At 44.6% G+C, this 69,049-nt stretch overlaps 3 protein-coding genes across 3 annotated transcripts; all 3 read right to left on the bottom strand.

The window, feature by feature from the left end:
- Nucleotides 1–31,613: 31,613 nt before the first annotated feature.
- BUB3 (BUB3 mitotic checkpoint protein) lies at nt 31,614–39,939 on the bottom strand. The gene is made up of 6 exons (XM_061458551.1): nt 39,711–39,939; nt 38,546–38,615; nt 37,076–37,227; nt 33,887–34,045; nt 32,415–32,592; nt 31,614–31,834 (listed from the first exon to the last, which is right to left on the bottom strand). Exons 1-6 carry the CDS (start codon nt 39,903–39,905, stop codon nt 31,614–31,616), a joined length of 975 nt encoding a protein of 324 aa, XP_061314535.1. The 5' UTR covers nt 39,906–39,939.
- Nucleotides 39,940–43,859: 3,920 nt separating this feature from the next.
- HMX2 (H6 family homeobox 2) lies at nt 43,860–50,704 on the bottom strand. Its single transcript, XM_061459571.1, has 3 exons — nt 50,613–50,704; nt 45,583–45,860; nt 43,860–44,720 (listed from the first exon to the last, which is right to left on the bottom strand). Exons 2-3 carry the CDS (start codon nt 45,857–45,859, stop codon nt 44,173–44,175), a joined length of 825 nt encoding a protein of 274 aa, XP_061315555.1. The 5' UTR covers nt 45,860; nt 50,613–50,704; the 3' UTR covers nt 43,860–44,172.
- Nucleotides 50,705–54,092: 3,388 nt separating this feature from the next.
- Nucleotides 54,093–55,298, bottom strand: HMX3 (H6 family homeobox 3). The gene is made up of 2 exons (XM_061459572.1): nt 54,977–55,298; nt 54,093–54,808 (listed from the first exon to the last, which is right to left on the bottom strand). Exons 1-2 carry the CDS (start codon nt 55,296–55,298, stop codon nt 54,201–54,203), a joined length of 930 nt encoding a protein of 309 aa, XP_061315556.1. The 3' UTR covers nt 54,093–54,200.
- Nucleotides 55,299–69,049: the final 13,751 nt, after the last annotated feature.

Below are 69,049 nucleotides of genomic sequence, written 5' to 3' on the forward strand. Positions count from 1 at the left end.
AAGCATAAGGCATGCTAACTCCATCACTCATTTACCAAAGGCTTTATTACCTTTTTGCTCATGGCTACCTTTCAAAAGCAATGCAGATGGCCATGAAAATTCTATAGCAAGAGTGGTTTATTTCTGATAACCCCCAAAACTGACCAAGGGCTCCACCTCTCTGGCTGTTTGCCAAGGCATTTTCTATGTCACGACATCTTCCTTGTCTTAAGAAGAGACACCCACAGTATTTTCCCCAGGGCAACAGGCAGCCAGCTAGGAGACCCCTTCCGGAGCCATGGTTCTCCTGAACGTGCCACCAAACCCATTGGTGACCAGTCTGCGCTGAAGGCTGTGGCACTAACCTTCAGTGCAGGAGTACTGGCTGTACTTCTAAGCTCTGCTGCTCCCTCAAACAGTTCCTGCCTCTGTCAACCTTGCTTATAAAAGAGGAAAAGTGGAGTCACCCGTTTATCAAAGCGATAGGAAATTCACGAGTGAGAAATTAACATCACTTTTGATCTTTTCAGTGATCAAATATACAGAGGTCTCTGTACATTCAGTATTAGGGGAGACGCTTGCTATATTTGCAACCATACAAAAAAGCTTAAGAACAACACATGCAAACTTTCTAAAGAAATTCTTCAGAATTCCTCTCCCAAATCCAAGAGAGAGATTAAAAACCTGGGACAAAATTCAATGGAAAAATTTAAAACCACTGCATCCTTACTGTCTGTCCCACTTTATTACATGTTAAATTAGAAAGCATTGAATAAATAACGAGGAAATCCTACCCAAAATGCAAACATCAAATACAAGAAGACAATGGATATTCCCAGATTTCTTCTTGTTATAGAAATCTTTCCTCTGGCCACTTTGAAACCATGTAACATAACCTTCAAAGCAGGGAAGATGTGTTGTAGAAGTTCTGCTTAGCTAACCATGAATACTAATTGCAGGAAGAACAATCTGCCTGGGGCCGGAGGGCATGAGCTCAACCAACAGACACAAAAGTTCCATCGTGCTGCTGCAGACAATGGAGCAGGGTGCTGCTGGGGAGCATAGGACAGCCTCCCTGAAAGGGGATACCTCCCAGGCCTTAACAAAACTCCAGAGGATAAAGAGAAAACTCCTACCAAAGTAGCCGTGGAAAATAAAGGATCAATAACGAGGGTTTTCACGTGTGTGTATACGTACTTTCCATGTGTCTCTGTACTCCCACAACACGGACAGCACTTCTGAAAGCTGGTTTCACAAAACATAGTTAGCCAAGTCCAACCAAGCATCCTGGTTCCTTTGCTGATGTGAGAGATGAACCATACCAGCTATTCCACTCTGTTCACGAAGAGTTCTGCAGTCTCTCCACCACATCTCACTGATCAATTCTTTGGAGGGAAGGTCATACATGGGGGTATCCCCAGCTCAGGGTGCAACGCTGGTACTGAAACTCAGCTTTGTCCACAGCAGTGGAGTCCAAATTTGTGAGTGGGCCTGAAGGAAATAGAGTCACAGGTCAGCAATGAAACACAACTGAATCACCATCACTAGGTCAAACACCAAAGCTACAACCTCATCCCATGCATGTTCCATCAGCCCAACATTCTGTAAGTAGGACCAGATCTGTGGATGTGAAATCTGCACCAAATGCTCCTCTGGCCCAGATCTCACCATATGAAAATAACCAGGTTATCTCCTAACTTCAGCTAGCCCAAGGTCAATCTTGTTCCCACCTCAGTCAAAGGGAAAGAGGCGCACTGCTTGCTTTGGACCCTCCAGAGACCCTTTCTCCAGGATAAATCCTAGGAGCCCTGGTAGGGATGGCTACTTGTAAGCAGGACCTGAGCTGAAACACTTCCCCTGAATCCCAGTGGTGGGAGATAGCACAACACCCCAACAGACATGGAAAGAGAAGGTCAAAACGAAATTCTCCAGCAGATTTGCAATAAATGTGTGAGCCAGAGTCAGAGCAAACCTAGAAAAATCAGGAGCTAGTGAGCTAACGTTCTCTCTGGTTACAGCACAGCAAATAATATGAGGAATGCAAGGACCTACAGCAATGGCTATCAGGTCCTGTTTACTTGGTTTACCACAGGTTTGTCTTCAAGACCAACACATGCCAAAGTTGGTCTGGTTTATGCCATCCCTGTAAAAAGCAGGTGAGACCCCCATGCTTAGTACCTGAACTCCAAGTGCCTTTTTAAGAGTCTGTGTTGAGGCCAGAAGTGGATCTTCTTTGCTTGGTAACCCAAGTGAAAACACTCTCAGTTTGCAAGATGATCTGGTTGGTACCTGCATTATCCACCTTGACATCAATGGATTTCACAGTATCGAATCCTGCCCATTAGTTAAGGACTCCGCTCACTTCACACAGGTAGAGCAGGACAGATGTTTAATGTCCCTTCCAACCCAAATCATTCTATATAAAAGCCATACCCAACAATAACATGGACAGTCAAGACTGGGGTGAGGAGAGGAAGATGAGTCAGCTTTCAAACTTGAGGACAACACCTCCAGATCACCTCTGAACTGTGAAGGGGTGGAAGAGTATTGGGGGCAAGGGGGGATGTATACTACACACTATGAGCTGATGAGGGTGATGGGGATACTGGGCTAGGTGGACCATAGGAAGACAGTATTCATCTTTGTTTCTTACAAATGATCAGATACATTCAGTTCTGCCTTGAGACAAGGAATGAGCTCAATGACCTATTTTCTACAGCTCCATTAATTTGGCAGTGCCAGATGGGAGAGAATTTTAAAAGGCTTGATGTTCAAGAGAAGGGTGCTATCATGGTTTCAAAATCTGATTCTTCTCCCAAGTCCAGTGTTCAAAACTGCAGGACCTAAAATCACGTTTGAAGCCCCTAAAACACTTCCACAGTGTTCTAATGAGTTCAATCCTACTGGCAGCAGCTGTGTGATGCCTGCTAACCAATACAGAACGGCAATACTATCAGGAAAAGAAAAGGAAGCTTCTATTTCTGGATCAGGAGGTGTGCAGAGAGAAGTAAGAATAATCAAAGGAACCATGCCTGGAAAGCCAGCCTGTAATTTTTCAAAAGCAATACAAGTGTTCTCTGGACCTTGTTTTCTAACATTGATTGGGAGGGGATTCGCTGTGCCCTGGCTAAACCCTGCTCCCACTGAAAGCGAGAACAAACCAATGCTGAGTGCTTTTCGAAAGCGAAATTATATTCTTTCTTTCCATTTGGGATATGTGCAATGGGACTCAGGAGAAGCCAAAGCCAGACTTTCAGGCAATGAGTGGGAAGCGAAGCAAACACACACATAAACAAGAAAAATATCTTGCTTGTCTAAAGCAATTCTAAAAGGGGTTTTCTTTTCCTTTCCTGCAAAGCTGGTGCTTGGGCAGAAAAACAGAGAAGGTGGGAGAAGCGGGGAAGGAGAGTGTGTGTCCCACTCCAGGAAAACCACAGAAGATTTCGTTGTGTAGGGCTCTTGGTGATGGTGTAGGCAGATTAACAGACCAAGTCTCTTGGTGCTTTCCTAGCAGATACAGAGCAAACTAAACAGCACGCTGTGATGGCGCTGCTCACCTTCAAAAGAGTGGAAAACCTAATTAGAGAAAGAAGCATCCTGGGATAAGTCGATTCCCCAGACAAAACACCCAGCTGCCCGTGAAAATGATATGCATGAAGGTTAGCAGGATAATATTGCGAACTTAACCTGCTCCAAAGCACCTTCATAGAACTTTGCTTTTGATTTGCTAGTAAGAAAAACTGCAGCTGAGGTTTTTCCCTCGTTCGGCGTCGTACTCGGATCCGTACAATTGAAGTACTTAAAATAACATTTATATGACTGCTAGCAATGGTTGATCAGTTAGTGTGACACGGTGCAGATAAAAGCTCCAATTAGACCTTAACTGTTTACTTAATAGAAAGACCTGTTAGGAACAAGAAGGACTGCCTGTTAGCAGAAGAACAGAACTTTTCCACGTGGCAGATTACAAGTATTCTTTAGATTCACACATAAACAAGGCTGAAATGCAATTACATTTCCCACAAGGACCCAAATGCTTTTAACCTTTTCAAGGTAAAAAGAGAGAGGGGAAAAAAAAATGCTGAAACTGCGGTTGAATTAGGTCCAGCTAGCTTTTTTGTTGGTTTTTTTGAAGTTTTTGTTTCATTTTAATAATGGTTTAGTCCGTTTCACAGCCTGTGGCCTCTTCAAACCTGTTACTTTTAAAGATATAGCAGATGCTTCCTAAATGGAAAGGAAATTGTAATGATGCAAATCCCCTATTCACATGATTTTCCAAATAGGTTCGAGCACTACAAGCTGTATAGGGCAGGTGGGGTAGTGTTACTGACAACCAAAAAAGGTAAACTTGAATACAAATAGACAAATCAAGCACACGTGTTCGTTTGAAAGTTTGCGGTCAGCTCCGCAATCTGTGCTCGAGAAAATAAGCTATTATCAGCACTGAGGGTCCTTCTCAGCATCAGAAAGCTAGAAATTAACTTAATTGCTGAACTGCACCTAAAATCAGCTGCTTTAAACATTACAATTTGCCTTTTAGTCTCATCAAAATTCCAAATATGTTAAAATTCTAATTTGCAAATGTGCTAAATTAACACTTGGAAACCACAATATTTAACCTGTTGGCTAATCTGATGTCAAGTGAAAACAAGTCAAACAACTATGGAAATCACAGAGCCATAGCAATTTCCCTAAAAATCTTCAGATGTGGGTGCCATGAGGGATTCTAAAGTTTGCTTTTGTTACGAGCCCTATTATGCCTTTCCTCATCCTAATAATTCATAGAGATTAATCTGGATAAAGAGGTGAGGTTTTCATTTAGGATTTTGTTGGCATCTTCTTTGCTTTAGAAACGTAATTTTGCAGATCCTTGTAGGTTTACAGGAGCAGCCGATTTGCATCTGAAAGCAAATTGGTTTCATTTGGTAACTCACACCAACACTGCACAGCACGACCAAAACCATCAGTGAGAGATGTGTGCTCAGAGGTTATTTGTAAGACTGGTCAGAAAACTAGTTAAAATACTACATCCACATACACTTCCTCCCCTCCCAAGGGTAGTCTGACTTTATACCAATAGGGAAGATGCTCCTTTTTGGGGGAGGGGGGAACAAAAAGACAAACTACAACAAAACACAACCATGCACTAAATAGTTGGCCAGTAGTGATACTGCTGTCAAAGATATTCTCGTATCAATAAGTAATAAGAAATAATCATGGAGCATTAGCCAGAAAACTGTTACTTCACAGAGGCTGTTTATTGTTGCTATTTTTATGCAGTATTAAGATCTTGAAGGAAGCAAAATTCAGCTTAAGGCTTTTGACAAACTTTTCCCAAAACTGCTCAGAAAAGGTTGCTACAAAAGGCAGTGAGAGATGAGACGTAAACTTTCGCCGTGGATTAGAAAGTAACTTGCACTGATCAAGTTCACAGAACCATCAGAGGAAACCCAGCAAGTAGATAAATTGACTACATGACAGTGGTGAAGCCGATATTAACAAATGCAAGGCATGGAAAGAGCCATTTAGTTCGTACACAGAATTGTCTGTAAACACACATACCGAATTACCTGTGTTTAAAATAACTAAAACCCTTTTGTGCACAAAAAAATCCCTGCTCCTTTCTGTGCAATTTCAACTTTGCATTTGCAAATAGCCAGCATGCCCGGTATCAGTACACTACAGACAGGCTGTAAAGGAATGGTACAGAAAACATTGAGAATAAAGAGATTATACAAACTGATGCGTCACCAATGTTTAAAACCCTGTATAGCTTCCTAATTGTGTGATCAAGATGTAGGTTTAGCAGCTACTCAACACACTAAAATATGCATAATAATTTACTGACATCAACACTGCTGGTTCAGTGTTCTTCAAGATCCCCATGTGAGCTGTGGCTAAGAAATAACCTCTATCTCGTGACGTTCCAGAGCCCACTGCTGGCTGTGCCACTCTTCTCTGCTGATCTATGTGCCTCTGAAGGAAGAGAATCAGCAAAGGCTTTATTTGTTATGTGAACAGGGAATTGGATTATTGCTGTAAGTGATGACCATTAAAACTTGTGTAGGCAAATTTGGGAAAGTACAGAGCCAGCACAAGGGATGCCGATCTTAACTGCTCAAAATGAAGGGTATATTTCACTCAGACCAAGAAAAAACTAAGCAACAAAACTTTAACAGCTACACAAGGGCTTTTGTTAACCAAAACTTGGGTTTAGCATTTTGTAGTGTGGAAGGTGGAGGTGCCAATGCAGGCAAATCAAATAATCCCAGAAAATTGTTTTCCTATTTAGGTAGGCAAAATAATAATGGTAATTAAATATGTAAAAAGCAGTAAGGAAAACAGAAGCATTTACCTTACTGGTTAGAAACAGGTAGGATCCCAGTGCTCTGGACACGTACCAGGTGACCTCTCGGTATAGCTAACCATATTTTCATTGGAAATCTTACTTTTACTTTAACATCCTGGAAGGAAAACAGCATCAAAAAGAAGGTCCAATACAAATGCGGATGTCAACGCCATCCAGCCTGATTTAAACAAACAGCTTCTAGCAGACATGGCATTGCTTTGGGCACACACATGCGCATGACTGAGCATAGAGGCAGCCTCCTAGAAAGGAAATAAGAGTTAAAACAGAAAAGTCTCTGTAACTACAGACTGCCACTACAGAAAAGACAATATCCACAACCCGCTGCCTTTCTGATATCGTTCTTTCTTCCAATATCTAACTAAATATTTCCAAGCTTTTATTTATAGGGTTCTATGAGGCTGAATATTTCACTATCAAAGTTAGTGATTCCAGCAGGAAATTGTTTTCTGGGGAAAATATTTTTGCTTAATTTCAAATTTTAATCATTTTTCATTAAGCATCCTTAAATAGGAAGCTTACGTTACACAGAATTTGCACATTTAGAAGGGAATTAATGAAGTTTCCAACTTACATTGAGCTTGAATCAACACGACATATTGATGGAAAGCATCTATTCTGCTATGGCTGCTTGGCTTGTTTGGGTTCCTGCTTTTGCAACAGATTTTGGACTAATCCTTATTACCTTATGGCATTTGAACACTGACAAGAGAAATTACTTTTAAGTAATAAAGACAGAGGAGCTCTAGTTCTAAATACTTCTAATTAGTTTCTAATGCCATGGTGCCATTAATGAAATGATGCTTCCTTAGCCTAAAAACCTCTCTTCAACAGATTTCTGGCAGAAAGGAAGTTACAAAGCCTGGAGCCCTCGCTGAGCTAAGGACCACCTCAGGCTCCCCTTCAGACTGACATGATTCATGACGAGCCAGGCTGGAGAGGCATCAGCCTTCCTCCCACAGCCCTCACCCTGCTACGATGGGATGCAAAGGGCGAAAATACCCCCATCACAAAACATGACACCGAACTAATGGTTACAAATGTGTTTTCAAGAAGAAGGAGGGGAGGAAAAGGCTGGAGAAAAGCTTCATATTCTACTGTATGGGAGAGCTTTTGTCTTCTTAAAGCAGCTTTTTTCCTCATCATCTCTAGAAACGCCCCTGCTCAACAGTACATTTAGCAATGCTAGCTGAAACAGCATAATTCAGTTCTTATGCCAAAATCAACAGCAGCATTTCGCAAGCAGTGGCCAAATAAAACAAGGCAAGGATTAAATCAATTTAACACCTTCTAGGGTTTCTACCAAGTGCTCCTAGAGAAAAGAGTGGTTTTGTTTTCCTGCCTGCACCCTTCAGCCTCTTTTGAATTTCCCTGTGCCTTCTTTCTTCTCAATACTCAGTGTTATGAGCACAGCTGGGCAGATGTGGGACAGCAAAGTACACCCACAGAGAGGGGGGCCTGGATCCTCATGGAGAACAGAACTGTGCCTGCGCTGGTGCAGAGCCCCAGCCAAGGAAAAGGCTGTGCAAGCACTGAGTGGGATGAAGGTGCTGGGACTGTGTCCCCAAGCCCCAGCTCGCTGCATGATACATCAATGTAGGTGGCTGAGTGTAGCATGAGGGCCAAACTTCTCCTTCCACCCTCCACTTACCTCTGCCACGAGTAGAAATGGAAAGGAAGGGTGCTGCTTTGCAGTGCTCCACCAGCTTGTAAAACCCTAGAATCACAGAATGGTTTGGGATGGAAGGGACCTTAAAGATCACCCAGTTCCAGCCCATTGCCATGGGGGTACTGACCTTGTCGATTAGCTACATGCCTGTGGCTAATGCTATGTCTTAGACCCATGTTTTGGTGACCAATATGCACTAATTCAGCATCAAAGAGCTTTCACCCTGTTGAACAACCATCTAATTAAAATAAGACACTGTTTCACATGTCACAAACACAGGCACAAAAACAGGCTGTAATGGCAGAGCACAGTAGTTTTCTTCTTTTCACTTGATGTAAAATCAGCCAGAATTCAGACCCAAAAATATGTGCAGCACCCACAGTTTTCTTTAAATTCCCAGCTATAATAATGTCATTTTTCCTTTTCCAGATGAGGAAATTTCCCAGTATTGTCTCAGATTGTAAAAATGCCTTCATGTTGATCCAGCAGCACACAGACCATTTCAGTGAGAGCAGACCCTACATGAGGATGTACCTCTGCTTTCAGCAAGGTCTGAACCACACAGGCCCTTGAGGTCTCTTCCAAACTAAATCATTCTGTGATTTGATGCAAGCCCAACACCAGGAAAGGGCGTCAACACTTCCATAATGCTTACTCGATGCAAAGGCTGCAGATACACAACACGTTCCTGAAAATTAGCACCTGACAACTGAAACTCCTTGTAGAATCATGGAACAGTTAGGGTTGGAAAGGACCTTAAGATCACCCAGTTCCAACCCCCCTGCCATGGGCAGGGACACCTCACACTAAACCATCTCACCCAAGGCTCTGTCCAACCTGGCCTTGAACACTGCCAGGGATGGAGCATTCACAACTTCCCTGGGCAACCCATTCCAGTGCCTCACCACCCTCACAGGAAAGAATTTCCTCCTTATATCCAACCTAAACTTCCCCTGTTTAAGTTTTAACCCGTTACCCCTTGTCCTATCACTACAGTCCCTGATGAAGAGTCCCTCTCCAGCACCCCTGTAGCCCCCCTTCAGATACTGGAAGGCTGCTCTGAGGTCTCCACGCAGCCTTCTCTTCTCCAGGTTGAACAGCCCCAACTTTCTCAGCCTGTCTTCAATACAGGAGGTGCTCCAGCCCCTGATCATCCTCATGGCCCTTCTCTGGACTTGTTCCAACAGTTCCATGCAAAAAGACACACTTCCACCTAGCTCTTGCCTCTTAGATACTTACAGAATAGATATGATAAGGTTTATACTTCTGTTTAAAGCTGTCTTGGTCAAGATGTCTTCCTGTGCCCAGGAGGAGATGATGAAGACCCTCTTTTAATAATGTGATGTCTTCCCTTTCACAAACTATTAATTCTTTTTTAATAAACATACAGCTTATCTGCATATTTATTAATAATTTATTAATAGGCTATATAGAATATGTATTTATAATACATTCTGTATCTGTTAATTTCCTGTTGAAGAAAATTACCAGTCTTTCATGTTTGCTTCCTTACTGATAAAACCTGTGGTTTATATAAATACAAGAATAAATAATAGGTCAACTATGAAATTGCCTCCCAGCTTAGAAACTATAAAATATTCCCTCCCCAGGTACTTATATTGTCTCTTTAAAGTTATTGGAAGGATTTCACACAGTAGTTTGTGATTTTCAAAGACATTAAGAAACACAGAAGCAAGTCTTCAGCAGGAACACATAGGGCGCATCACCCTTTAGTCAGTGGAGATGGAGCAATTACAGAAGCTGGTGACCTGAAATGGGAGCCAACGTGCAGTAATAGCTACTAAAATGGTTATAGCAGTGGGGAATTACTCCAGCCTGAAGACCCAGCTCATCTGCCTTCCTCCTTTATGTCCTCAGTGCAGAGGCACGCTAAGGAGTGTTGACTTAGATCCCCTGAACACAACCCAAAGTGCTCCAGGAAGAGGTTTTGGTGAATCACAGTTGGTGATACACTGAGTGACTAGAGATTGGAGCACGAGAAAAGGTTTTCCTCCTTTTTCCTAGCTACATCAAACCTCCCCCAAGGCAGAAGTCTCTGCTTGAAAAGGAATGTTACATGCAAACCGGTGCTCCAGGTAGTGCATTCGCAATGAGATGCAAAGTGAGATCCATCTTGATTTAATGCTGCTCAAGAGCCATCGGGATTCTGAGCAGCACTTGGACACAATCCAAAGGCGATGATTGTGCATTGCAGGCCTTAGAAACATGTCCCAAGATCATAGCTCTCCCTTTCCCACCAGTAAGTAAAATATATCCCAGGGGCTTCTTGTTATTCAGCAATCAGGTTCTCCAAATCCATTTGCTGGCTGCAGCACATCTCATTTCCCAGGTCCTCTCTCTTCTACTGTGCTCACTGTTGCTATTCAGTTCTAACAGCTGCATCTCAGGCAAAAATCAAACATTCTGCAGGCAAGCTGCGGAGATGAGAAGAAGGCATAAGAAATACCAAAGACAAAAGACAACTAAGTCTTTTGCTCCTGCTTTAGCATGAGCACAACAAATCAGATCTTAGTGCTGCCTCGTGCACTTCCCTATGCTTCTTTCCATAAGTCATATTTGGATTAAACTAACTCATAGACATCTTTTCATTATTTCTTTCTAGCTTTTAGCGTGGCTTTGTTAAAGGGGAAGGTTTTGATGCTTTCAACCAAACTGAGCTGGTCATGGGGTACAAAAACTGGACCCAATTTCTAACGCTGTAAATGTATCTCATCACTGTGTAAGGGAAGGGAGGCGGAGGTTTGTGTGCATCTGTGTGCATGGATACACATGAACTTCTCTCTTGTCTTACTTTTAAACTGCTTGAGGAAAACCTTCAAAATGGGCAACAGTCGCAATGCAATCAGACAATCTGTCTGCAGCAGAACGATTTAATTTGGTCCTGTTGCCCCTTCTGAAAAATGATGTCGACTGAAGATTAGGAGACAGTGAGTTTGAAATTGTTCTATCAGAACCAGTTGCCTGTTAGGAAGCTTATTCAAGGCAATTCAAAATTGGTCAGGGTTTTTTACAAGGCGATTGCCCATCGGGAAGACTGTTTGTAACTGAAGTAAAGGCTAAAATGGTTTACAATGCAGGGAGAGGTACCTTGGATTTGTACATATTCTGCACAGCAGACCCTCATGTGCATATTTCCCTTGTCTTGTTTTGCTGTTCCTTGCTTGCTACTGCAGCTTTTTCTTCCTGAGAGCCTGTTTATTAGTTGAAAATAACAAGAGCTTTTTCATTTTTATATTCCAAGGCAGGCAATTCAAATCATCTCACAAAATTGTTTCCCTATTCAGTTAGGCTATATAATAATGCAAGACCAAATCTTGTCATTTACTAATGAGCCAAGATGGATTTACTAGAGGAAGACTACAAGACTGATATGGCTCTAGCTCATCCACTTCAACATAGCACAGAGTGGCATGTGTTTTCCATAGGCACTGCCATCAGCTGGGGATGGGGACATCTCAGTAGGGACCACTGGGTTAAAAACTCCTTCCTCATCGCTAAATGCAATCATTGCTTTCTAACCCACACCTTATGGTGGTCATTTTATTGCTGTGATATTATTTATACATTCATGCTCACTCGTGTTAAAGTAGAGCTTTCAGTGTATTATTCTGTATATACTTGTACGTTAGCGTACAAAGCAATGCTATTTGGAAGTGCCCAAGCTTGGCCAGTCCCAGTTTCTAACTCTCTAGGGTACATCTCAGCAGCTGAAGGAGAGCTGCAGATAATGCCAGCCAGGAGAGCCCAAGGAGCTTTCCCCACCAACAAAACAAGAGGGGTGAAGCCAAAAGTCAGGAATGGCCTTGCACTCTCCATCCTTTCTTGTCGGATTATTTTCTGGTACTGTTTACTCTCCCCACTTCTCTGTCCAGTGTCCTTTCAGAAGAACATCACCCAAAGTTTTGGGGGGTCACAAAACAACCCAACATTGTTATGTTAGAAGTAAGTTGGAAAGAACAAAGTAAACAATTCCTGATATTAGCAGATATCATTTCCACCTATACGTCTTCTATCTGAGCTCCTCCATCAAGTTCTTGGTAGACAGTAACATCGGGACCCCAAGCATCAACAGTACCATTTTGCCACTTGCTTTCACCATCTGAAGAAAACACATCTCTGTTCAGCAAGGACTGGATAGAGACTTCTTTCTTTCAAGACCCATTTTACGCTTGCACATTAAAGGGCACTTAAACTGGCAGGGTAGCAAGGTTACACAGGCAAAGCTCGACCTGTGTCTGTTTGCTCATGGCTACAGAACCCCCTGTGAGCACCATGGCAGCTCCTTCACCCATGTCCTTGGCAGGGTATGATGGAACTGGATCGTGACAGCACACTCCTGCACTGCTGCAGTCATGGGTGTTTCCACACCGACTCACAGAAAGATGCCAAAAATGCTCCTGTGACTCAGCTCTTCCTCCAGAAAACTCACTTCTTTGAGTGCACCAGTGCAAAGGAAAACCTTGCAACCTGATTTCATCCACATAAACACAGACCACAAGGCACGATACCACCTGTGCTGCCTCATGAAGAGTGGCACAGAAATGGATTTGCACAGAAATGAATGATTTTTGCAGAACACAGTAAAGACTAGCTAACCCCACTGGCCGAAAACACACAGATCTGTGTTGTCCGGGTGAGCTAAGGCTGAGCATATTCAACTGTAATGGGGCAGAGTTTGTACTTAAAAAGGATAATGGCTATTAAGTAAAAGACAAAAGTTTATCAGGTAATTTCTATTGATGCTCATCAGCCATTCAAGAGTATATGGCCTACCCAGATACATTTTACTGTCCAATATAATAACATTCTCTATACCAGATCTTAACATACAATAAAATTGTTATTTAAAGAAGGTTTATTTTATAAAGTTAGTCCACAAAAACTGAATAAGACATGAGACACCAGTGAGGCCGTTCAGATTCAGACCAGTTACAGACCTATAACTCAGTTTATGCATAGATCACAGACATCAGTTAGGAGTTTGATATATGTATGTTTGGAATATCAGTGGAGGACACCCATGAAAGACATTATCATAGACACTGTCCCACATGGGCAGGTTCTTAATAAAAGGGAGATCCCAGGCATACTGTGAATAGCACACATGAGAATCAAGCTCTCAGTAGCAAAGACCAAGGTTTCCCTACTGGTGAGCAGCTGTTATTCATGAAACAAAAGGAATTGTGATTCCACAAAGTTTGCTTTTAAGACCCTCATGGCGATGGCTGCCTGGTGAGTACAGCAACACTGAGACAGGGAATAGCTATCCAAGAGCTGATGAATAGAGGCCAGCCCCTCCCTGATTTAGGGCAGCCCTGTGTCCTTCCCCCTGCTCGAAGCTGAAACAGAGCCATCTAATCCACCCATAGAGCAGCGTGTAGAAGTGACATCAGCCCTTGGTCACCACTCGTCACGCCTGGATTTAAGGCGGTGAGCACAGCACTCTCTTCACCTCCTCATCCCTGAAGTCCTTAAGCAATTCTCTTCCCTGCCAAAAGGCAGAGTGCTGAGGGCTGTTTTATGACTGAGCACAGAGCAATGCCAGAATGAGGGAAGTGCAAAGGTGGCTCTCATAGACTCATGGAAATGAGCATTATTAGATCACCAAGTCTGCCCTTCTTCAGAAGACAACACGGGATTTTATACAGCAAACTCTTCACTGAGCCTAATAACTTGTGTTTGACACAGACTTGCAGCAAGAGGCTGAAGCCAGATATGTTTGAAAGGGGAGCCTGGCTGGCTGCTGGAGCATGACAAAAAGATAGGGTGGATTCCCTGGCTGTTAGTGTTTAAAACTATGTCTGACCAACTCTGAAAGACTGCCGTTAACCAAACACAAGTCGTTTGGCTTAATTCAAAACAGGATAAAGCTGTTCATAGCCTGTTTTAAACAGGATGACCTAAGCAACAAGATAACCTCGTTCTGCACCTTGTTCTAATATCACCAGCATATCCTATGGCAAAGGCTGCTACAAACTAGTGCAATATTACTGTTCAAGGCATGAACATAGAATGGCCCGAGGTCTGATCCTGTACCTCACAAGGTCAATGGGCACTTCAGCCATTGAATTCAATGGGAGCAGAAATGACGTTAAGATTTTTCCAGTTCAGATGTCAGCTATTAATTTGGATGATGGTTATTTGATTCCAAGGAAAGTCAGGGGAATCAAGTTAAAAAGACAGAGATATATTCATATATCCTTAAACTGGGAGACACCGCAACTCACTGATAACCAAAATTAGATTGAGCTAGCGCTATCTCTAATTAGGATCTTTCACTATGAACAAGGAAAGAGGACAAAGTGAATTAGGGAAGGAAACAGCACATACATTGGCTCAAAACAATAACCAGAAATATTAGCTTCCATGTCAAGACGCCATGTACTAAGAAAGGTTTCCAAAACTACTTCACTAAGATAAATCTGAAACTATTCAGAATTAGAGACTCACTATAAATGTTGGTGATATTTATTAACTAATTAGCTAAATGACCTTTGCATCATTTTTATACACAGTTTTCTTTCATAAATATTTCATGAATTACACGTAATTATTAGTAACATCAACTTTAGTGAATTAATTACTGCCAATTCCTATTAATAAAATGCATTCTGCAATAAATAACGTTAGTTTATTACAGAGTATTGGTCTCGGAGGTATTCACATCTGTCAGTAGCCTTCTACTTCAGGCTAAAAGAAAGGTAATCAAATAACTGTAATTATTGTACTAAATATATCACCGTTTGTTTAAAATGTCAATGGGAATGGATAAAGGCATTTGTAACAATCTGAACCGAGTATCCTAATCCACAGTGGTGTAAGCGCACATGACAAAGAGTCACAGGATACTGGCTGATGTCTGGGGCCAACAGACAGAAATGTCAACAAATGGTTACTTCTCTGATTTACTAACAGGGGTTTATGCCTACAGGCCACTGGTTTAGAGCTACTCTAATAAAGTAGCAGTGGATTTAATCTGATGGCTCCTAATTAGCCCTTGTGAAACCTGCTAGGCAGGTTTCTATGCACTGACTAATGCTACTACAGTAGCATCTGAGGCTGCTGGACCATGTACTATAGGAGAGCAAAAGCCAGCAAAGCCCTCCTGCCTTGGGACAACTAAGAAGCTTTACTAAGCCTGAGTTTCAAGGATAAGACCAGGCTGCTGCTTCTTTGCCCTGCCTTGGAGGGTGAACCCTTCTCCAAACAGCTGCCCCTAGTCTCACAGCCTGGCAGTCAGCTCAGCCGCACAGCACAGACAGGAGGCTTAGTCTATTCATTACCATTTCCACACAAGAACAGTGAATAATTCTGCAGCACTACACTGTTCCAAACTGCTTGTCGTACATATCTGAATGCTGGCAAGCAAGGCAAGCTTAACTTGGTGACATCTGCCAACGTTTAAGCACTGGAATAAACCAGATTATCATGATTTTGCAGAGGTTTATACTGAAGCCTCCCAACATGGTATTACATTATATATATATTATCTATTTTATATTATATAAGGAAATGGTATAGACTGGATTTGCTATTCTTCACGCCCATCCTCTTTTATTCCTTTTCCAGATACAGAAATTCCTAGAGCAAAACAAAATGGCTGTAGATGAAAATAGAAAATCCAAACATTATACCTCAGGAAAAATAGTATTTGAGGCAGGTAGTGATAAACCCATCTTCCTGCATCAGTCTAACTTACCTTTACTCCTTTTCTGCTCCCCAGGTGCATTACAGTGGTGCATACACACCCTACGCCACACTTCCCCATGATTACTGTGATTTATGCTTTCATCCACCTACACCGTGAAGCTGTTGTCATCCCTATGCTATAATCCTTCAGACTCCCACTGGTAGGAAATACCAGAGAAAACTGCAAAAACAGTGGCAGAACTTCCAAATTTGCTGGATTTGGCTTCTGGTAGAGGGATATCTGCAGTGCCACCATTCCTGTGGCAAGCCTGGCCTTATACCAGGAGACTAGACTTTCATAGCAGTCTCTACCAAAACCGTATCCTTTGGTTTTGCTCTCCCTTAGGACTGCTCATCATTTATTCTGACCAAATCCTGTAGAATTTCAGAAGGGGAAAGGATAATTACTGCTTGCACAGTATCTTGCAAGGTATCAGTACCTTGAGAATATCTTTCTCTCCCTGTGCTTACATACATCTAACCAGAGGGTTGCATTGTCAGCTGCCAGCAGCTGGGCAATGAGATCATGTGCTTGGGAGACCTCTGTTCCCACAGAAGGATCATTGTACCCGAAAGCCTGGGGCCGCATACCCATGTCTTGTGGCATAGGGATGTGCTTGACTTAGCTCAGTTTGGGTACCAGCTCCTTCATCAACAACAGTCCTAGAGTACCAAGGTGGACTACAGCCACCTATCATACTGGGAATACCCAGCAACATGCTCAGGAGATCTTCTGGAGCCTGAGAAAAACTGGCAGACAGGTACTCCTGCTCCAGGGTCAACAGCTCAAAAATACATCAGGAAACACAGGGAATTCCAGCAGATTTGCAGCAGTGTGAAACAGTAGCAAACTAAGCCTAATTATTTTTACTTATTTAATTAGGCTTAGTGAATCAGTCGTGATGCTGATCTTCATCTCCTGCATCATACCTGCTATATCAAATCAGTTCAGCACCCAACAGTTGTGGCAGCATCCTGGAAGAAGCTGGAATTCCTTCTAGCAGAGCTCACAGCTGAACGTGGGTCACCACAGCAGACAGGCACTCTCTCCACTAGAAGCTTTTTGCTGTTGTTGTTTTAAGAGAAAATTGCATATATTAGGCAGGCTTTGAAGTTACTGCCGGACTGGAGCATTGGAAGACATCAGTAGTAGAGCATCATAGTTGGTTTTAAAGATGAGGGAAGTCTCGACCTGCTCAGGTCTATCAAAGAGCTTTGGTTTTCAGAAACTTAAGAGAAGGTAAAGCCCTGATCAGATTTAGGTACCTCGCAATGTACTGGCAGCAGTTGAGAGGGTGGTTACATTCCTCACAAATACCAGTTAACACAAGAGCATTAATAAAAGAGAAAGCACCTTCTCGAAGCATTACTTCTGGGACTGACTGGTAAGAGTGGGAGTAATTCCCATCACCAGTATCATCTTGTTTGAGTATAAACTCTTTGGGGTGGTTGCTGCCTCAGTGGGTTTCTATGGCTCTCTTGGTGACAGAGCACAGATCTCCAATGGGACTTACCAAACTTGTGTTGTTGCAAAAGCAACAGTAGATAACACCTCTAAAGTCTGATTTTGTCTTTTGAAATGGATCTCATTGAATCTCTGTGTATTATAAGGATGGGGTTGTCTTTTTTAAATGCAATAAGCAGTTAATGAACGCATGTCCTGCCCTCCTAATAACATCGATGAAGTTTTTACTCCAAGTTGACACCCATAAAGTGTAACCACCAAGTAGCAGGTCTGAGTGCTTGCTCAGAGTTGCAGCAGACTGGAGGTAACCAGCCATAGCCGGCCAGCTTTAAATCATATAACACGAGCGCACCAAACTTGTTTCTTTTACCTGTCAACCTCACTAGGGCAATCTCTTAATGTTCAAATTTTGCTCATTCCCTGTTCTTTGATGTAGTCTTCCTCTAGATGGGTACACACTGAGTTGCAGACAGAAAAAGGACATTTTACCACCGCGTGGTACAGAATTTCTTCAGGAGCTTCTTTAATTTGGCTGCCCATTGTAGAACAGTACACTGCGAAATTGAGAGGCACATTTCTGAAAGTTTGAGTGAAAGAACTAGGAAGAAAATGGGGAAAATCTAGCTTAACGACTCTTTCAATTCTGAAAGTTGCAATTTGACAGCAATCCTGTGGGCTGGGAAATAAACGTTCGTGCCTTTGCCTCTATAGTCATTTGATTGATGTCAAATTGCTTCAGATGAAATAAAGAGTGAGATTCAGTCATTTTTTTTCCAGCTTCTTTCTACAGAATTGGGGTCACAGTATTTGGGATCAAAAAGTTATTTATGTCATTTATTTTCTACCGCTGATTGCACTTTAGCCTCTCAAAATCTTGGTTTTACCATGAAGATGTGCCTTTATATTTAGAACTTTGCAGCACCATGGCTTCTTAGACAGAAAAGGTACACATCTGATTGAGGAGCCCACCATTTTCAATCCTTTGATCACTACAGGTTCTGATGCTGACCCTACAAAGCCCTTAAATTAACATGTTCTAAAGCATTTATGTAGCCTCATTGACTTCAAAGGGTATAAATGCAATATACTCACATATAGGAATATACATCTTCATATTGATAAAGGTTCTTCCGTGACCTTCGCTTACCAATACACTTATGCTGGTGCCAGGATGAGCAGCAGGACAAGTCTTCCCAACTGTGTGCAAACAAACTTCTTCCAAAGAGACAACAAAAGTGAGCAAGACTTGACTAACAAACATCACCTTCCTTCCTCCTGTTCCCACTCCAGCCACCCCTGCTACACAATAAGGCTTTCCTCCATACAGCCAGATTTTGGGTTTATTTCCCATCCTTCTGCAAGGTGAATGCACGGAGCAGATGTGCCTTGCATGTACGGCCAGAAGTAATGCTTGTTGCAAGGGTGTTAGAAAGTTATAACAATGCTGGGTAATCATTTCAGCCTGTAGCTTTCACAGGGCTTTGCAGAGGAGATGGCTGTCATTAACACTGTTATTGATGGAGACTGATGTGGAGAAGGCTGCCCAAAGTCCGCCTGCAAACCAGGTATACCCAGCCCCCAGGTTTTGCTCACTGACAGGCATCAAAAACTTTAAATCATATCTCAAACCACAGCAGAGGGAAAAAAATGAATTAGCAGGAATGTTGGGACCAAGAGACCTCACCTTTCATATAAGTTTCTTGCACAAACAAGTGCTATTTTACAATACTTTGGAATCTGGAAATATGGGAGCCTACGTAGGTTCCTCATTTAGACTAAAAATCTTGCTTTTAGATAGCTAAAGGTGAGATAAATCCATCCCTAGATTTTCTATAAGAAATCAAGGACTAAATGCTTTTTAAAATGGCAAGTCCACTCATAATGCAAAGATTGCTTTTACACAATTTTATTCTCAGTCACTATTTATAGTTTTTACAGTCTTTTTAATTTAAAAACAAAATAAGCAGACAAAAATCGCCTTATCAGAATAACAGAAAGAAAATTACATTGACAAAAGATAGGAAATTCAGAGTAATTAAAATCACTGCTGATTCTGGTTTTGCTGAAGTTAAATGGTGCGTTATTGTTGTTATCCTGCAGCTTTTCATTCATGCCAATACCCTAAATGTTATTCAAGCATTAGAAATTTAAGAGAGAACAGCCATAGAGACCTGAAAACAAAAAGCCCCCCAAGCATTTAGTATTACAACATACATAAAAATAAATATAAGTAGTCAGTGAGAAGCGTTACTAAAACTTTATAATTACCTGGTATAAAAAGCAACTAACCAAGGCCATTCTGCAGTGGGTATTATCCAGAAATAAAATAAGAAATAAACCTATGTTGCTGCTTCAATACCATCTAATACTAGGAATCTGCAGAAAAACATCTATTCTATGAATAATAGCTCAACAGTCCCAAAGGACATCAATACATGAATAAGGGGTGGGGGGGAATCTCAAGCCTTTTCAAAATGGTGCTAATGCTCCACTGAAACTTAATTTTATAATTTACTGGCAGTCAAGATGGCAGGAAATAAAATAATTTGCTACATATTCTGCACAACAAACCCCCTGCTTTTCCTGGGAAGGGTAATTATCCCTCAAAAAAAAAGGAAGAGAAAATACGACATCTCATATTAAGCTAAAGTCTCATCAAGAAGAGAAAGAGTGCCTCATTACATGTAATTACCAGGGAATTAGAAACATCATTTAACTAAATGAGCGAATAATGCTCAGGATATTGAAGAAACTTGCCTGCACTTCTGCAGAGCACTCTAAGTCCCATTACAAAAATTGCACCTCTTTAATGGAATAATTTTAGGCCTTGTCTGCCTTGCTTTAAAAATAAAGAGCCTCAGAGAGGCAGAAAGAGGCTGAAACTACCATAAACAACTGTTGAAAAGAGCTGCAGAGTAGGAGTAGTCTCTACTGGATACCATGATTTAAAATGACTCATAATCTAACATAATCATGAAAATTAAACCTAAGGACTTGGGTGGGAGGATGGGAGAGAAGGGAGGGAAACGAATTACCCTTTTTAATTGTACTTACTCAAGACTACAATGTATTTATAATTATACATTATAGATAACGGTGAAAGATTCTAGGCTAAAGGTAAAGCTTCTATAGACGGATGACAGGCCGTTGCATTAGAAGCCAGCTCAAAAAAGCTGCATAGCTGCTGATAGATACACACTGTCCTGCAATGCAACTTTTTCCTAATGGTGAAGAGTTGCTAGGGGAATTAATAAAGACCACTGAAACGCATTAAATGACAAACCATAATCTCTATTTTAAGACTATCTGCCTTTAAAGGTGAATCTGATGCTGCAGTAACAAATAAAACCTGCAGAACCTTATTTACCACCACTTTGATGCAGAGGTTGCTCCTGTGCCGAGAGAAACAAAGTTTTCCTCACTGCTTTAGCCACAGGAATCGTCTCTAAGCCTTATAGCAAGTCACTACATTGAAAAGGTGGCCCTTGAGTTCAAAAGGTTTTGGTCAGTGTTTGAATCCTGATTCACATCACTCTGTGACGACTAAGTAACCGAAGTGACATTAGAATAGAGTCCCACCAAAATGTCTTCAAGTTGATGCACAGGAAAAGCATCACTTTTATTTTTTAATAAAGAACTAAAGGACACAGAAGTAAAACAAGACATACAGGGACATGTATTATACATGCATCAGATGATGTATTCTTCCGCTATTAATGTTTTCATCCTTCGTTTCCTTCTCTCCCCCCCCCAAAAAACCATCCCTCGCTATGGAGATTCTAGGCAAATAAGGGTGGCTATTTCTTTACTGTAAACAGCTCACCAGCAGAACGAGATGTTAGCACAACAAATAGTGACATAAGAGGAAGAAAAAGGAACTCTAGCCCCAAAGTGCTGAATCTGGACATCTCCACCGGGTAAAGCAGGATGGCAGAAAATTGATGATTTTTTGCTGCTTTCAAGATCATAAACATTTCAGGTTGCTCACGTCAGCCTTGTTTGAAATCAGAACAGCAAAAAAATGGAGTTGGGGGGGGCTTTTGTTTTTAGTTTGGGATTTTGATGGTGATGTATCTCACTATCTCTGCCACTCAGTTCTATTTGAATTATCTCCAGTTGTAGGAATAGAGGCTTGATGAGATGTCAGTGACATAGGGAGGGTAAACAGAATTATTTGGAACACAGTGAAATTTTCAGAATGTGAAAGGAATGAGACAACCACTCACAACAGAAGAGAAGGAATGGGTTAGTAAGCCATTATAATATATGTTTATATTTTATTATATATTTTTTTTTTACAGATATATGTATGTATATGGTCATTTGATGCATGGGTGGGACCACAAGCCTTCAGAGGAGTGCAGCTTGTAGGAAACTCCTGATGCTGGAAAAGGCACATGATGAGGTGCACTAACCAGCATCCATGTTCTCCCTCACCCTACTGCAAAGCTCCTGCCTATGTTACATGCTGCCCTGAGGGATGAAGGGATCACACAGTGGTTTCTCTTTGGGTGAAAGTCATAAGGAGGCTTTTCAGGTGCATCCCAGAACAGCAGCACCTGAAATTTAAATGTCACAAAGAACAAAGCAATGGTAAAATTAGCCCTGAAGCACACAAGGGGTGTTGGAAACGCTGGTGTTACACTCACCAATGGTAATAATAAGAGGTGGGTTGTGCCCTTTTGAACCTATACAATCAGACTACAACCTGCAGTGGGTGAATCCTGTTGCTGCCAAAGGCTCTGCACTCTCAGCTACTGTTTACAGCACAGCCAGGTTCTTATCCTGTATTTGGACACTTGCAAACAACTGCCAAAATAGGTTTTACCCTGTGCTGGATATTGTGTATCATGGATACTTCAGTGAAAGGCATTGTTCTTACAAAGAAACTGAAGAAGGGTACTGGAGGGTCTTAACCTTAATTGATTTTTTTATTCCAGTTCCCTAAGGAAATGAGATTTGTGCAATGAAATTGTCTGTGTCTGTCTGCCCATCCCCTTCTCCTCTCATCCCCCTAATAACTTTGGAACTGATAGACCAATTACAACTGAGTTTGACAGAGGAAGGAGGTCTCAAAGATATCAAATTCCTGTATCTCTCATGAAAGCAGGCAGTCAAGCAGAGGAGACAGCTTTAATAATGTGCCCAGGAAAGAAGGGCCAAGAAACCTACCTGGGGAAAGCTTCCTCCTGACTGTGGAAGAGTTTAAGTCTAAACTTGATTTCTCAGATATCTGAGAAGGAACATCCAGAAGACCCAACTCTGTAAAAACAGGCTTTGTTCTGCAACTCATTGAATTACTTGTTCATTATCTACATACATTCAGTTTTTGCACTGGTCTCAAGATTGTCAACACAAGAAGAATGAAGACCCAAGTGGCGATCAGGAACAAAATACAACTGTGATTTGCATTTGCAGCTTCCATATTGATTTCCCGCTCCATTAAAAAAAATACATAATTCCAAAAGTTTCCTTCTCTACCCTATCAAGTCCCACTTCTAACCCCATTATCTGCCTAATTAAATTTTGGATGTATAAAACTGTTAGACCCATCTTTTGGGAGACTGTACGCTTTAATCGCAATTACATGCTGCATATTTCATGATATATATCTTTTGCGTATAATTAGGAATAAAAAATGGAATCCCAAAAAGATGTTAAATAATTTAAATCCCGAGGATTTGATTAAAAGCATTCGAGGATTGCAGATGACAAGGAAAGAACAGTGACTCCATTATAACCAAGGGAAAAAATTCAAGGATTTAAGCACTTCTTTTACTTTTCAAACCAAGCACTATGATCTTAGAAAGATTTTAAACAGGAACAGATACGTTTCCCCAGATATATATTCCTGCCATTTAGTTTATGGTATGGGACTGAAGGGTTTTGCACAGGGCCAGACGTTTCATTTGAAAAGTTTACCTACAAATACTTCTCCCAGTGTTTCTCTCCAAAATCTCATTAGGAGAAATTAATGTGCTCTGACAGAAACAGGGCAGGTACCTTACCGCTAAGACAACATCATCTTCCAGCAACAGTGTTTGGAGGCCACTATATAAAACCTTCACATGAAGGATCAAACAATCCCAACATAAAAAATGTAGATGGAAGAGAAAAAGCCAAAGTGATGTTCTCAAAACATGTAACTTACAAATATGAAAGGTATTTAATCTTATGAGAGTGTGTGTCACCAGTTGACATCTTTACATGATGCAGAGGATGGTACGGATTATCACAAGGAAGGATGAAATCAAAACCAGTGATTTTACATCTAAAAACAAATGTCAAAGAACAGGCTATGTGCTCTCATGACACTGGGAACAGGGAGGCCTCTCCCACTCACAAATACTCCATGTGTTTGCATTCGGGGAAAATATACCTGCAGCTTCTCAACAGCTATGTAGCAAGAGACGAGCATTATACAGCATGCAAAGCTGCACATGTAGCACTGCAGCAACTGCGGCCATCCACTCCCCAGCAGCACTTGGAATGTCTGTGTGGGACAAGAAAAGCAATCCATCAGTAAGAGACAGCAGAAACTGAGGGTGTGGAACATGGTAAATAATATAAATATATATATTATATATATTTATAGATATAGACATGTATATATCTATGTATATTATATATACACATCTATATCTATACAGAGCCTTGGGTAACATGGTTTAGTGTGAGGTGTCCCTGCCCATGGCAGGGGGGTTGGAAAGTGATGATCTTAAGGTCCTTTCCAACCCTAACTATTCTATGATTTTATATATATATATATATATATATATATACACACACACACACACATACACTCTTGATGTCTCCACTCTTTTGTCTGCTGCACAGGCTACAGCTGTACAGTTTTCATTATCTTTGAGCTTCACAAAGCTGATTACAAATTCCCCACTTAATATTTCTTAATAGTCTTTGATTTGCAGGGCCTGAAGGACACATTTTTTCTGCCCAGATAACACCAGGTAGAAACACAATGGCACATTTTATTGCTGTCTTTAAAAGCACAACCTCTAAAAACATTTGCTTTTTCTACTTCCACCCTGCTACATTTATCCTTCACTAAAGTACTAAATAAAGGTGAGCTTTGGATTCTATTGGAATCTCTTTATGCCACTTAGCAGTACGATATATCAACACAATAGTGTACAGTGTACCGTCGTGTAAGAAACATTTGCACTGAAGAAGATTCAGTGAAGGATCTGAACTCTCACAATTTGGCCTCATTTACCTTTACACAGAAGCACTCTTCGTTCGATTGACGAAGAAATTACATCACGGGAATAAAAAAGATTAACTCAAATAACTCCCCCCTGGAAGTCTACAGCAGAGGGAAAAAATTAAACCAATTACATGAGCTAGGAATCAAGACATCTGTTCAAGTCCTGCCTTTGCTCTGTGACAAGGAAATTCGCTTCCTTATTCTGTGCCTTTGTTGACATCTGTGGAATGAGAATATTCTTCTCTCTCACCCTCTCGCTGTCTTATCTATTTAGGGAAGAAATTCTCAAGCCTGAATCATTTCTTACAATGCATCTGTGCAGCACTGAGAATAAGGCAATTGTTGTCTTTGTTGCACTGTTGTCACTGCAGATCAGTGTGGTCTGCAGAAAGCACACCCAGGCAAGAACAACCCTTGCTTAGTTGAATTTAATTAGGGACTCTTCGGCAAAAGTGAATAAATGCTTGCTTTGTTTTCATTTGATGCTACCTCACTCTATTTTTACCAAAAGCAACTTTAATGGGGGTTTATAGAGCCAGTAAGAATGGGGTACTTTGCTTTATTAACCTTATGCAAATTCAGAACTGCCTACAAAATGAATACATACATGGAACTTAAGAAGTATCATGGTCTTGTTTAATGGGACAGTCCTACAGAGGTTTCTCCCTGGTGGAGCAAGACAGCACCCACTGGCTCTGGTGTGCCAGGTCACACTGACAGGTAGCTGGTAAGCACAGGCAGGTTCAAAGCTAAAACAAGTTTGTCTGATAATAGTGGTATGGGCCATGAAGGAAAATAAAAGCCTAAGAATTTAAGTTTTAAACAAATAGGAAACTCTGCATGGGTTGCAAAGAATACAAGTTTGCTCAAACAGGAGCAATGGCAGGTGAATGAATGATCAGAGACAAATCCAGCAGCATAACAATCGCAAGTACAATCAGCTCTAGCTTATCTTTCTTACTCAAAGATGGAACTGGTTAAAACCACACCATTCCTTGGCTAACCTGTGCTTGAGAAAGTCCACAAATGCTTCCCCGGGCAATTTATTCCTGGGCTTCACCATCCTTACACTTGGAAAGTTTTTCCTAATGTCTGCACTAATCTCTACTGCAATTTAAACTCATTATGCCTTGCCCCAGTCCCAGCGGACATGGAGAACAGTTTATTCCCTTCCACTTTGCAGGTAATCACAGGAGGCTCTGAAGACCTATTACATCCCCCATGTTGCTATCATGCATTAGCACATTCGTATGTGTTATTCATGCTATAGGAAAATGTATTATATTGCCAAAACTACCCTAATCAAGCCTTACGAATTAAGGCACACTTCACAGACTGCCTTGAGCATATTAGTTATAAGAATATCCGGGCAAGTCCTGTGTTTGACTTCTCATTTCTAAATTCTACATATCTGAATGTATTACAAAGTATCGTTTAAATACTATTGTGAACAAAGAAGCCTCACACATTTCAGAGCAAATGTCACCTTGCTGGAGGACTAGAAGTTGTATCAGTTGCATATTGACTAAAAATTACTAGCGTTGTGGTTATGATTATACTAAACAACATAAAAGCAGCTAATGGTGTAATCACCAGAACAGATGTCTGCTAGTCAAAAGAAATGGGTTCTGCTCCAGACCACTAATACCAATCACTGATGGCGGACGTGTCATTTAGGCCAACATTTGCAAGAGCACCCAACAGCAGAGAAACACCCAGCTTTTGGGCAGCTATCTTAACCGATGCACCAGCTGAATTACTGCTGAACTTCGTGACTGTATGACTGTAACTACAGTTTTCATGGCAGTAAAAAACTACTGGACACCTACAGAAGTGAGAGACAGTTAAAGAAGATGGAGCTAGCAACACCTACACAGCTTTGGAAAGGTCATTCTCAACAGCATCACTTAAGTCTCTGTGTTTGGGGCTGGCAGCTCAGAGGTGGGACTGGTTTTGCTTTGGAAAACACCTATCTAAAGGACACCCTTTTTAAAATATATAACTTTAACAGCACAAAACATCACACCCGAGATACAGCAAAGCTCCAGACCCATACGTAGTAACTATATACTGATTATCTTAAAGTACCAGCCAACAGCAAGAAGGACATTTACCAGCAGGCTTTTGGAACAGTCAGGGCACAGATGCCACTTGATTTCTAATACCACAGTGTTATGAGGCTCTTGTGAGAGACAACTAGGGGTATTTTTCCCTGCAAGCAGTCAACTGTGATTGATGACTCTATTAGAGTGACAGCTATGACTCCATGTTTTCTGTATGGCCCTCAAAACCATCCAAAGAGCAATGACTTAAGAAGGTTTTTTAGATCTCAATTCCTCTGATCAAGAGTCAGTATACCTTCTTTGTTCAGCTGCTTGTTATATAGGTCAGAAAAGGCTTGCTTCATGACTTCTCCAGCTTACGAACCTCTGCCTTGACCCATGTTTCTAGAAGAAAGCTAATAAAAGATTAATCTTGTAAAGGAAATTATCTGTATTCTAACTGCATATACTCATACCTAACATAGGGACACAGCTGTAGCTCTGACCAACATGCCTCCTCCATTATGCCCAGTTGTCTCATTCATCCTCTACAGACTTGTTTCAAGCATTTACATAAAACACCAACACACCACAAGGAACTTCCCTATCATTTTTAAGCTAAGTACATCAAGTATTAACAGTTGTTTTGCCCCCAATACTTACCAATGACAAGTTGCACAGGTGGCATCAGGTCCAGCTTATGTTGTCTATTTTGTTAACCAAATTATTTGGAATTCCCCCAATTCCTTGTTTCCGTGGATGCTGTCTAGCTCTTATTTCACTTTGTTCCCCACAGTTCTACTCCTTTACGTCCCCACTATATCTTCTCTTCATTTCACATTTCTCCACATCATCACTAAGCACCTTTTTCATTTGTCCCAACCTGTTTCTGCCTTCCCACATTCTTCAGATCCATCCTCACTTCAGGTCTCTCTTCTCCACAAGCAAGGTCACTATTGTGTTTCCAAGTAACAGCAATTTATTTGTGGGCACAATCCTGTATTTTGTAATATTACACACTAAGCTGTGAGGAGATGGAGAAACAACAGATACTTTGTATGTTTGCTCTGCAAATATATATATATATTTATATCCATACACACTGTGGTATGAAATCCTGGAACACTTGACAGCATACTTAACATGAAGTCTGCTGTTTCAGCCTACAGTTATCCCCCAAACTAGGGATTTAAGCTTACAACCTTTTTTGCTACTCATTCTTGCAGAAACCTTTGGATCCCATTGTTAAGCCCCAGACCCTCTGTATCAGTGCATTCCTCAAATAAACAAACATAATAAGAAAAATAAACACCAGGGTGTCATCACTTCCTAAGCCGACAAATACAATTCAAACTTTGCCCAACATCAGAGTCATGTACCCTCAATACAAAGAGGTCGATCAAAACTAGAAGAAATAGGGTGCTGCACATCAGTCAGAAGACAGGCTGCGACTGTAGTGAGGATATTATTCATATTTGATTCAGGAAGACCTTTGCTTTTTTCAAACCTATCAAAACCAGTTTATATTGTCAAAGAATCCATACCTAGCACATGCCAAACTATAACACATTCCACATACAACTCATTTACTATGTCTACCTCGTAACAGCTCCAGGTTGTTGGCTTTCTGCACAGAGCCCAGCTCCCTCTCCATCACCACCTTCTCTGTAACGATTGGTTACTATTCCTGTTGTCAGCAAGTTTGTTTTCTTAAAGGTAATGAAGTCCTCCCACTGGCTACACAGGCACTGATAACTCAGAGAAGTTGGAAGTATGAATCCAATCACCACTCCAAAATACTTACACCTTAATCATCTTTGGTAAGTCTCACAGGAGCTTTCTTCTGTCCCTCCTTACTATTCACTGCAAAGCGAACACATAATGAAGTACTTCCCTAACACCTGATACAAGCTACTATTAAGAGAGCAGTCTGTTCTACAGAGTTGGAGGAAATGGCTTTTATTGGTGGTACTGATCAGAAGGCATTTACCTTCATTTCCACAAACCAGTCAGGAATCTGCACACTGAATATACTCTTTTAGCAAAGGATGGATTTGCAGGTTTAGCCTCTTGATCAGATCTACTTTCCCGTTTAGAAAAGACCAAATACAGTGTCCAAGTTGTTCTGCTAATACTACTTTCCTGAGAAATTCTTAATTTCTCCAAGTTGAAGTATCTTCTCACACCCCACTCCAAAATCCTCAAGAAGCTGACACACAACTTTGACAACAGATTATACTTCTTACCAGCTGGCAGTAAGGCAAGCAGGGCATTCAGAGAAACAGTGGATTTTCATGAGGTTTTATGGCCAGAATGACATTTCCACTCCAGGCAAACTCCTCTTTTCTATCTTTCCACTTGTGTTACTCCATAAACCTTGGCTACCAGGTCAGATCTGCATACTTGGAACAGACCACTCAGCTGCAGGCCGAAATTCTGTGTTTGCTCCCCTCTACCCTCAGCTCTTCCCAAGCATCATTAACTTTAGGCTTTTATGCAGTATATAAAAAACACAGAGAACCAAAGCACTACATATTCAAGTTCTTTCCTCCAGGAAGAATTAATGATTCTCCAGTAACGATGAACAAGCCCACCTAGTACAACCTTAGGCTTTCACAGCCCTGTGAGAAGATTGCCTGGAGACTCAGCATCCCTGTGTGATGAAGAAATTCCTAGTTCACCTCACTGGAAAAAGATAAAAGGCTGAGAAATTTTCCATCATGAAAACCTAGAACTCAAGAATTCTTGCAACTTTGGTCTGCTCTTAACACTTCTTTCACAAGCAGTAAAGGTTGTTACACAAAGTCTCTGTTTTCCAAAAAACTATGGATATTTATTGAACAGTTAGGAGATCACTGGAAGTTTTCATAATTAAAAAAAACAAAATGTGTTTTTATAAAGGTTGCCTGCAGGACTGAACTAATGTGGCCATAGCAGATAAAACAGTTTCACTAACATTGTAAAAAAAGTAATGACAGATTAAGACATGCTACAAATATCTCCAAGTTAAAAACAGCATCAGTACGAAGACTGTTCTTCTCACTTCTATTGTTTTAGTTTAGTCTTGTTAGAAGCAGGTGGGCACCTCTTGTAGAGAAGTAGTATCTCCAGAAGTCGAAGCAGACCTCTAAGTAGACCTGAAACAAATAAACTGTATTTCAGCAGGTGATATTTAGAGTAATAGTAAGTAGTAAGACGTTCAACATTATATAAAAGTAGACTTGCATAGAAAGACTGCTTTCACTTTTATCAAGATACTACAGATAGTAATTTACTGATCAAAAAGCTGGTTTTGACAAGTTTTCTTCACATAATGTGGCATCATTTTAATGCATTTAAGAATGCATTGTGCAGAAATGCTGATTCAAATTAATAAGCAAAAAGATCACTCTGAAATAACTATTAGTCTTCTGTCCTAAGTAACTTATGTTTAGAACCAGAGATGTAACATTAATAAGGTACCGTAACATTAAAGTCTACACATCATTCTTAGTGCCCCAAGGCTGGCACAAGCAACTTGTACATGTCAGAAAAGCATATAAACCTTGTTAATGTTTTCAGAAATTCATTTAAAGATAGAAACAGGTCCAAAAAGATGCCTGTCTAAATGCATTGCAATTACGTTACAATTATTTTCCAAATACACAGATATGCTCTGTCTTTTCTCAGCTCATTACTGACTCAAACAATTTGCCCTTCTGGGATCAATTGTTTGCTAATAAATAATTGCTTACAGTCCCAAAATGATATTAAGGAGTATTCTTATTAGTTTTCCTTCTACAGCCTAATAAGATTCAAAACTAGCTGATTCCCAAGAGTCTAACCTTAACCTTGCTGTATTTAACAGCCCAGGAAATGATGAACCATCTGCTGCAGAAAATAATGGAGGGCCAAGAGGAAATATTGTTTAATTGTAGATTAACCTCCTCCTTCATTCTGCCCATCTCCACAGGGCAGAATGAAGCATCTACAGAATTAGCAACCATAACTAGCAATGAACAAAAATAACTGAAAGCAGCTCTCACTACTACAAGCAGCAGTGAGTATTCTTTTACCACCTTTTTTAAACCCTCCTAAATGTAATAAGTGCAATCTGATTTTAAAAATAAAAGTGAATTACCAGCTTTGGATTATTTTTTATTACTTGTGGAAGACCCAGAAATAAATCCTGAATTAATTCTGGTTTATTTTTCCACCAGTATCAAGATCAGTGTAAAACAAACATCTCCTAAGTGAGAAACAGTGGATTTATTCTTCTGCAATTTCCACCTCACATCTCCACAGCCATAAAATGGCTGCTCCGAAGCTACATACTTTAAGGGAGGAAGGCAAGGCCTTGAGGTTTTAAACTCAAGAACTTTTATCATATGCCTATTTGTGTAGCCATTTAGATACTAAATAATGGAGACAACCAGATAAAGTGTAAGACGGTTTGAGTAGTAGCAATTAAAAGAAAAAGCAGTTGACAAACCACACTGAATTTGAAAATAAAACCTGCTCCTGTGCTAGCATAATTAAGAGTAGTGCAATTCTGCACCGTCAGGGCAATTTTTCCATGTAACATTCATGCCAAAGCAAGCTCCACAGAAATCTTTTACCCCCATCAATCACTTTGCCCCATTTTGACAGCAACAATGATAGAGAAGTGTGTTATCAGAGGGTTACAGCAAACTCCATTAAAAGGGAACTGAAAAAGCTTCTCCTTGATTTTACACAGCCTTTCTAGAACAATATCTAGATTCACTTCTAACTGTGAGAGCTAGGTGCATGCTCGGTGCGTAAAGATCCCATTAATTCTAAGTTTTAAATCTCCAAACAGAGTGACATTTACTCAAATAAATTATTCTTGAATTCTTCCCTTAATTCTTGCAGCAATGAGCTAGCAATAACTCCACAGCTTCATATAATAGCACCTATTCAAAAAGGATAAGAGTTTGACATTCTTCTCCTGCTAAACAACTAGGCACAATTTTATCCATCAGCCGTCTATCAACCTACGGATATTGAAAGCTTGGGCGAACAAGATAAAAATCAAAACTAACCCTACTGTCAAGCTGCACTATCTCCTGGCATCAATAATGCTATTCATGAATTTAGGAAAATTAATAAATCTTGGGATGAATGCTCAGAAAGTCTCAAATACAGGTGAAGCATACTCACTTTGGTTTTGTTTCTGCATCTGTCACTTGGCGAATATAGATACCATCTTCAGGATGTTCAATGTCATCCATTTCATACATATATGAAGAAGCTATTGCAAGGGTAGTTCCATCATTGCTGAAGGCAAGCGATGCGATGCTTGTGGGATACCGATGGAACTGACACAGACGCTTTTTATTAAAGGGATCCCAAATATTTACAAATCCATCGGAGCCTCCTGAAATTTAAGTTTTTAAGAACGGTTAATTAGAGCTGGGAAAATGGCAACACTGAAAAGACACAGCAAAAATAAAAGACGGGAAAGAAAACTACCTGAATTACTTTGTCAGTAAAAACACAGGGTTATACAGAGTTGCATAATTCAGCAAAGAGCACAAGTATTTCTCAAAATCTCTGCTAAAGCCATTGACTCTCAAAGCATCAAATCTTTTAAAAACCCTGCTCACTGCCAGAAACACAATTTAAATGCTTAGAAAGGAAAGACACAGAGAATCCTGGAATGGTTTGAGTTGGAAGGGACCTTAAAGCTCATCCAGCTCCAACCCCTGCCACGGGCAGGGACCCCTTCCACTGGAGCAGCTTGCTCCAAGCCCCTGTGTCCAACCTGGCCTTGAACACTGCCAGGGATGGGGCAGCCACAGCTTCTCTGGGCACCCTGTGCCAGGGCCTCAGCACCCTCACAGGGAAGATCTCATCTGAGTCTTCCCTCTGTCAGTTATATGAAGTAAAGGCTAATCTATTTAAATCAAAACTAAAGGAACTGATACACGTTCCAAAACACTGATTATCTACTTTACCTGTAGCAAATGTGTTGTGGACATTATGGAAAGAAATTGCATTAACTGGATAAATCTGCTCAATGTTGTTTTCCTTCAAACGGTGACATTTGAATGCATATTTCTTCTTCTGAATTTCTGGACTTGGATCCAAGTATTCCACAGCAACACGACCTTCAATAGAACTTAAAACATAACCCTAAAACCAAATTGGATACGCACATGTTAGTAGTTTACAACTGGAAAAGAAATTGCAATCCAATTTATCTTATACCCTTTATTCAATAGATGAAACAAAAAGCCTTAGATTGTGTAGGGCCAGAAACTGTTACCACAAATCAATGGCATCAGCACCATAGTTTTAAGCTGACAGCAAGACCTTTTAATCACCCTTCAGGTCCAAACACAAAGTCGATTTGAGGGGACGAAAATGTTAAAGAGTTAACAACCCTTTGTATTTGCCCACCTATTCCCCAAGGCCTCAATATCTGAAATATGAGAGATCCTCATGGGACTGTTTCCGAATTATATTACATTCAAATTAGTTCAGAGCTTTATACTAGCAACTAAACACTCAAGTTGAAATAGTATTTTCAGTGAAACTTGATTATAAGTGGTGTTCACTTATCCAGTTCATTACAGTCCTGACTTAAGAGCAACCTGAGATGCTTTTATTATAACTTCTGAGTTAAGCCCATAATAGACCTTTTCAGAAATAGGATTGTAATGATATCTAGCTATAGCAAGGTTCTTTAAAATCCATAATACCATACAATCTGGACGATCAGCTTGTTTCACTATAACTAGAGCTGAAAAGGGACAAAGCATTCATGCCAGTTCAGGAACAAGTAACTAAGTCTCACAATTCCTGTACTATCACTATGTACACAGGAAAAATCCCTTTCCAAATTAGTTTGCCAGAAAAAACTAATCTTCCTTCACTTCAGAAATATCACTGATACACTGCGTTAACCTACACAGTATGATCACCTCAACTGTACAACTCCAGGTAATGTATCCCAGGTTTGTGAGTGCATGACAGACTCGGAGTTAAAGGAAAAAGACATAAAAGACATTCATATAATCTGAACCCTGCTCCTGCCTGCTGAAGAACCTGGGGCTACAACACATAAAGGCTGCTGAGCAAACCAATTCTGTTTTCCTCTCTGCTACTGCAACTTTGTGGAGGTTTTGGGGTTTTTTTAACTGCATGTTGGCATTATGATGCATAAAGTTATTCTTAAAAAGGAGACAAAACTGAGGGGAAAAAAAAACCAAAACCTAATATGCTGGTAAGTCAGTGACAAACACTCCTGAACTGCACTATTACAAAGAGTCAACTTCGAAGCCTCAACACTGTTTATTTTCCCCTCCTACAAAACTTCTGAAGACCAGAATTTGTTTCAAAAGAAAGATGGAGAAGAGTTGACAGACAAACCACTATTTCTACTAAAGAATATTCAGAAGTGTGATTACTGCCATGCTCCCCATACCTGCTTATTAGGAAACGCTCTGATACAGCGGGTCTGGTATTTCAGACTTGATTCTCTTCGCTGCTGAACATAACCCATGTTCCTCAAATCCCACACCAGCACTCTCCGACCTGCAGTGCCCACGATTAGCCTATCTCCAGACACAGAAAGCGTGTAGACCTTTAAAAAACAAATTAAAACATTTAACATTAGGCCTGAATATCCATTGTTCTTCCAACAATATAAAATGGCAGCAATATGGAATAACAAAACAGCTACACAATGAAGTCAATAGCTATAGAATTCCTTTTAGCTTTAATTTATAACTCAGTTTTGGGATACACAATCGTAGTGTGCAGCTGGTTAGTGAGAAGACATTGATGTAGCATTTCAACAGCTCACTCTTAATTCTGGACCCTAGCACATAACTGAGACATCAAGCCCAGTGCAGCCCCAATAACAATATATATAATGATTATATATATAGCAATAATAATATGTATATGCAGTTGTATAATTCTAAAATCCAAGCACATTTGTTCAGTTACCAGCCTCCAGATCTCAGCAATGTCTAAATTATCTTCACATATTGTTTCCCTTCTGCTGGTATTACCCATGATCTAAATGCTACATGTGCACAGAAGTATTTGTTAAATTCAAAAGGGACATCAGTAGCATTCAAGTTTTCCTCCAAAATTATTTCAATTGTTAAATGTATTGGATATTTCAAGGCAAGAGGAAAACAGAAGAAATAAGAGGGAAATGCATGGATATTGCAATTCATTTTTGCTTGGTATGCTCGTTTTGTGTTCCCTGCTATCAGTGCATGATCCTGAAGTTTTCCTACAATACCACATCACACATTTTCTTCTCCGAATTATGTGGTTTTCCTTTTTAAAGAAAATACTTCAAGTTGAACTCTATGTTAATAAAGGGAAATAAATTGCCAAAAAAGCATTTAAAAAAAAAAACTCTCAGTGCTTTGTATACTTTGACAAAAGTGAACCTGAAAGCAGCAATATGCTTTGCATCATTAAAAGAGACCACAACTCAGAATTTCAACTCCACTCCAAAAACTGGCTCAGAGGTTCTAACTTTCATGTGTCAAATTTCTCATTAAAATATTCAGCATATAAATTGTTCTGTTTCCAAATATTACTCGGGGTGCTGTTAATCTGGAAACACATTAAAAAAAGGAAAAGGAAAAAAAAGGTTCAGTCAAAACCTCCGTGCTATCAAATTAATTACAAATTGATGATACACAAACAAGACAGAATCCAGCTGCCTATTGCTGGAGAACTGCTAACAAGAGCAAACTGCAAGAATGAGCTTTGAAAAAGTGAGCTAATGCAGCTCAGTACATAGGAAACAAATCCTGGATATACCTCAGAATCAAAAGTGTAAGAGATCTGGTATCCTGCCAAGAGGATTCAATTTACTTTTGGCATTTGCTCGTACAATTTCACTCAAGCACCTGGTTTCACTTTCTGGTTCTCTGACAAAGCCTGGTAAAGCTGTTTGGTTCAGGTAAGTCTGCACTGAAATATTAGATCAAACAACTTTTCACTTGCTATAAACATTTCTGGAGAGATTATTTTTAAGAAGTTAATTTCTAATAAAATCTAAGCATACGGGTGTCTTTGTGTGTGGGTATATGTACATATAGAGACAGAAAAAGCCTTCCTTTACCAATTAGCACTCACTCAGCATGCATTCTCACTCTAAAATGTGATTACTGAACTTCCACCTTCAGATTGAGGTCTTCAGATTGGAAATGTCTTTAATGTTCACACAAGAGTTAATTAAAATTTCTCATGATGCCAACTGCCATGAAAAGGGCAAGAAAACTTTGATCCAACAGCAGTTACACACTAACAAAACAGTTTTTCAAGTCTCCCCTATTACTGATACAATTATTAATAGTTTGTGATCAATTTTTACACGTTTGCATACATGTATAGCAATAAAGGCATAAGGAACATTAAATATCTTAAGTCTTCTTTACAAACTGATGTCACACCTGTACAGTAAGTATTCTTTTTCCACACACACAAGCATAAATCACATGAAACCATTGTCATGCAGCTGGGTAGGTGTACACATTCATCAAAAGCAGTATTAAAACAATGACATAATGAACCTGGCTGAACCAATAAGCAGCTTGATTCACTGGGGCTGTCCATTATATGATATTCTGTCAGCAATTTATCACAGTTCTTTACATGCTACATCCACCTATAAATCAAAACCTAGAAATAATGCAATTACTTTCTTCTGAACAAAGGTCTTGCCAGAAGTAGATTCAGCTATGCTGTAACAAAAGTAAGAGCTATTTAGATGCAATAGGCAACATAATGATGGCTCGTAATTATGACTTGACAGTATGATGTAACAGGGCAAAATGAGATTTATAAAAGGTATAGGCACAAAATCCTGTGTAAAATCATCCAGCAGCCCAGCCTGTGTTTAGGAGCCTATGAAAAGAACAGAAATTACTGTTCTGTAATTCTTCCAGTGACACCAACATAAGCAGCATAAAGATTAACACACCATATAACCATCAGAAATAGCTTAAGACATCACATTTTCCCTTTTTTCTCTTGATCTCCCATTAGCACAGAGGATTTAAGTATTAGGAAGACGTCTGAATTTACAGACACTAGTACAATGACAGGTAAATTACAATAAAAGCAATTCTGTTCAGTCTTTTAATACAAGTGGAAAAAAAACACCACCCAAAATATTATTTCAGGCAACATAAAAAGCCTCCTACTGTATCTCTACACACATGTCAAAGCAATCAGACCTTGTAACTGCCAGGATCTGCTATATCAAAGTCTCAACATTTAAGGAAATCAATGATGCATATTACAATTAAGACAAATGTTAACATCAATGTCACATGCTGGTTTTGTTCAGTTTTCCTTCCTCTAGTTTGTTTTAAATCATAAGCATTTGGTCTACCACAAGCACTAAGAATTAAGCTACACTCTCCTATTGATGAAAGCGCAAAGCCTCAACCTAAAAAAAAAAAAAAAAAAAAAAAATCACAATATGTTCTGAATATCAATATTTTAAAAGGCAACGTTTTCACAGCTTAAAAAGCATTAAACCTATCTTTCAAATTCAATTCAGTTTATGACAGTGCCCAGTATGGTGATGTTGAATCAGGCACTGGATGTATTATTTAATACAGTATCCAGTACATACCTTTTCCGGTTGCGAGAAGGTTCCTGCGTTACAAGGAGTTCTGGGATCCCACAGTTTAACTGTTTGATCCCAGCTTCCAGTCACCATGACATTCACTTCTGGGCAATACTCAACACACCTGATAGGAGCATCATGGGCACCAACAAGGTTTTCTGTAAGAAAACACAATATATTTTAACTTTACTGGCTTACAAACAGTAAGAATGCGTTGAATAAAGAATAAGAAGGACGCACTACTGCAGTATGAATGAACTATTTTCTGACATTCCCATGGGTGTATTTATATGCCAGGAGTCCTTTAAGGATAATTCAGTCTTTGGAAACATAACTTCTGCAAAGATCAGGATTATTAAATTGGAACTGGTCTTCTGAGATTATGAGAGAAAGCTAAGAATTTTAGGCAGCCACAGAGAGATCTTCAGAGGTATAAAGAAGCGCTCAGTATCAAATGGCATTACCACCTTTAACACAACTTAAGCCTGTATGTATGAACATTATGACAAAAGAAAGGAATCAATATTACATATTAATATTAACACAAACACTTCCACAAAGTCATCTACAGCAGAATTCATTTGACCTTTTCATAACATCACTGTGTGTACAACCTTGTTGAGCCATGGCTATTGGCTGGTTCTAGTGATCACTTTTGTCTCAGGCTGAGATTCACTTTTCTCTTTAACACACATACAAACACACAAAATAAACCAGCTCCATATTTTGCACCAATGAGGCATTGGTGCTGTTGCTTTTGAGCAAGATATAGTGTAAGGCCATGATGTCTGACAAAGCAAAAGCTTTATATACATTCTGCCATACATATGAAAGATCATTCTTAAATACATCTAAACCACAAACCTTTGAAAAATAACATGCTAAGCTGTACTTCAGCTTAGCTAATTCCCACTAATTGAGATACAGTAACCTAAGGCAGAGCAGGACGATCATCAGAAATTCAACTCAAGGCATCCTACAACAGACATCTACCAAACTTCCAGGCAAACTGCCAAATGCTTCCATGCTTTTAGGAGGTTGTTATTAGGGTCACCAGTTATTCTGCTAGATAAAGACACATGTGAGGTGAAACTCAGTCAGCATGAGGAGTACACAGCTATTTCCTTCCCTTCCATTTTCACCTTCAAATAAGTAAATAAATACACATGTAAAATACATCAATGAATGTCCATCATGGTGAAAGTTTAAACTCTCAGTTTGGCAGCAACATATTCACGCCTTTTGTTAAATGTGTTATAGAAGAGCCTTCAGGTAGACTGAAGTTCTGCATCTCAGCAATCGGAAAGGGCTGCACAGCAAAGGGGACTGCTGAGCACTGACACTTTAAATCCAGATTTAAGCATCTAGTACTTAAATATCCCTCATCTAAAAAAGTGGAAACATATTCTGTTAAGTAAATAAATATGAAACTTAGGCCAGTTGTTGAGACCATTGAGAGAACTCAAATCTGCTTACCTTGGTCCGTGTTTAAATCATGCATCTTCAGTTGCTGATCTAATCCTCCACTCCAGGCATGGGTAGGATCCTATAAAGCAAAAAAGAGCTCACCTTCTGACATGCATTAAGTTTCCCTGGCTGTAATACATTTAATCTTCCAGGCTCACAACAAAAGACTTGCTTTCAGGAGTTTGGGGAAGATGGGAATTCAGACACAAGGTTAAGATCTGGCCCAGATCTAAACAGGCAGGATACAGAAGCTCTGCAAAATGTTTAAGTAAAGCACTTTGAGCTATATTTTTATTATTTAAAACTAAAAGGCAGTTAAAGGCTACACCAAATTATTTCCATTGTTGTAAAAGCAAAGCACATAATACTTCTCTTTAAACAACTGCCAGCCTAAACCAGTTCCATCTGACTGAAGCATAATCCTCCTAAAACTAATCTAGAAGCCAGATACCATTTGAGAACATGCATATCGATCCACAGCACGACACTATGTGACAAAATATTCAGTGAAAAAAGGACAAAACTGGGACATTTAAATTGATCCTTAAAACATGCAGTAACACAGCAAGTTACTACAGGACATGTCAGAATACAATGAAAAAAAAAAAAAGCTAGTTGAAACCTTCCAGTACACATGTGACACCAAAAAGGCAAAACAAAAAGTGGCACTAATAAACTTGAAGCGTATTTCAAATCCAGTGCATTAAAAATGCAGTAATCGGGTATCTGGTATTTGGGAACATGATGCCATGCTCCCAAACAACCAGTATGAGAAGGTGAAAGAGAAGACTAATGGGCTATGGGCACTTATTGGGAATAATGATTTCCAGCTATACACCACCAGTATGACTCTTCGTAAGAAGCATGCACACAATTCACAAGAGCACTGCAGAAACAGCACAAAGCAGCTCAAAATACTTTTGCCTACCACTTCTACCAGGAGTAAATTACTTGGGTGCCTGTACCCTTCACAGGGAATATCTGTATTTAGGACTAGAACAACATTCATTAAAGAAGAATGGGCAGAAGGTTTTTTTTAAATAAAGAAACAAAACTAGATTTTAGGTGGTATTTCACTATCCCTTTAATTTCAGGCACTGACAATTTCTCAAGTACCTTGGCCACTATAGGTCCATAAAATAATAGTAAATAAAAATCCACCTCCCACACTTACATAAAAAGCACAGTCCAGGACAGCTCCTGTATGCTGATATTTGAGTCTCATGGTGTTGGCAGGAACATCATAGAGCCGGACAGTTGTGTCCCAGGATGAAACAAGCAGAAACTGTGATGTGTTTGGACTAAACTTCACTGATGAAATACCATCATCTGGAGTTTGATTTAGTTTGAACTCGTTTGATCCTGTCATCTGAAGACAATAATGAACAAATACAGTTTTAGTAATAACAAGAACATAATCTAGCAAGTTAGCTTCCTAACTGAGCCATCTTAGAGAGAACTTAGAGCTGAAAAGTTTACCAGCTTTTACACAGAAAAGTTCACAATACCCAGAATTCTGACACACTCAAAAATTCAAGACGCTCATCCCTGTCCAAAACCTCAATAAATTCCTCCTCGCACACTTTTCAAATTTAAATATCAACTATAACGTGGAACAATAATACACTTTTTGTACTGTTATCTCTAAGCTTATATATTTTTACTTACAAATGTATTTTTCCCCACTCTGTGTGTGGCTGTATTTTTATAAGTAAATATCAGTTACTGTAAGTATCAAGAAGTTAACAAAAAAAAAAAGAAAAACAACAAAAACAAACCAAAAGCCACACATGCAGGTAAAAAGGAATGAATCCAATCTGAAAACAAAAAAAAAGAAGTTGATTTGTTCCTGATCTGTTATAACCATCGGACTCGCAAAAAAATGGAACTGGATCATCTTTTAATAGGTCTGGGCTTTCTGCAATTTCCCTATCCTTTGGCTTCCATAAGTGTTGTAAAATATTTGCAATGAAACAGCTCTAAGATTTTTTTTTCCTCTAAAAAAAAAAAAGGAGATCAGATAAGAAAGGAACAATTGAATGCCAACTCAATGATTGTATGACTCACTTCAGAGGACTGCTTAACTTCTGTATGTAAAAATTCAAAAGAAAGCAGAGGCTAAAACCAGCAAATTTCAGTTGGGAAAGCAGTGCAAACCTTACAGACCCTCTGAAAGAAAGAGCTGTACCTGACATATACAGTGCCAAAAGCACCAGAACTTTTTAAGGCTTCAGAAAGTCTTAAAAGCACATTTCCTTTTAGCTAAAACAAAAAGAGAAGTAAATTGGCTCAGATTTTCGGTAACACTGTCACTCCTGAATCTGTACATGTAACTGCAGAGGCAAGATTAGATCTCTGAGAATAAGTCAAGAGAGAAAGAACAGATGAACTAGGAGAAAGCTCAAGCTGAGTGCAGTTTTTCTAATTCATCACTTGTCAGTAACTAAGCAATCAAGTTGTATAATAATGTGAGCACTACACATTCTTACACCTGAGAAAATCCTTAAGTGGGAACTTTAGGACATGTTTTCTTAGATATCCTTCAGAGAAACAAAACCACTATGTAAACACGAAGTTTTTTTCTACTATTTAAACATGAACTCTTAAGACTAGGAAATAAAATCATCTTTCTTAACCCCTTTTCAGCTCTGTTTTGGGATACCTGGGCAAAAAACAGGCTTGAGAATTTGCCACGCATTTCTATATGAATACTACAGAGAATTCAGCTGCACCTTCATCAACAGCGAAGTGTACCACAGTGAGTGTTTCATAGGGATGTACAACACCACAACCTCCAAAGGAATTCAGAACAACTACAAGGCATGCTAACTGCCTTGTCTCCTTGTGGCAGAAAGCTAAAATGACAAAGAGGAGTACAACAGCAAAGAACCACCTTAAAAGCAATCAACAAACAGCACTCCAGGAGGTAAAGTTACTTATGTCAGAAACCTGGAAGAGCCTCACAAAGGTAATTTTAATACAGGAAAAAAAAGAATATAAATATCAGGATGTAAGCGCATCCTAGCTTTTACATGTGTTACCAACAAAAGAGAGAAAATATTAAACAACGAAGTCTGCACAGTTCCACAAATGCAACCGCCTCACAGTCAGGACTGCTGAACATTAACTGCTCAGGCCCACCTCAAACAACAAAGTCCTGTTAAAATGTTCAAGCACCACAAGAGATAACTCATTTAAAAAACACATTACAAGGAAGAAACTGCTAAAACTGTGATGCTGACTTAACTACGGGATGCACTTTTACAATTCCATCATAGAATCACAAAACGGTTTGGACTGGAAAGGACCTTAAGATCATCCAGTTCAAGCCCCCTGCCATGGGCAGGGACACCTCACAGTAAACCCTGTCACCCAAGGCTCTGTTCAACCTGGCCTTGAACACTGACAGGGATGGAGCATTCACAACTTCTTTGGGCAACCCATTCCAGTGCCTCACCACCCTCACAGTAAAGAACTTCTTTGTTTCTAACCTGAACCCATTACCCCTTGTCCTATCACTACAGTCATTCCCAAAAGCTCACTTTTTACCAACACAGATGAAATCGGTGCTGTTATAACTCTTCAACATACACCCAGCCTCCCCACAGTCAGCTAAGCGGTGAGCCTCTCGAACAAAGCAGGCCGCCCTGCTGAAAGCCTCAGGGCGAGCAGCCGGTACTCTGACGAAGAAGAAACCATTAAAAGTACCGTCTTCATCCTGCAAGGGGTTCCTCTCGCCGCTCCACGCACCGTCAAGGAAAACCTCTCTCACTGCAGCCGCCGTGGACTTCGGAAGCACGGAGGAGTCAGAAACACAGCGGCTCTCGCACTCCGGTCCCGGAGAACCACGCCAGGATGCGGGAGATGCTACGGCGGGAGGGAAGAGAGTCAGAGGAGAGCCCAGGAACCGAGGGAGGGCCGAGGACAGCCGCGGGAAGGCCGCAGCACCCGGGGCGGCTGAGGGCAGGCAGCAGCCGTCCCTAGGCCGAGGAGCCCGCTCCGCCTATCCCCGAACGGAGGTCTCCGCACCCCGCCCGCCGCGGTCAGAGGCTGAGGGTCCCGGTCCCGGTCCCGGTCCCGGTCCCGGTCCCGGTCCCGGTCCCGGTCCCGGTCCCGGTCCCGGTCCCGGTCCCGGTCCCGGTCCCGGTGGGGAGCGCGGCCTCACCTCAGCGTTCCGCCCGGGCCGCGCGCCTCCGGCCTACCCACCAACCGCCGCCGCTGCCCACTGCGCACGCGCGCTCCTTCCCACCTCGCGATTGGCCCGTTTGAAAGGGAGGACCTAGACGTCCCTGCGTACCTCGCGCGCCGCAGCGCCCAGGGCGGAGGGCCGCCGGGCACGCTGGGAGTTGTAGTCCGATGGCACCCGCAGAGTGGATGCGTGCCTCCCCCTTCGCTCCGGCTATTAGCAGAGTTTGTTAATTGGGGTCCGCGGCGGGATTGTCTTTGTGGACCTCTCTGGGCAGCCACACGGGTGTCCCCCTTCGGGGGCAACGACAGCTTTGATTGCGTTACAAATCGAACCCGAAATACGAATTATTCCCCCTAAAAAAGGGCCCGAAAGGCGGAGCGACAGCACGGGAGCCGACGCTCACCCCCCGGGTCTGCGTTACTGCGGCTGACCTCACCCCGTCCTGACCGGGCCGGGTGAAACACCGGCTGGGAGGAGCCGGGAGAGCCGCCTCCTTCCCGCGCACTGATTTATCCCTTCGGATCTGTTATTTCTCCTGGTTTTCCCATTGCCCCTCGAGGCACCCCCTTTGCTGCTGTTAGAAACATCCCCACGTTCGGTACCGGCGGCACCGCGGGGCCCGTGCCCGCGGTTTGGATCCCGCTTCTTGCGGGATTCACTTTTTATTCCACGAACGACGGACTCTGTCTCCGTGGGGATTCACCCGTGGGTGCCCCGGGGCGGGCGGGGAGCAGAGCCGGGAAGCACCGGGGTCAGTCACCGGGAGCTCCGAGCCCGCTGCTCCCACCGCTGCTTGTAGCCAAATACTCCTCAAAACTGTTAGAAACGGCTCCCGTTAACGAAACCGTTTGGGAAAGGCCCTGATCCTTCCAGTCAAGCACAGGGCACTGAGCCCCACCAGCCCCGGGGTGGGTACGGACAGGCCCGCCTGGGATTCCCTGCAGGGAGCGGAATAACGAGCAGGGGGCAGGGAAAACCAACCAGACCATCGACATTACACGTCGGTTTCGCTCTCCTGCGCATCCCCTTCCAACCGTGCCCGGCCGGCTGCGGTGCTCCCCCGGGTCCCGGTGCTGCCCGGCGGGAGCGTGCGATCGCGCTGGCGAGTTTACAAACGAGGCTTAAAACGGTTTATTTTTTTTTCTTTTTTTTTCTGTTTCTTTCTTTAAAAATATTTACAGATCTGAAATAACGCTTTTTTAATTAATTTTGTTCGGTTTCAAGTGGCAGGATCGCGGGAAGGGCACGGGGGTGCCCCCGGTCACCCGGGCTCTCCGTTTGCCCAGTCCCTCCCGTTAGTTTCGTTCCTCTGTCCCCGCCGCGGAGGTAAACAGAGACCCCGCACGGAGCCTCCGCGGCGGCCCCGGTCCCGGTCTCGGCCCCGGTCCCGGTCTCGGCCCCAATCCCGGCCCCGAAGGGGCGGCCGCGGAGAAGAGAGCTCTGTGGGTCAGTAGTCGATCTTGTTGTAGAGGTTGTAGAGCGGTAAGGCCGAGAGGTTGCTGCCGGGGTAGTAAAGAGGCGCAGGGAAAGCGATGGACCGGGGCACCGGCACTCGGAGGAGGGAATTGTCCCTGAACACCAGAGGCATCCCCACCAGAGTCTGTGCCGAGGCATGGGCCATATTGGCCGCCTCCAGCTCGGCCGAAAGCTGCCGTTTCCACTTGTTCCTGCGGTTCTGGAACCAGGTCTTCACCTGGGTCTCGGTGAGCTGCAGGCTGGAGGCCAGGCAGGCCCGCTCCGAGCTGCTCAGATAGCGCTTCATGTCGAAGGTGGACTCAAGCTGATAGACCTGGCTGCGACTGAACACCGTGCGCGTCTTCTTCTTGGCAGCACCGGCCTGCCGGTCCCCGCCGTCGCGCTGCCGGTCCCCGCAGGAAGGTGAGGCGGGGCCCAGTGGCTTCTCCTTCTCCTCCTTACAGTCCTGCTGGGGGGGCGAGTGGAAGGGCCCCCGCTCCCCGCTGCCAGCCGCCGTTGCTCCGCTCCCTTTGGTGCTGCCTGCAACAGAGCGACAGCACGGAGGTCGCACCGGTTCCGGCACCACCCCCGACGCCAGAGCCCCCCGTTCCAGCTGGGGGAAAGGCTGAGGTGAGCCCCTGGCCAGGCACCCGCCGCCTCCGTTACCGGGGAAAGCCACCACAGAGGCCGGAGGAAGCCATCCCCGTCCTTCCATCGAATGGATGGATGGACAGATGGACAGGTGGGTGTGCCCGCCCCGGTGAAGGCAGCCGAGGACCAGGCTGGAGGTGCTTTACAATCATAGAATCCCAGAATGGTTTGTGTTGGAAGGGACCTTAAAGCTCATCCAGTTCCAACCCCTGCCACGGGCAGGGACACCTTCCACTAGAGCAGCTTGCTCCAAGCCCCTGTGTCCAACCTGGCCTTGGACGCTGCCAGGGATGGAGCAGCCACAGCTTCTCTGGGCACCCTGTGTCAGCGCCTCAGCACCGGAACAGGTTGGTGATACCAACCTAACAAGGGCCAGCTGATTTTATTTCATAGCCTTGCATTTCACAGACCGTTTATTCAGAATTAACGCTAAAAATAAAGCCCAGCATCTTTCTTTCCTCTCTGAATAAGCAGAATCTAGGAAAACCGGCGTTATCCGTCGCTCCGCGCCCCTTCGAGGGAGTCAACCCCTGCTTGAGGTGGGAAGGGAAAAGGAGAACTCCAAAAAGCCAAACTAATTTTGGCAGAGTTTCTTCTTTCTGCTTCAGCATCAGACTGCGCAAATACGCTCAGACCCGAAAGCAGGGAGGGTGCCACATGGCCCCCCTCCATGGCCCCTGGCGGGGGCCAAGCCCCCTCGGCCCTTCCCTGCGGGCCCCATCCGTCCCGTCCTTCCCGTGCCGGTACTCACCGAGACAGGTGAAGCTGAGGGGCTGGTGCTTGTGGCACGGCTCGGCTGGGCCCTGAGCCTCGGGGCAGAAGCATCCGCGGTGTTTCCAGCTCTCCTCCGGCTCCTCGTCTTCCGAGGAGAGGGAAAGGGTCCGGCCGCGGGCGGACCAGGCGGTCGCCCCCCCGCCGCCCTCCCGGGGTGGCCCGGCGCTGCCGCTGCCCAGGATGGACTGGATGGTGAAACTGGAGATGGGAGCAGCCGTCTGACAGCACTTGCTGGGGTCTTCTTTGCTGCTCATCCTGGGTTCATAAGAAAGCAGACGAGGGAAGCTCTCGCTTTAGATGGGCTCGGGGGGCCGGGGTGCGCGGGGCGGGGGGAGCCTGCTTTGAGCCGGCGGGGGGTTTGTTTTGGGGGGTGCTTTCGGCGTGCCGGTGCCGGCTCTCCCCGCGCCTGCCCAGGCGGAATGCATGCTCCTTCCCCCGCGTCCCTATTGATCTGCGGGCGGCGGGCGGCGGGGCTTCATTTGCATGGAGGTGGCCTCCACCGCGCCAATCACGGCGGCGGCGGACACGGAAAGTTTGGAAACCCGGGGGGTCCGGAACTGAGGGGGTAGGGAAGAAGAAGCCACGGTCGGCAGGAGCCGGGGGGAACCCCCGCGGGGTCCGCTCCGCCGTCCCCGGGGCACCGGGGGGATGCTCTGACCCCGCAGCCCCGGGGGAGTAGGGATGCTGAGCCCGCTCTGCCTCCTCGCCCTGCACCGCGAATGGGTGAGAGGGACGTGGGCTGAATTCCTTATGCCGGCCTTGGTGGGAGGGGGTGTTGGGACGAGCACCTTGTGCATACCCGTTGCCCTTCGATTACAGGATAGGGAAACAAAATCCCTGTGACGGTGTATTGGCGGCCCGGCAGAGCCTGGAAAGCCATCGAGAAATCGGGTTTTCCGCTGCAGCCGGTAACAAATGTCTCACGGAACGCCTCTTGCGTGTTCTTCCCAGGGTCTGCAAGCAGCAGGGGGGTGGGGGGAAGATCAGTGAGAGAGAGGACATCTTCCTCTGCTTCTAAGTAAACTTTATCAGGAGTCAGGGGCTCTTCCCCTTGGGGGAATAAATCAAGGCGTTCTCAGCTATTCCTGCCCTTGGGAGGGGAAATCTGATGGGTCTGCCGTCTCTGTGTCACACGCAATGGGGAGCAAAGGGATAAGGGCAGGGACCCCACGGGGGCCGTCCCGGGAGGGCACAGATCTACTGGCGGGTCCAAGGGACAACCCGGCCCGCGTTCGCTGGGTCCTGGAGCCTCTGCCCGGGGGAGATGGGTCAGAGGCCGAGCCCCGACGGCTGCTTGGGCGCTTCCGTCCCCTGGCCAGGGCCCGGGGATGCTTCCCCCTGCCCTGACAGGAGCCCCGGTAACAGGGCCGGTGTGGAAGGCATCAGCCCGGTGACCACCACCCTGGGTACCGCACAGCACCAGACACCCCCCCCCCCCCCCCCCCCGACCCTCCCGCTCCTCCTCCATTCCCCGCTGCCGCGATTCCAAAGGGATGCATCTCCTCCCCTCGCTGGCCCACCCGTGTCCGTGTCCATGGGCTGCCCCCGAACCCCGGCCGCTCTTGGGAATCGTTAATTAACGAAGACGGGGCGACTTTCGCAGCCGGTTGGGCCACTGGCCCGCACCCTCGGGAGACGGGGCAGCACCGGGGGATGCTGGGGGCACCCTGCAGGGAAGAGCGAGGCGCAAGAGCTGCTCCAGCTCGGCAATCCCGGTGGTTTGGGTCTCATTCGTGACCAGACGCAATACCCTTGGCCGTGGCAGGGGGTTTTAACCCCGGGTTGCCTGAGGGTCGTGGGACAGGGGTCCCCGCGGAGGCAGCCCCGATTCCTGCTGCTGATTCCTCCTGCCGGTGCCGTCGTTTCCCCTCTCCAGAAACATACACGCGCATCCCCCCCACCAAAAAGAAAATCAAATCGGGGAAAGCAAAGAATGAGATGGAAATATACAAATCAATAGAGACAAATGTCAAGACGTTTTAAAATGACATTTTCATTAACTCCGAGTCACCATATTATGTCTGGTATATTGAATAAAGTACTTATAATATAATTAGGTATAGCGAGATGACGACTGTTGCCCAGACCAGCGGCATAATCTTTAACTACTTAACTACTTGATAGACTCATTAATGGACTAATTGATTAGGAAAAGTGTTCCAGCTCCTCCTCTCGCTGTGAGGGGCAGGTGCTGTCCTGTTTTACCACATTAACCTTTTCAGTGCTTTTCAACGGGGTCGCGACACATTACAAATGGTCAGCTTTAATCATGATGTCAGCTCATTAACCCGGAAAGACCCCGCACTGAAATACAATTTAAGAAATCGTCCTTCATCCCGTTCCGCTGGCCCCGCACCCCAAGCCCAGCACCCCTCCCGCAGGCGGGGAGCGGGGTATAGGGGCTCCGGATGGGGACAACCGTCGAAGGGGACAAGCCTGGCCTTGGGGACAGCCCCTGGAGGCTGACAGCCCTCGGCTCTTTCTCGGGGCAGCCCCAGGAGCAAAGAGGGAGAAGGACCACGAAGCAGCCCCGCTCCCCCGCAGCCCCTTGACCCCGCAGCGGCACCGCCGTCCCCAGCACCGCAGCACCTTTGGAGCCCACGAACAGCCCTGGGTGCCCCTGGCGCTCTCCTCCCTTCGCAGTGGAGCGGGTCCTGCCTGTGGGAGCCTCCGGGTGCTTGCGGCCGGGCCGAGGGGATGCTCCGAACCGGGGAGGGGATGCGGTGGGCGGGGATGCACTCACAGGGGCTGCGGGTAGGGGTGAGCTCTGCCCGGCCACGGCGATAAAACCACCAGGCTTGCCTAAATTGAGCATTTCAGGTGTTAATGGCGGATTTTCAGGAGAATCCGGAGGGAGGGAAGCCGAAGTAGCTTCGGCGGGATGCTCACCGCCGCTGTCAGGAGGGAAGGACCATCGGGGCCCAGCCACGCTCTCATTACCATCTGATCAAATATTCATCAGGGCAGGGGCTGCCGGTGCCGGTAAAGGGGTTTTGCGTGTGGATGGGGGCGGGGGGCGTCCCTCCCCGTCCCGTCGGGGCGCGGATGATCAAACGCCGCGGCAAAGATAAACTTTGAAAGACAGAGCGAGCGCTTAAAGTTTAGATCTCCAGATTATTACAATGCTCGATATTAAAGTGGCCCTGAGCAAGCTTTCAAAGGGAGCCTAATAAAAATTGATCTCCGCTGCTTTTGCAGCCCTCGGAAAATAGGCTTGTTGAGCGGCCGTAATATCGGGAGAAGGTTCCCTCTCAAATGACAGATGAAGTCATAAACAAGTTTGATCTTGGAATCAAGCTTCGATAAATATTAAACACAGTCCCCTTTACACGTGTGGATTATGATATATGGCGCGTCCAAACTTTAAAATAAGGAAATACCAGAGAAAATGATCTCAATAAATTTTCTAAGTATAAACGTTGATTATGTTTCGATTTTCATTCAAGAGCCTCTGCTGCTCGTTTTTTGGTGCAAATGACATCTCGCAATAGGCTTTTGGGGAAAAGGGCTCCCTATTTGAAAAAGAGAGCCCTAGAGGTGTACAATTTATGTAATCTGTGGCTGGAAAATGAATCGTGTAATTTATTGGAAAACAGAAAGTCATGAAGATTGGATCAGCATAGCCTATCCAAGGCCCCCTATCCATCAAGTTCCAATTAACAACCTAACCAGAGAGCTTTAATGTGTTTCCAATCTAGTGGCCTGATAGACTCATCAATTCCTCTGGGAGAAATTAAGAAAATCGACCGCCCCTTGGCGTTGTAGTGTCATTCCTTTCTGCAACTATATGTCAAATTAAAAACACAATTAAAATTTAAACTGTTTCAATCAGAGGGTGCCCTGCAACCTATGTTTCACTTAATAGAACTTTGATGAAAATCTGATGGTTCCACTCCATCATGAAGGCGAATAGAGCTGAGGAGCGCAAGAGATTCTTTATATTTATTTAAAACACCGGAGCTCAGGAGAGCCAACACCAGGTGACCAAACCTGAGGGGACCGGAGGTTGCATCCCCGTCGAGCCGCCGCTCCCCGCGCCAGCCCCGGCGACACGCGTATCCCCACACAGGGGAAAGGACATCCCGTGGCCCCTTCCAGCGCGGCGGGGACTTTGAGACCGGAGGCATCGCTCTGATCCATAGGGATTGGCCATTTGGGGCTGTAAACTGTGCACGATCGGCTCCGGGGAGTCACGGAGAGCCCCGGCTCGGAGCCCCGGGGGATGAGGGCTGGGGAGAGGATGTGGGACCTGCCCCCCTCCGACCCCTCCTTCGACTTCATATCGATGTAAACAGCTTTAGACCTCTCCGACGGGCAACTTTGCCACTTTAACCAGGGGATCCGGCCCCGGGGAGGCGGATTGAGGGCGGCAGCACCCACTGTGCGGAGCCTATGGCACTCAGAGACACGCTCACCCCAGCTCCCTTCGCCTGTTTTCATTTCCCCCATATATTTGAGGTGATCCCGGCCCCTCAGGCTACGATTTCGGGCCAGCCCCGAAGCGACGGGGATGGCCGCGGCGTGTCCCGCCGCTCGGCTCCCGATCATCTATGGGAAGGGTGGGAGGATAATTTGGATGTGCGAGAACAAACCAAGGTCATCAACACCGCCGAAAAGAGCGCAGGAACAATAGATTCATTTGAAACAATATTTTACAGACGTTTTGCGATCAATACGAGCTGAAGCATTATGCTGTACCAATCTGTTAATGCTCTTAATGGTCTTCTCATTCCGTTCGCATACTATCCCGAGTCGATAGAGTAAAGTGATTATTACAGAGACACTTGCAGCATATCTGTAAAGAAGCCCCCCAACACCTATTTTTACCGCTGGTTTAGAGCGGGGTTATTCCCGTCGGAGCGAGGTGTCCCCATCGTGCGTCCCCATCGCAGCCACCACCAATAGAATTAAACATTTCCCACCATCCTCTACCAGAAAATGTGCAAGTTCTCGGATGAGAATCTTCATGTACGTAGCAATAATAATGTTAATAAATCAATTACCCACCTGCCCAAGTCCCTCGGCTGCTTGCGGCTGAGGGGCTCTGCTCCGCGCACCCCGGTCCAGCCCCTCCGGGAGGCAAAACTCTTCTGAATCCCCCAAATCTGCAGGTCGGGAAGTTTATATCTTCCCCCGCGCTGTTTGCTATACACAGCAAGCCTCTATTTACTACCAAATAAAAGAAATACATGTGTGTTTAGACCACAAACAGGCGAGCTAGTTCTGTTCAGCCAAGCTCAAAACAGTGGCCGAGAAGAACCGTGTTATCTCCTGAATTGCAAACAAAGGCAGAGATTTGCCGAGCGGGATTGCAGCAGTAAACACAAGTGGCCTCAGAGTTGCCAACAGCTTAGGGAAAACGAAGCAACTTTCAATCCATCCCTCCCAAACATCCCTGTAGAGATGGGGGTTTATTATTAGTATTAGTTCTTTTTCCACCACTCAAAGCGATTCGTTCGCAGCGGTTGATGCGGGATCTCCACTAAGTTTAGGTGAGGAGGGGGGGTATTTACCGTGGGAGCAGTCCCGCTTCTTACAGGAGCTCATCACACGGAAGCGGCTCAGGGAGAGCAGGAGCTCGGGGGGTGCCCAAGTTCCGCCTCATCCCGAGGAGGCAGACATTAAAACCCTCTCTGGAGCAGTGCTGGGGGGTAGGATGGAGTTTGGGGATACTTTTGGGAAGGCTTGAGGAAAACCCCAGCATCACGTCTGTGGGATGCGGGCAGAGAGGAGCATCTCGATGCGGATAGAGGGGAACGAAAGGAAGCCGGGAAGGTCGGCTGCGGGAGGGGAGCGAGGAGCTGGGGTCCCAGGCCCTCAGCCCATCGTCCAGCTCCATCCCACCGCTTCACAGCCTGTGCTCTGCTGTCGATCCCGCGGCGAGAAGGGGAAAAGCTGCTCTCGGGGCTGAGTTTCCTCCTTCCTTTCCTTTTAATTTCCCCTTAATTAAAAATTAAAATCTTCATTAAAAAAGGAAAATAAAGGCTCCAATCCGACCCCCACCAACCCCACTTCCATCAACCTGCCCCTGGGAAATACCCCCCACAGCACCGCGGTGTGCAGGACGCGCCATTTCCCGCACCCGCGCAAGGGCAGCGCCGCGGAGAGGGCCCCGCGCAGGGTCTGGGGGACCTCGCAGTGCCCTTCCTCTGCTGGGGAAGGACCGGGCTGGGCCGGAATCGTTTTCTGGGCACCGACCACAAATAAATGCGTTATTTTTCCTTGCCGTTTGATAACATCGTGCTGCAGCGCTGTAAAAATGAAAAAAAGACGGTATTTGCTATTACAACAATATTTTTAATGAGCTGCAAGCGACTTGTCCCAAAGTTAGTAGTGCAAACACAAAAGGCATCACTCTGTTTGCAGGCGACACAGCGAGCAGCGTATTTTGACTCCGAAACTCTGTTTATTTTTCATTTACGACCCATTGCCAGGGTTTTTATCCCAAACGAAAAGAAAACGCAGGGTTATCTTTTCGCAACGCTGAGTTTTATTTTGATTTCTTTGGCCCGAAATCCTGCCCTCGGCACTATCAACACGTCGATTCGGGCCAATCTGCGGGAAGCGGAGCGCGATCCTCTCTCGGGATAAACCTGTCGAGGGGTTTGACGAGAGGGAAGGGCCTAGCCGTGGGCTGGGGGCGCACCCCTGGGGGTTGGACACCCTGGGGTGCCTATGGACATCCCTCCCTATGGCAGACCCCCGGGTGAAGGGGGAGAGAAGGGGAAGGGCAACACCGACCCCCTTCGGGAGGGGTTGAGGAAGGGGCGGCCAGAAGCTATGGGAAACCCCCAGGGAGGCGGCCTCCTACTGGGAAGGGACCCCCCAACCCATCCGTGCGAGAGAAGGGACCCCCCCTCCCCACCCTTGTGCCCATTCCCGGAGGCCTGGGACCTCTTGCTGGGGGTTACCCCGGCGCGATGCTGGGAAAGGGCCCCCCCATCGAGCCGCTCCCAGTTGGACCGGGACAACCGGGGAGCCTCTGGGGGTGTCCGGTAACCCCCAGTGCCCGGGTTATTCATGCTTTTTATAGTCTATTTTATTTATATATATATTTATTTTCCTCCGAAGCCACACTTAAAAGAAAACTGATAAGGAACGGGTTTTATTGATGATTTTCTTTTCCACCACAACATTAAGTTTATAACAATATAGGCTGTTTTAAAAATAGGACCGATCCCTAACAGAAAGCGAGAAGGGGGCAGAGAGCACAACCGAAAAGGGGAAACAAACGGAAAGAACTGAAAGAAAAAGAAAGGAAAGAAACCGACGCCAACCCTTGGGAAGACAGCAAACAATTGTCAGACAACAAGTGAGCAGACACTGAGACAGGGAGAGACAAGAGGTGTCCACTCCTAGCTTCATTTCTGCCTTAGGAAACCCCACGATGGACTTCAGGAGAAAACTGTACATCCTAGCAAATAAATTAAAATTACCCTAAAGTTGATTGTCCTTCACTTAAAGCGCCCAGCTCACCCCATCTCCCTTATTTATCCGCATAAGCTGATGGTTATTCCCATGCCCTCCTCCTCTCTTCCCACTTCCCTTCGCTTTTAATTCCTTTGTATTCTGGTTTTTGCTTTTCAGTTTATTTTGTACAACACGAACGAACGCAATTATACAACGCTAAACCCCCCTTTCCTCACCGTTCAAATAAAAGCAGTGCTTTACGAATCGTCGTACAATATTGCACAGTTCAAAGGTACAAGAACAATAATAATGATAATCATTATACAAAAAGAAAGCAAAAGGTACAGATTTTTACCCCCCAAAAATACCCAAATAACTTTACAAGGAAACAAAAATAAATCAACCGGAAGACTAAAGAAAACAAGAATTCCAAATATCCAAGTCATCGGTAATAAATAAGGGGCGCTCAAACGCGTTCGGGGGCGTTTTAACCGTTCGCTTTGAGGCCGCGTTTCTTTGCTCGTTATTAAGTCCCATGACAGAAACCGAAAGGTACAAAACCTGGGAAAGCAAAACTCGGTGCCGGGGTTTGCTGGAACGAAAAGCCGCGCTCGGTGATGTCTGTGTCGCGACAGGAGCAGGAGCCTGACCAATTTGGAGGCAGGAGGAGAGGTCCGAAAGGAACAGAAATTCACCCTCCCGTGAGCGTTTGGCAAATGCCGAGGAGCTGCCTGGGATCACGATCATTTTCTTTTTTTCCATTATTATTAATTTTTTTCCTTTTTTTTTTCCTTATTTTTAAATTTTTTACAAAAATAAAACTAAAGCCACAGAGACCATCGCGGTTTTCGTCCACGTTTACAAAAGGTGTGACAGCTCCAGGGTCCTCTACAAGTTCCCGCTTTCACTTTCCTTATTTTCCACCCTCCCTCCCCTCCCCTTCCAATTTTATTGATTTTTTAGCTTTATTTTCCTCATTTTTCGTGACTTTTCTCCCAGCACCACCGCCGAGGGGTGTCGCGTTGTGTGTGTCCCCTCCCGCACCCTTCTCTTCCCCCCCCCCCCATCCCGCTCCGCAGCCTCCGGCCGGGTGAACCGCACAAGCGGCTGGAGTACTTACAAGTGGGCCGGTGACTTTGCGAGCCCCTCCGCGCCCCTCCGCGCAGCGGCGGCGGGCGGGCGGGCTCAGACGGGCCGCAGGAGCGGCACGGAGGTGACCACGGGGTGGGAATAGTAGACGGGGTGAGGGAAGGTGAGCAGGGGCTGAGTACCGTGGGCTCCGCCGCCGCCCGCGCTGCCCTCCGCGCCCGAGTTCTCGTGGTAGAGGATGGGGACGCGGACGATGCGCTGCGCGGCGGCGTGGCTGAGGTTGGCCGCCTCCAGCTCGGCCGCAAGTTGCCGTTTCCACTTGTTCCGACGGTTCTGGAACCAAATCTTCACCTGGGTCTCTGTCAGGTGGAGGGAAGCGGCCAGGCCGGCCCGCTCCGAGCTGCTCAAGTAGCGCTTCATGTCGAAGGTGGACTCCAGCTGGAAGACCTGGCTGCGGCTGAACACCGTGCGCGTCTTCTTCTTGCGGCACGGCTTCTTCTCCGGGCTCTCCTCCCTCTTCTTCCAGTCCTCCGCCGTCCCTTCTTTCTTCGCCTCTTCCGAGTCGCTCTCCTCCAGGACGATCTCGTCAGGGCTCTTGGAGTCCAGCTCCTTTTGCTCCCCTTCCGCCTTCAGCAGCGGCTCCGGCGAGTCCCGGTCGGTGCCCGAAGCGGGGGACGAGTCCCTCAGCAGGGATTTCTCCGCGGCTGGAGGGGAAGGACGGGAGAAGGGGAGAGGAATGGGAATAAGGGACACAAAGAGACACCTTCAGCGCCCGGCCCTCGATTCCCGCCGGGGAAAGCGGGTTGAGCCGGCCGGACCCCCGTGCCGCCCCGCCGGAAGGGATGGAGGGGTGGAAAGAGGGGGATCGGTACCTTCCGTGCGGGGCAGGTGGGCTCCGGCCGGCGTCAGGGCGTAAGGGTACCACCAGGTCTGAGCCCGCTCCAGGCAGTGGGCGCTCAGGGCGAAGCGCGGCGCCGGGATCTCGAAGCGGGGAAAAGCGAGGTCTCCCACCTGCGACAGGGCGAAACCGGCGCCGTCCCCCGCCGCTTTCCCCGGGGGGGCGAACAGCGCCCGCGGCTGCTTGGGGGGAGCTTTGGGGGGGCCGCCGTTGAGCAGGTTCTTGATGTAAAAAGACTCCTTGGGGGGCGGCGGCGGCGGCGGGGCGCTTGGGGGCTCCTGCCCGGTCTCCGGCATCCTCCGGTGCCCGCCCGGCTCCTGCCCGCCGCTGGCCCCGCAGCCCGCGCCCGGCGCGCAGGTGGCGGCTCCCGGGGAGAGGCGCAGCGGGGCGGCGGGGGAGTGCGGCGGCGGGGCCGGCCGGGGGCCCCTCGCATGGGGGGAAGGCAGGGCGGGGGGCCGAGGGGACCCGCGCAGCCCGCGGCACCGGGGGGCTGCTGCGGGCAGGCGGAGAGCCGGGGTCGTCGCTGCCGCCGCCGCCTCCCGCCGCCGCTGCTGCTGCGTCAACCTGGCGCCGGATGCTAATGATGAAATCAAAATGTCATCCAAGTTAAGCGCGGGGAGCACACGGCGATTGGGCACGCACAATGGCAAATGGGATTAGGCGGGGAGGCGGACGGGAGGAGAAGGCTCCGCGCAGCCCCTGCCCGCAGCCACCGCGGCCCCGGGTTCCCCCCCCCCCCCCTCCCCGCGACGTGCTGCCGTGGCTGGCGGCTGCCAGCGCCCGCCCGTTATTGCCTTTATATAGTCCAATTAGGAGGCAAATGGGGACGAGGCTATTAGCACAAAGGGATCCCGGCTCTGCCCGAAGCACCGCGGGAGCGGCTGGAGGCGAATGGCGCGGACCGCGCCGGTCCGCCACAAAACCTCCCCTCGCCCCCCGCGCCGCCCCCCGCAACCCTCCCGCCCCGCACCGCCGGTAACAAAAGCCGCCGGCGTCGGGGACCGCGCTCAGCCGGGATGCCCGGCCCTGGAGGCAGCCCGGGCAAGAACGACTTTGCGGGGGGCTGCGGGTCGGGCCTCACCACGGAGCTTTTCGCCCCGCGCCCGCTATCGCAGGACAAGGCCCGGCCGGACACGTCGAGCAGCGGCTTGGGGTTCCAGGGCTCCGGGTCCCGGTCGGACCCGAGCCTCCGGTACCGGGGTCCAGCCCCGCCGCCGGGCAAAGGGCGCCCCCTGCCGGGCTGCCCCGCGTCCCGGGACGGGCGCGCAGGTAGCGCGGAGCACCGCGCACCGCACAGCGGACCCGGGCGGCGGGGCCGAGTCCCTGCGGGCTGCGGAAGGACCGACGGTAGAGCTGTCACTGCGAGCCCGGCTCTGGGCACCGCGGCTCTGACAGCGGCGGTGGGAAGGGAACGTCGGTCCCGTTTGGGGAGAGTATGTAATGGAGATGTATGTAATGGAGATCTGCGTCGGGAACGGGAAAAGGAAGGGGAAAGGGAAAGGGGAAAAGGAAGGGCAAAGGGAAAGGGGAAACGGAAAGGGAAAGAAAAGGGAAAGGGGAAAGGGAAAGGAATAAGGGAAAGGAGAGGAAAGAAGGAAAGGAAAGGAAGGGGAAAGGGAAATGGAAAGGGAAAGGGAAAGAGAAAGGGAGGAAAAAGAGGGAAAAAGAGGGAAAACAGAAAGAAAGAAAAAGAAGAAAGAAAAGAAGAAAAGAAAAGAAAAGAGAAAAGAGAAAGAAAGAGAGAAAGAGAGAAAGAAAGAGGGAAAGAGGGAAAGAAGGAAGGAAGGAAGGAAGGAAGGAAGGAAGGAAGGAAGGAAGGAAGGAAGGAAGGAAGGAAGGAAGGAAGGAAGGAAGGAAGGAAGGAAGGAAGGAAAAGAGAGAAAAATAAAAAGAAAGAAAGGAAGAAAGGAAAAGAGGAAAGAAAGCAGGATAAAGTAGGAAAAGAGGAAATTGAGAGAAGAGGACAACAGCCTCTCAATTCTGGTGTGCTTCTAAACATGTGAAGTACATGTGAGCTCACGCTGCAAACTCCTCTCCTGTCACACTCAGAGCTACAGACTCAGTGTGTGCGTGTGCATAGACAAGTATCTATGTTTAAATGGTTTAAAGCCTAGATCAAATATAACAGATTTCTCTTGCAATTCCTTTTTAAAGACCCCCACCTGGCAAGTTGAAATACGACATCTTTTATCTGAATCAAACTTCCCAGTGTTAATGCTGACAAAGAGTTCTGCTTCCTCCTGAATGCTTGGGATTATAAACCTAGGGAATATCTACATATGATCATGTGCAATCATGTCATATTTTTCCCTGCAAAAGGGATATTTCATATACCTTCAGTGGACATGATTTTTTTCAGTCCAAAATGATCTTACCTGACCACTTCAAACTGCCAGTGTCATAAAGAGGAGCAGTTTAGATAAAGATGGAGGTGCAGAGATGAAAAATCCACATCTTGGGGATGGGGTCACAGCAATTTATAGTTTACAGAAAATTCTGCCCCTGTTAATAGCTGTTTCATTTAAAGGCATCAAGCAAAGTAAAGCTCATCAGGGATTCTTCAAAGAAATGCTCTTTCACTGGAAATACCCTCAACTTGGGTAAAACATACTAAAAATGGGGAAACAAAATAGTTTCTACACAGAAAACAGGCAATAGTCATATAACCGGGGCTCCTGCCTATCACACACTTGGTCTAAAGCTCTATTTCATCTGTTTGCAGCTCTTACATGAAAAGCCAAGGGTGCAAAATTCTTACAGAAGACCCCACTGCATGTTTCCAGTGAAGATTTTGATTTGGATATTAGTCACCGAACTCATTCTGCATTGAAACCCCGGCCCTTTTCCATCGGTCTTTCACTGCTTTGGTAACTGTGAGGTCCTAATCCCTCTGGAGTCTCTCAGGATAAAGACCCACTGATGGTAGAAAGCCAAACAGGGACAAAAAGACCAAACAAGCCTCTGAAGACTAAAGAAATTCCCACTTTGCAATTCTTTATTACAATAAAAATACCCAAGCAATGCTCTAAAAGAGCCCTTCTACATCTTTGTCATTTGAAGCCCATATGTTTTCACATATTAATGTATTTTATTTATGCCCCCCCCCCCCCCCCCAGCAATATCCAGACATTAAAGACTGGTATTGAGCACCCCCCATGCCCAGTGGTGATGGAGCTGGGTGGATTTTTGCTGCAGTCTTTCTTTATTTCTGTTTGTCGTACCATTCCATTACAAACAGATAATTATTATTTCATTAGTGTTCCAATTCAGAATTAATTGGCTAATTTACACGTGGATCAATTGTATAAATGTGATGTTTGCGATATGATTTAAAGTAATTGTTTATTTTCAGGTTTTGGCTTGCATTGTATTGCAAAGTGATTTATCTCCTTATTTATCCTGTCTCAACACTGCCTCTTCTTTTTCATTATTTTCCTAAAGAGCTGTGCTCTTGCTAAGCTGAAACATGAACCTGTACTGCGTGATTCTGAGGTGCTGCACGCCTATTAGCTCCAAAATGCCAAAGTACCTTACAGCCTGCTATGTTACATGCTCACAGAGTGCTGTGAAGGCAGCCCTGTCTGCCTGGAAGAAGTTACCCACCACAGCATACAATCGTATTTCACACAGATCCTTGTGCCATCTTCATAGCTGTCACAGAATCATAGAATGGGTTTGGGTTGGAAAGGACCTTAAGATCATCTGGTTCCAACTCTGAGTGTCTCCCACTGTAGCCACAGGTGACAAACATCTGTTACTTTGGGTCCAGTTTCCCCTTTTCCATCCTGAGGGGTTGAGGAAAGCACAGTGCTTCATTTCCTTGCTCCTTTGTTTGTCCAATTGGGAGCATGTCCATAGCCCAGCCATAGGAAGATTCAGCCAGGACTTGCAGGGCAGAAGTGGTGAGGTTTGCATCTGCTTCTGCTCTGACAGGAGGTTTTTGACAGTGGCAGAACCACAACCTGCCATGTCTCTGCAGAAGGCAGCACTGGCCAGCCTGGAGTCTCTCCCTAGACCAGCCCCATGATCTCCTGTAGATGTTTGCAGCACTTGGCCTTAGAGCAATTGGAGGGACACCGTGATCCATCCAGACACTACTTGACTTCGTGGCTAACTTTAACAGGGAAGTGCTGAAGTACCTCCTTGCATCAGGGTTTAGATATTCAGAAAGAAGGGATGAGAATACAGCTTCCCCCATGCAGAAACACCCCTTTCCCAGGCAATCAAAATGAATTCTTCCACTACCAGATCTTATTGTTGCTGTCCAGGCAGCTAAAAACAATTTTGTGAATGCCAAAGATTAACTACTGTTGAGTTTGAGACACTGTCAATGGCTCTCCCCTTCCTACAGCAAACCATTACACACCATCAGACCCTTTGCAAAATCTGAGTTATTCACAGAAATTGCATTTCTCTGTCATTCCTTCAATTGCTCCTGCTGAAATGCATGGTTGGAAACAAACAGAGGTTACCCAGAATAGGGATGCTACTTTTCAGCAAAAGGAATGTCTCTTGCAGGATGTTATTTGGTAAGGATGTTTTATTCAAGACTAAAAAACTACAAGTGAGTTGTGCACCATAGCCTCTCTCAGGTTTCACTTGGCTGAGTGTGCTGGGGTGTATGTGATGGGAGTGGGTTGAGAGGTATTTTGGAACAGTTAAAGTTGTTCCCTTGTTATGCCTTGAAATGACATTTTTTGTACTTTTAAATGGAAGGCTTTGTAAGTCTCTGTTTTCCTGAGGCTTCCTGGCAAGCTGAGAGCCTTTCCTGACAATTATTAGAACGTTATGGCACTGCAAGAGAGTGTGCTGTTTAATTTGAGGGACGTTTTATTTCTGAGGCTGATCAGAGTCCTGTGTCTGACTCACAGGCTCATTTTTACAGGAAAGAGGGACAATTTCCAGGTTGTGATGGTTTTTTTTGTGGAAAGGGCTGTTGCAAACTCCATGTAATTCGGAATAAATCTATGAGAACAGAACTGGTGGGCAAATGATGTGATCTAGGTACAGGCTTCATCTCATACAGCACTACACATGTGCTCTATATAACATGATATGAAGCAGTGATGACTCATACAGCATATCCTTTGCTTCTGCCACTGTGTTCTGCCCACCAGTCTGATTTCTAGACAGTATAATCAGCTTTGTGTCAATATTAGCCTCTTGTGCATAACTTAGCACTTTCACAAGTGAACTCTCAGAACAGAGGTCAGCTAAATACACTGGAGGAAATCTCTTGTGGAAAGTATCATTGGAGGATTTCAAGGCAGAACATGGGTTGTTCATCACCTTCACATCCAAATGTAACCTTTACTCTTACTCATCTTAACCCTTTCAGAGTATGACAGGACAGAAACCCCCGAAGAAAAGCTTCTAAATCTGAAGACCTGTGCTTATATACCCAACTCAGATTTGTAAACTTTGAGTTATCATGTAGAATGCAAAAAAAAAAAAAAAGAAACCAAAATAAACTGTAGACATCAGCACTGGTGAAACCCTAAATAAGCAGATGTCTTTGTGTCCACAAATAGCTTCTTTATGGAAATCCATGAGTGATCTGGAACCACGTTTGAAAAATGCTGAGTATTTTCAGCTCCTGCTGAAATCAAATCTTGCCGCAAAGCTGTACAGTGAATGTCTTGCTGGCTAGAAAAGAGGTATTATAATCCATGTGCAGCTTTCAGACCTCAAAGCCAAATAATCCATTTGCAGAGAGCCAACAGAGAGCAGACCCAATGTTTGTGTGCACAGCAGCTAGGCAATATGCAGGTTTAGGAGTTCTTAAATAATCATTGATTTCAAAAGTGTTACAGCCCATTGACTCAAAAATCAGCTGCTTATAAAGACTCTCATGTTCATACCAGAGATCCGTGGCAATTGCACAAGAGTTATGCTGAATGTTCACACCGAACATGAGCTGTATTCTGAATTTTATTAAAAGATTCTGTGATCACCCTAATTGCCCTAAGAGCTGTTGTTATAAATGGCATGACAGTCTGGACCAGCTTGGTCTGAGTCAGCAGGTCCCCAAAATTGCTTGTGGTTTTACAAAATAAATGAATAACGGGACCATTCTGTGCTTCCACAAGAGCTTTTGTGAAGACCTCAGTGTGTTCTGCACGTGTTAAAGACTCTGTCTCACCCACCACCCCCCAGGGAAGGCTACTCCTCAGGCAAGCTTAGGAATCCCAAGAAGTCCAAGTGAGGTGGACACCACAGGAGGCTACTTCAACCTCTTCAGAGCACCAGTGAGAAATCTTGTCTTCAGGAATGCAGACAGCTCAGGTACTCAAATCACTCCCACAGTGCAATCTGCAAAACAGAACAGAGAAAAGGAAGTTTCTGGGCTTTTGTTCCACACAACATTTCTGTACATTCTAGGGAAGACCCTATCCTAGATTACATATCTTCTTATTTCCACTCTTTCTGTATATTATTATAGGTGCTCAAACCCACTTAATAAAGCACCAGAAGCCAAAAAATGACTGCACTGGGGTAAGAGCTCTTTCCTCCAAAGCTAAATTCCAGTTCATCCTCTTTGAGTCATAACTTTGCATTTATGTAGCATTCATCATTCCTTTTGATACATGGTTGAAAAATAAGAAATCTATTTGAAACACAAGCATTATTCAGACAGTATTTGTCATATATTGTAGTTAGACATTAGAAGCACATACAAGAAATTCCTCAGTAATAAATGTGATTAAAGCAATGCTGGTGGAGAGCAGTAGAAGGACTAAATGCACTGCTGTGCAAAACTCCCAATCCTCAACTTCATCAGCATCACAGCCACCATAGTTACACCACTGTCTTCTGCAGAACAGGAGATAGTCTTTGGCTTTAAGTCACAGGGATGTGACCAGTTCAGCTTTCCAGTCCAGAATGGTGGCTTGAAGCTCCTTCCTCATACAGAGCTATGAGAAGCAACCAAGAAGCACTAACAACACTAGCTAGGAACCAAGGATGACTTTTTTACCTGATTTTATATCAGGTAGATTTTTGGCTTGTCATTGAGGATACACAAATAATATCAGAAAAAAAACCCAAACCAGTAAAAGGGGACTATGTACAACTGAACATCATGTTCAAGGCATTAGACAGGGCAATTATCATTATTATTACAGTAATGATGTATGACAAAAAGTGGAAAAAATTCAGCTTGCCATGAAATGTAATAGATTTAAATATTGTTGAGTATCTACAGAGCAATAGGACTGAAAAGACAATACTGCTAACATAGTAAGTAAACACCACCTCTTTCTCCTCAGCAGCCTGATGTGTTCTTACACTGTGCTGTCACTCAGAGTATGAGACCTAAGTTAATTGTGTAATGCTGTCATAATGAAACCCAACCCAAACACTTTTAAATATATTTCAATTTTCTCTAGATCACTGTTGCTTTAAATATTCCAGTCAGGAAAATTGTACACAGTACACACCATGCTGTCATGAGAAGTTTGTTATGTATTGCTGTGCTTGAGAGCTGCAATGGAGTGAAGAACAGAAGATATGCCCAAAGACTCTAGGAAAAATGTGCAGATGATACTCCCCGTGGCAGGGGACTGGAATTGGATGAGCTTTAAGGTCCCTTCCAACACAAAGCATACTAGGGTTCTATGATTGTAAGATAAGGCACTGTATCTTTAGTCAAAGGCTCTGACTTTATTGTGTTCCAGAGACTATGTTTGTAAAGCACTGAAGCTGATCAGAGATTGCAGAACACTGATCAAAATTTTCAGATGTCCTTATAATGCCCTTCACCTTCATAATCAAGCTCTGCAATGATAATATATTGATCGGAATGCTTCGCAGCAGTGTGACACACAGAGGATTATTGATAAGCAGCTCTGAAATTTGCAGGTGACCAACAAAGCTGGGGGAGGCAATTAAAACAGGATCACAATGCTGCCATGACAATCTTCACCTGGGAAACTTGGGGTGTGTATATTATTCTTAGCAAAATTATTTCGCTTTTGTCTGGGAACAGATTTCCATGTTAATTTGTGGAGAATTATTGCTATTATTATTATACTAATAGCACAAATATGAATAAAAATACAATATGAACAGGAATGCCAGTACTAATGCTACACTGGTATTACAACAAATAGGGGCACAGACACATGCTGCCTCACACGTACCGCTCGTCTTTGGCCCCGAGGCGCAGCCACTTCAGCACCACGGCCAGCGCCGGGACGCGGTGCGCGGACAACGAGGCGCGGACCTGGGGGATGCAGACACAGGGGTACGGACACGGCGAGTGCCGAGCGTCTTCCCACAGGCTCAGGAGTGGGAGGTCCCATGTGCAACCCCTGACCCTCAAGCTGACACTGCTATGGCAGGGCCAGAGCTCCTATGTATGTTCTTTGATGTATAAGAGTGAATGAGGGTGCTACCTGATCCAAGGGGCAAAAAGAAGACTTCAAGGCTTACTGAGAGCGTAAAAGCTCCCAGACAACAAAATAATTAACTGCCTATAAATCATAATCAATCATAGGATCACGGAATGGTTTGTGTTGGAAGGGGCCTTACAGCTCATCCAGTGCCAGTCCCCTGCCACAGGGAGGGACAACTTCCACTAGAGCAGCTTGCTCCAAGCCCCTGCGTCCAACCTGGCCTTGAGCACTGCCAGGGATGGGGCAGCCACAGCTTCTCTGGGCACCCTGTGCCAGGGCCTCAGCACCCTCACAGGGAAGAGCTTCTGCCTCAGAGCTCATCTCAGTCTCCCCTCCGGCAGGTTAAAGCCATTCCCCTTGGCCTGTCCCTACAGGCCCTTGTCCAAAGCCCCTCTCCAGGTTTCTTGTAGCCCCTTTAGGCACTGGAGCTCCTCTACGGTCTTCCCTTCAGGAGCCATCTCTTCTCCAGGCTGACCCAGCCCAGCTCTCTCAGCCTGTCTCCAGAGCAGAGGTGCCCCAGCACCTGAGATTCTGAGCTAAAACCAAGACCTTTTGTCTACTGTGCCCTGAGCCTTCACAGGAAAATTCAAGAGGACTACCCCTTGGTTTATTCTAATACCAATGCATTTTATAAGATGTGGAAACCACTTCCCTTCTCAATAGTGTTGGAGTATTGCCCTGTTTACTCTCCAGTTGGTATTTTTTGTACTTCTTAGAGATATATCAAAGTTTATGCAGTATGTGTAACTTGGATGAGATGGAAAAGACACTGACAATATTAATTGTTCCATAAATAGGATATGCTTTTTATATCCCTGGTTTAAACCTTGTTATTGAAAAACCAATACCTTGCCATTAGTTTATACTTTCCTTGGCATACAAGGCAGATATATTAGAGTGAATGAAGCTCATAAAAGACTACAGAAGATATTTTCCACACTCAACTTTTAAGCATGGCCTCCTTCTCAGAAGAAAACTTTCATTTTGGAACATTATAAGAATTCCATCTGTCTGCAAAAATGCATGAAGACCCAGAAATGACAATGGACCAAACAGAAAGGACCCCTAGCTTTTAGGTCCATGAAGAGAGCACCTCTTCATGCAAGCAATTCCACTGACTCCATAGACCTGCTTACACCAACAACTGCTGGTGCAGAGGGATGAAGTGCTCCCCCAGTCAACCCAGTAGTATGTGGGTCTCTTGAGGCAAATCTGCCTCATAGTCAAAGACTCAGCATGAAAAATACCTCTTTCCTGCAGTGATCTTACCTGGATCCAAGAAGTTAGTTGCAGAGCAAGAGGTCCGAGTGTGGAAAGAGGAGCAGCAACCTCTCCCAAAGGCAGTGTATGATGGATAGTTTCAGACAAGGAAAATGCTGTGCAAATTAATTACTGGAGATCTTGCAAAAGTTTTTCACCTAAGCAATGGTAAAAGAAATTATTGAGAAATCTGTTTGCATTGCTGTGGGCAGTAGTAGTATGGGGACCAGACGAAAAAGACCACCTTGATTTCAGGCCCTGGAGTAGATATCCTCCACCCTTAAACTCCCTGTGATCAGCAGGAGCAACCTGGCCTAGTGGAAGTTGACCCTGCCTGTGGCAGGGGGTTGGAATGGGTGATCTTTAAGGTTCCTTCCAATCCAAATCATCCTGGGATTCTAAGATTCTAGGAACCAATCAGATTGAGGGAAGAGCATCTGCCCCCTCCCCCCCCCCAGGAAATAGTGCACTTTAAAGAGCCATGTTTCACAGCAACTTCAGCCCCAGGAGCACTAGAAGTAGTGCTCAAAGCAGTCTTCTCCAGTGGCTCTGGAAGGCCTAGACAGAAACCAAAGGAGAATTGTTGCAAAAGCAAATGTGATAACTGGCAGTCTCCATGTAAAAGTATTTCTCTTAGTCAGGTTAATCTCTCCACTAGGCTCTAATCTCTAGTTAGACAACAGAGTGCATGCCACCCATGGTAGCAAGGCTGACATAGCAATACACTTCCGTCACTCGCAACATCTGTTGAGCTAATCTGAAACACCACAACCAAATCCCACTTCCAGCAACGCACACATTTGCCTTTCTCCTCAGCCTGCCAATTCTAATGACTCGCAATCAAATAAAACCCTTCCTCATGCTCCAGGTTTCCCTGCCCATCCTCCCTCTGAGGCTATGGCTTTAATTTCACCATATCACATTCTCCTGGCAGCAGGATTGCAACTCATCATGTACTGTGGGAAGTAATGATGATCCAGAAAGCAAACGAAGGTGGGCAGTGAAGGAGAAATCACTTATGCAAATAGAAATATTTGCAATAATGATCAACAGCATGAGAAAGAATATAGGCAAAATCACATTAGGCAAAGGAGCTTCATTTCTAAAATGTTCCCTAAGTGCTAGAAATCTTCCCATCTTCATCTTTCCCTTTAAACTCTGTCATTTGTACAGCCTATTAACCTTTAACTTTATGACTATCCTAACGTGAAATACTGGCAGCATTTAAGTCTGAGAATACTAGAGACCTGCCTTCCTGGTTGGCAACAGAGGTGAAGCACGAAGCACTTTCTTTTAAATCAGTCATTTTTAATATCAGTCATATACACACACAGCATCAGGGACACTATTTTTAGATTCACGTGCTGGTGTTACTTATAATAAATGCTTTATAGGCTCCAGTTATCTTCCCTCAGAGGTCTTGAAGTTTTCTTCTTGTCTGTCCTCTCCCAGTTCATCACCCTAATTTAGCCCTTCATTCTGCTCAAAAGCAGAAGAGCAAACCAAATTAAATCACTTCCTTCAAACTCTTTCCTGTTCTTCCAAAGACAATGTAAAATGAATTGTTTGTGTTTACAAGAGCTGCTGAGGAGTTGAGTCGAGGCTCAGACTTCACTGTCTGAAGCACTAAACCACTGTTTCTCTGGCCAGTTCTACCCTGAAGACTAGGTGCTCTAGATGGGGCAGGGGAAGGAAGGGTGATGAAGTGACTTCCAAAAGGTGGTGAAGACAAAGTGGCTCCTCTGGATGATGTGTGCCATAGCAGTATCAATCACACTTGAGGCAGGGGATGAAGCAGTTGTGTGGTTTTAATGGTTACCATTATTTCAAACCGTAAGAGTGACAAGAGCAGCTCAGACCTGAGAACAGGAACTTCTGTTGTTTATATTGAAATCTCTGCAGTTAAACAGCACATGGGGATGTCAGGGGATGATCCATTGGGAAGCTCCCCAGTGACTGCCCCTCTGTCAGCAAATGCCTTCCTCCAGGGCTAGACATGGCCCTACCACGGTACATCACTGTGGCCTGGGAGAGCTTCCACAGAGGTCTTGGTTGGGAATAGCAGCCAAAGTCGTTATACTGATGACCAAGAAACCATTGTCTCAGAGGGGAATTTATTTACACAAAGCCTTCCTCTTTTCCCTTGCTCTTTCAGACTCAGAAAACCTTCAGGAAGCTCAGCAGGGAGCCCTGAAACACTTAGAAGCGAGTTTGCCAGGGAGAAGCCCATGCTTCTGTCCTCAATCAGACAATAACCAGCTCCAAAGCGTGAGACAGGGTCTACAGTGCCCCTGGCTGCCCACCCATGCCCTGCTGGGTGGCTCAGGCGCAGGAGGAAGCCCACAGATGCACAGATGTCCCTCTCTGTCGGCTCCTATGTAGAGTGCTCCCTTTCCGAGTGAAGGATATGAGCAAGGGACTTGGAGCAGTGCCAGTGCTAGTGTATTTCAGCTGCACCAAGGGTTTGGACCTGGAGATTTTACTGTGATGAAAACTCTGAGTTTTCACTCCTAAGAAGAGATAGCGAGGAAAACAGGTGTCTCAAGGGTTCTTCTGCTGTGAGAACTGCTCTGCTGAACCTGAAGAAGGTCTGGCTTTCTCCCCTCTTACACTGAACCTGCAGGTTTGCTTTTGTGTAGAGATGAACAGCCACCAGCCCAGGCTGAGAAGGAGTTTTTCAGGCTTTCTGGCTATGGGTTAAATTTAATCAAGGAAAATAACTACATGGGGACTTTAAAGATTTGAGCAGGACTCAAAAGGAGGGAATGCAGAGTTAAGCTTTCTCTTGCATCCTGCGCTTACCCTGTCTTACACAGTGCTCCAGCCTATCCTTTCTACTTACATGAATGGATTTATCAGGTTGTAAAGGAAGGAGACAGCATTTATGTTGGTGCCTACAGACATGACTGGATTGTGCCTCCATCCAAGGCATCCATGAGGTGGAGCCCAGCACACCCTGCAGTGACAGTGGGCACGTGCCACCTCACTCAGCACAGCCATCACACACCCATGTGTGCCTCTGATCTCAGGACTCATGCCACCTCCTGCTCCCACAGAGGCCCAGGACAGTCCCCAAAACTTCAGCAGGATTTAACCATCTCATCATGAAGCTGCTTTTCTAAACCCCAGCTGGGTTTAGAAACAAGTTTAATTTAGGTGCGCTCTTAGGCCCTATCGATTTTAATGTAACAATAATATGTTTAAAACTTAGCATGTGTTTGACTGCTCTGGTGAATAGCAGCAGACTGATGCTGGTGCTTACATGCCTTACCTGACCCGGTGCCTGGGAACGAAATCAGGGGCACAGCAAGGGGGTCCGAAATCAGATGATCCCAAATGCTTGCTTTTATTTGGAAGCAGATACAGTAACCTAAAAGGAAGGGAAGTGTGAATGAACTGGGAAGGGAAACTACATCAAGCTTCTCATTCATTTAGCTCCTACTCTCAGTTATCCCATTTGGGGCATTTACCTAAAGTTTTCATCTTTCCAAGTCTTGTTTTATGGTTAGTATAAGGCCAGCCTGAAAGATAATATATTGCGACTGCTATATTATTTATTTCAAAGCCAAGTTATTGATTATTGCACGCTGAAAATGACAAATGGCATCTGAGAAAGGCACGGTCAGCGAGTTCTATTAAAGAAATGATAGTATTGCTCATGGATTGTTAAAAGGTTCAGTTTAGGTACTTTATAGGTTTATATCCATCACTATTTAATGACCAAATGATGAAAAATATGAGTCATGAGAACAATTTCTTTCTGTTGCACGTTCACATTTAAGCAGTTAGCAAAATAAGAGAATTTTCTTGTGCTAAGGGTTTATGTTCCCAGTCCTTTAGCACATAATCTGGTAATGAGCTTGATTATTTTAAAGGCAATGATTTCATGCAGGTAACTATCACCTGGAGTAACCTGGAGCGGATCGAATCCCAGCAGGCATTTCCTCAGTGACAGCATGTTCCCAACAGGCACGGCAGAGTTATTATGGGCATGGGGTCACCCTGGCACAGCAAACAGACATGAGTGAGTGGGAACCCATCCCATGGCAGTGTTGATGTCCCTTTTCTGAAGGAGTCACAGTGGGATTTAGCTTATTTTCCCCATATTTAACCCCACAAGCTCGAGCTGGAAGCCCAGCAAGCTTTTTTTTTAGTGTAGGTTTTTATTGTTTGCCACAGGTATGAAAGACTCTCTTTTCACTCTTATTCTCTCAGAGCCATCTGTTTGAAACACTTCCAAAATGATGGCAATTAGAGGTAAGAGCCAATAACACTCCAACCTGCACGCTGAGAAACACCATTTAATCAGTGTTGGCTTGACTGGCAAATAAGGAGCAGCATCCGACTGGACAAGGGTGATAAAGCTCCCATGCCAGCTCAAATGAAGAGCC

The sequence above is a fragment of the Pezoporus flaviventris genome, unplaced genomic scaffold (assembly GCF_033815535.1).
Source record: "Pezoporus flaviventris isolate CSIRO_AGI_PZ_B2104156 unplaced genomic scaffold, CSIRO_AGI_Pfla_v1 ptg000029l, whole genome shotgun sequence".
Classification (NCBI taxonomy): domain Eukaryota; kingdom Metazoa; phylum Chordata; class Aves; order Psittaciformes; family Psittacidae; genus Pezoporus; species Pezoporus flaviventris.

Excerpts from the sequence above, each read along its gene's own strand:
- BUB3 (XM_061458551.1), bottom strand. The coding sequence starts at position 39,905 with ATGACAGGATCAAACGAGTTCAAACTAAATCAAACTCCAGATGATGGT. Across the intron at positions 37,228-38,545 it reads TGATTTAAACACGGACCAAG|AAAACCTTGTTGGTGCCCAT; the intron begins GTAAGCAGATTT and ends GTTTTCTTACAG. Across the intron at positions 32,593-33,886 it reads GAGCGTTTCCTAATAAGCAG|GGTTATGTTTTAAGTTCTAT; the intron begins GTATGGGGAGCA and ends ATTTGGTTTTAG.
- HMX2 (XM_061459571.1), bottom strand. The coding sequence starts at position 45,859 with ATGAGCAGCAAAGAAGACCCCAGCAAGTGCTGTCAGACGGCTGCTCCC. Across the intron at positions 44,721-45,582 it reads CCTCAGCTTCACCTGTCTCG|GCAGCACCAAAGGGAGCGGA; the intron begins GTGAGTACCGGC and ends GCTCTGTTGCAG.
- HMX3 (XM_061459572.1), bottom strand. The coding sequence starts at position 55,298 with ATGCCGGAGACCGGGCAGGAGCCCCCAAGCGCCCCGCCGCCGCCGCCG. Across the intron at positions 54,809-54,976 it reads CCACCTGCCCCGCACGGAAG|CCGCGGAGAAATCCCTGCTG; the intron begins GTACCGATCCCC and ends CTTCCCCTCCAG.